The sequence below is a fragment of the Schistocerca cancellata genome, chromosome 2 (assembly GCF_023864275.1).
Source record: "Schistocerca cancellata isolate TAMUIC-IGC-003103 chromosome 2, iqSchCanc2.1, whole genome shotgun sequence".
NCBI lineage: Eukaryota > Metazoa > Arthropoda > Insecta > Orthoptera > Acrididae > Schistocerca > Schistocerca cancellata.
Genome location: NC_064627.1, coordinates 399509001 through 399572684, shown reverse-complemented (window position 1 = coordinate 399572684; position 63684 = coordinate 399509001). Strand labels below are relative to the sequence as shown.

Below are 63684 nucleotides of genomic sequence, written 5' to 3'. Positions count from 1 at the left end.
GAAGCTTACACAGGATAGAGTAGCATGGAGAGCTGCATCAAACCAGTCTTCCGACTGAAGACCACAACAACAACAAAAACAAGTCGGATTAAAAAAAAGAGTAGCCAACTTGGCCACCAGCGAGCAGTAGCAGTGGCAACAGCGCGAGAAAAACTCTCTTTGCTTTGCTGATTTCATTCCTGTGGTGAAAAATGCATTTTTTTATTCCACGCTAAAGAAAATGAACTGATCTTGACCTCAGGCATGAAACAATAGACATCTCTGTAAATATGCTAACTATATAAAAAATATCGGTGAAAGCATTTTTAAGGGCTGTCGAGCACAGCGTCTGCTGTTTGACTTCTTTCTGCAGGGGGATCATTGCTATAATACGGTACAGATGTTAATTCTAGGCCCTTAAATCGGTGTCAGGTAATAAAATTTATTCATTTTTTGTCTGATATGCAAATATGTCTTTGCTTTGCTTTGACTAGAAGAAAAAATTTTGATCTAGATTTTAAAGTAAACTTGCAAGTGCAAGAGTCTTATACAAGTCCATTCTATAGTTAATATCTTTATTTATTTATTAATGAACTGATAGATTATTTCTAGTAGTGATGACGGTCATAATAGTGGCAGTAGTAGTTGTTGTAGTAGTATTTCTTTCTAGTTAGTAAACTGATTGCCCTTTTGGTTTCACTTTTTAATTCTGGTATCCTGAGCGTCAATGATTCTGAACGTCAAAGACATATTACATATAAGTTCTTTCGAATGCCCCTCTGTAAAATTATGATTCTGAAAGGAACATTAAGCTGTTCTGAAATTGTTTTCTTATTACAGTCTCACATTATTTCTAACATTAGAAAGCCTCCAGATATTGATATAAGTTACATGGGCAAAGGAAAAGGCCAGAGAGCTTTTCAGTAGAATAATGTTTTTACCTTGTCACATGTTCAGGTTAACGTCTGCAGCTGAACAGTGACAAAATATTTCATAGTTTACGTTATCTCAATTATTTTTCGGAAATAACGATGTAAACAACCAAAAGTGATTTGCTTACGATTACAAGTCTCGTTGTGTTCCACTGTTATAAGTAAACAGCATTTTATTTCCTTTTATGGTATGCGCAAGCAAGAGGTCAGTACAAGTATCTATTACTTTCTGAAACGTAACCTAACTTTGCAAAATAGAATTGGATGTGGCCATATTATTCGAGCACGCAATAATAAATTTTTCTACGAATGAATCCACTATTTCAAAACAAGATGCGGAGCGCCGTTCATGTAGTGCAGGCATACTGTGTGACAAGAAAGTGCGCTGCACATTACTTGGTTAAATAAACCGCCCGCATTGTCGCCGACTACATCAGGATCTGCATTTTGTTTATGTAAGAATATTGTTATTTCTGATCCAGAGTACAAATGCTTACTTAACACTTCAGAAAGACTGTTGATATTTATAACCTGGTAAGATCAGAATGGACTGGATCCATTTGCTATCACAGAGTGGCCCAGGATGTGAACGTTTGCGAGGGCGTCATCAGATATCATGAATATCTTGGACATGAGTGCAAATTTGACCAATTTCTGCATCAACAACTCGTCATTAAACATGATACTGGAAGTGGTACGTTATGTACGTTATGTGACCATCCTTCAATGATTCCAGTGCAGGGGTGTAAATAGTTTTGACCCGGAATGAGTAAGTGATTACAATGAGATATCCATCTGCTTCTGTACTGCATTACAATATTTCTTCGCCTAAGGTTGTCTATTCAACAGCTATCAATAACAGTTAGGAAGCCCTATGGCAGCCAAAATGTGCTTATTCCAACTGTGCTGGATCCTTGTAATTTGTCCAACGTAGACCTAAGGCACATTGATTTACGAGTCAACGCATCTGCGTTAATGTGCTGACCGGTCAGTTTAAAATTGGTAACGTAACTTCCACTGTCAGAAGAACGGTTCTAAACTGAAGTTTACGGGCGGCTTCAGTCTGTCGGGTAGTGTGTATCGACCAAAGAAAAATGAGCAGAGCAATGAGGGAGCATTCTATACTGCCGAAAAAGGCCACGAGAAAGGCGTTTGTCTTAGTATGACAAAATGATATCAGAATGATTTTGATACAATCACTTCAGAATTCAGCATGTTTTTGATTGAGTCTGATAATAATAATGTTTCAAATATGACTATTCCTAAACAGTAGCAGTTCCGTGGAAACTTTCTATAAATAAAACCATGTAATATGTTCATAATATTGATATACGACTTACAAAAAAATGTTGTTTCCACTTTTTGTTAGTAATTAGAACGAGAAACAAGTTTTTATGACATCACTTATCGCTTCTTGCGATTATTCCGTCAAAGGAGTACACTGTTTTCGGCCATTTTTTAAACTTAGTGACTCGATAACTTTCTGTCGACCCGGGTGTCACTTTTCTACACCGTCTGTGAAGTGCGTGACCTCTGATCTGTGTATTGTCGTTATTTTAGCTGTATCGTGTATTCTGAGGCGGAGATTGGGACCAGCCCAGAATATACATAACGGGCTGGAAAAGTGCTTAAAAACCACACTCACACTGATCTGTGCACGCTAATCCTCTGGGTGAATTTGATCCTGCTCTGACTCACCTCTCCATCTCGCAAACCTAACGCGTTGCGTTATTAACTAAACAGCAAATATTTTGATCGATTTCCCACATTTTCATTACATTCAGGGGAGCGTGCATTTCCTTCTAATGCAGCTAGATTTCACAATGTCATTGAATTAGCGTTTGTGAAACAGGATTTCTCATTACAAATTTTAGAAATACTAAGACTTTTGAGTAACCAAAACAGGCCTTAACGTCAGAAATCGTTAAACAAGACAATTCGCTACTATAATGTTTTTTAGAGTAAGCTCGAGTTAGAGATGTAGTGGAAAATTATCATATTCCCAGAAATCACTAGCTCCAGAGATGAGAACATTTGGGGAATGCACAACTCTCTCCTCCCAAAAGTTCGACATTCGTCTTTGGGACATACATATTATTTAATACTAGCTCAGTATCTGAGGTTGCCCGGTTATGTATTTATTCCAATCTTCTGTTAGTCCATCTCCTCCTGTTCCTCTCTTTGTCCATCTCCTCTTACCCTTCTCATTGTCTATTTGCTCTTCCCTCCCTCTCTCTATCCAATTCCCTCCCCCACCCCCACCCCCGCATCTGTCCACCTGCTCATCTGCTCCTTCCTCTCTGTCCATCTCCTCCTCTCCCCTATTTCATTCCATCTCTTTCTCCCCCTCTCTTTCTCCATCTTCTCCTCCCCCTCTCTCTGTCTCCACCTCCCCCTCTCCCTGTCCGTCTCAACCTCTCCCCGTTCTTCATCAGTCAATTTGCTCCTCCCCCTTCTCTCTCCACATTATCATGCCCACCCCTATAGGATGCTGGTAGTTCTGACCCCCACAGCATTTCTTTCCAGATCGTAAGATGAACCAAATATGGTTTAAATCGTTCCAGGAGTTTAGAATGAACTTTTTACCCGTAGCTTTGCCCGAGATCGCACATGTCACATAAATTTCACAAATATTTATATTTTTCCATACATATTTGTACATATATCTAGCGAATTTCACTGTGCAGTTTCATTTCCACGTACCTTAATGTTTCTGATGTTGTTTCTCTTGAACTATGGTCCTATAATGATATAATTTTGCTCATACATTCAGTGGTATATATGAAAACTGTCTGCTATATGTGTCGCGAATATAGTTAGTAGTAAAGCAGTAATAAATTAGAACGCCACTCTGCCTGTAGAAGTTTTATTGTATGAACAGCGAAGATGTAGTATGCGATAAACTTATATATTTCATTATTTTACAGGAGTTGCGAACAAGGAAAGGATGCATATTATATGTAGAGCTTATTCCAGGTCACTAAGCGCTTTCATTCTCAAACACTGGACGAGTAAACTATGTATCTTGGTGCCGCTCATGGGCTGTACAACTTTTTCACTCTTACCCCCACAGCGATTCCTTCCAGACCGTGATATGTGTACTAATCTTGGCTGAAATCGATCCACTCGTTTAGGAGGAGATGTGGCATGTATATATGCATGTTAGTTTGTTATTGACTTTCGATGTGAATAAGCCTTTCGACGACAACTGCTCTGTAGAGTTACTATAGTTTTAAATGACTATGGTTGGCCTGCAACAGCAACTTGCAATCGTTTACATCATTGTATAACATGGTTGCCATTTATGCCTGCCAAGCTAGAAAATGGTCTATGACCGAAACTAGAAGCTCTGTGCAAAATAAAAGAAAGCAGAAGATTTACAACATAAATTTATACGTATAATTTGTATAATTTGTATGGATAAATAAATGTCAAGGCATGTGAAAGGAAATGTTTTCAAGTAACTTTTACTGGCACAAAAAAACAGCGATAACAACAATTTGGTACAATTGGCGGTCTCTGCGGGCTACACATTCTCTGGGAAGACCTCATCGTAAGGCACCAGGTTCGTGATGCCGGACAGAATCTGCGTCACCACCGCGGCCAGCGCCTCCGCCAAGGCCGGACCAATCTCCTTCGCCACGTCCTGCCAGTTTTCGTTAAGGAATTTGTTTGTGTTGTCACCTGAAAAAAAAAAACAAAAGTGACATGTCTCATCAACACATCATCTAGTATTGGCAGATTACAGACTGAGAGCAAGAAGGAAGTGGAGCAGTAGAAGAAGACTGCACGACCAGAGGGGGAACGAGAAGGACGGAGGAAGGAATGGTGCATTCAGGTGGATAAACTAATCATGAAAACTTAGTGAGTTAGCATACCGATGCGTACTGTGAAATAATCATTTCTAGTTTGTACGAACTGTGTTTTTAACAGATACTGGAATCTCAGGCTTCCAATGGAGTTCAATGGTTCCATGAGCTATCAGCCAAGTATCCCTGCTCATTCTCAAGGGGAAAATGCTACCTCTCTAACTGACGGCTCTTGCCACATACACCCAAGCTAACAGCTGCGACGTCGCCGGCGGTTATTTAGGGTCCCGTTATGCGTTCCGCATGTAGACAGCAAATGCTTTTCTAAGTCCTCAGCTATCTTTCTGTCACTGTTCCACGCTACAGGCTCCAGCTGCTCTCCCTATTGGTAATTAAAATCCTATGGCATGGTGCGCTTGGGATCTCAGTTTCTGCTTCTGATACTCTCTCGAAAAACTGAGATAGTGTACTTTTGCTGTCTCTTGTCCGTGTAACAGTCAGTTCTTTTCGTAATCTGACCCATAATGAAAGCTATAGTGGCAAAACAGATATAATCATGTAATGATAATCTCAAAAATCATCGATAAATGTTCAATATCCACTCGAAAGTGACCACAACAAACGAAATCAGAAGAAGGTCTCCCAGTCACTCTTCATATTATATGTTCAGTACCATAGTCCATCGTTGTAGCAAGTAATGTTCTCTTAGGCATCTAATGGGCCTGCTTTACATAATATGTGACTCGGTCCTGCATATTCCATTGTTCAGGAAGTTATGTGTTAATTCAGGTTTTATTTATTCTGTTACAGAGCATTTCCTGACTAATTGGGACTAATGATAGCGATATTATTGAACACACATGCAAGGGCAATTGAAAACTCCATTCAACAAAGAACTTGGGGGCGGGAAAGGGGTGCCATTAATCACGTTTTAGCGAGTAATAAGAGGAGTTGGATAAACGTTAACGACTAGCCGTTATGGTCAGTAATATTGTGGATGGGCTGCTCACCAACAAGCATTACAGACAGCGTGGTAAGTTAACGCCTGCAGCCCTCTCGAGTAAATGTACACTACCGGTCAAAATTTTTCCATAACTCGTGCTAAAAACAAACACGTCTTACAAATTAAGTAGATCAACAAAATAAGTACTTTCTTTCTCTATCATCTAGTACAATACAATATAGTTTACATTTTTAGCCTCTTCAGACTATCCACCCTTTGCCCTCAAAGCAGATGCACAAACTCTTGGAATTCCGTAGATAAGATTTTGTAGTGTTTTTGCAGATGCTGCAGTGCAACAGTTCTGTAAATTATTCCATAGATCTTCAACATTAGATGACCTCAGTTTGCTGACCTCCATGTCAAGTTCATCCCATAAGAGCAAATGAGATTTAAGTCGGGCGACTGACTTGACCAAATCGTATTCTTCAGTTTCCCACATTTCTCTTTCGTATTGACATAGCCTCTCCACAGTTCAGAAGCACGTTTGGGATCATTATCCTGCTGTAGAGCAAACCTACGACCAACAGGTCTCTTCCAGATGGAACTGCATTGTTGATTAGCCCGCATCTCGTGGTCGTGCGGTAGCGTTCTCGCTTCCCACGCCCGGGTTCCCGGGTTCGATTCCCGGCGGGGTCAGGGATTTTCTCTGCCTCGTGATGGCTGGGTGTTGTGTGCTGTCCTTAGGTTAGTTAGGTTTAAGTAGTTCTAAGTTCTAGGGGACTGATGACCATAGATGTTAAGTCCCATAGTGCTCAGAGCTATTCGAACCCTTTTTTTGCATTGTTGATTAGTATCCTCTTATATCCTTCCTTCTTTAATGACTCTGTAATTCTCACTAGACCACAGACTTTACCTCTTGTAAAACATTCCCACTGACTCTTAATACACTCACTGCGAAGTCGACGAACAAACCTTCGACGATAGCTTCCATGTACTTCAAACCTGGATTTGTCCGTGAATATCACATTGGACCATGGCTGCACGCTCCAGTTTTTACGTTGCTGTGCCCACTGCAATATTTTAACCCTATTTTGTTTGCGTAATAAATGTTTCTTTGGCCTCTACGCTCCCCTTTAAACCGTGTTCACGAAGATGACGTTGGAACTGCTCGCATGCTGTTTACTTACTTGCAAGTTTCAGGTGCAATACGACTCATCTGACGTTTATTCTATGCACATAGAACTGACCTTCCCTATAAGATGTTACTCGGGGCCATCCAAATCGCGAAACACTTGCATTGGTACGACTTTGCTTGAACCGCTGCGATCTATACTTCAGTGTAGATTGGGCTACGCAACTTTTCTTGCTATTACCCTAATAGATAACCTTCCCGATGCAGAGCTACACTTAGAGCATATTTTTCTATTCCAGTTTCCTGCTTTGGTCCGTTTAGGAGGTAACGTGGTATGAACCAGATCATGTACACAAATACATTGCTAGATGCACTCAATATACTGTAAAGTAATGCGAACTGATTTCTGCACAGACAACTGAAGGAATGAGCCCTGTTCGAACGGAACTATCGTAGGTAAAGGCACATCACTGATGTAGTGGATAGTCAGCGCCCCTCTGCAGGAGCAACCAATCAGATACACCAGAGAGACGCGTTGTCTTTACATGTTTGTATTTGTTTTACTATCAGAACGGGAATGTGTTAGAATTTTTAAAACGAATCCGAACTTTTAACCACATATTCATATTTCTGATAGGTGATGACAAAGAATGACAGAATCCAAATGACATTATTATGACAATTTACTTGTTTGTTAATTTGATCTCAGACGCTTTTCTTCTAAAACAAACAACTATGTTGTTCATTTACTGCGAGATGGTAAAGGAAAGCAGATATAAGGGCAGTGTAGTCCTCGAAACGGAGTTGTGGTTTTGAAAGGGGTTGGTCGTAAAAGAGAAAAACATTCTGACAGAGAAAGGTACATTACTAGCATAAGTATCTGTAAAGCAAAAGCTACAGACACGGACAGCCCGTGACGAAATTAATATGTCCTGAAGTAAGGGACGGAGCGAAGTGGCGCAGATGTTAGATCGCTGGACTCGCATTCGGTAGCACGACGGTTCAATTACGCATCTGGCCATCCGGGTATAAGTTTCAGTGATTTCCCAAAATCACTCCAAGCAAATACTTGGATGGTTCCTTTCAAAGGTCACGGCGCATTTCCTTCTCCATCCTTGAAACATTTCGAGTTTGTGATCTGCCTGTAATGATCTCGATGTGGAAGACAAGTTAAACCTAGTCTTCCTTAAAAGTGTGCTATAGGGTATTCCACCAAGTCGGTAGAACTGCCGAAAGCACACTAGTGCTCAATCGCGCCGAGAAAACATGGGAAACCACATAATATTCATCTTTCTTCCTGGTGAGGGTGCAAATTGTGTGGTGGACCGAAGCTTTTCCATTCTGAATTGGAATAATCCACATATGATTTTACACACCTACTAGCTACAGCTCAGCCGCTAACCTAGAGCAACCAAGGCCGTATCAAACGCCAGCAGCTAAACCAGTCAGCTCTCAGACAACACCTAACCACGTCAACACCAGCGCACTCAAAAAACTGTGACTCATTGTATCATTTTTATGTGGAAATGTACACTAGTTAATATAACTGAAGTGCAATACGCCTTTTAAGGGCTCATCAGGCTTCTGACCAGTAGCCACATAATACTTTATGTGGCTACGAAGTCCCTCTCACTCACATGAACTGAAATATAATCCTTTGCTTAGTCAACTTCCGGTAGATCCGCAAAGAAAGTTTAAGTCAAAGCAGCAATATACAGCAATTTTCACTACTGTTTCTCAGTGGTTTTTCATGTCGAAAATATATTGTTTAAAGTCGACTTCGATCACAAACGCATTTTGATGATTTTCTCCGTTCTTATATAACCCAGATTTCCAACTAGCGCGTATATAACGTCACGATATAGTATGCAGCAACATAAATCATTACGTTCCCATGGAAATCCTCTGTGCCACTGTGAATATTCAAATTCATGCCAGTCTGTTCAGTTATTCTTCATGTGTTGACATCCGTGTCTGCCGTGCATCGTGTGAATTCTGTAAAGCTTCTAGCGCTAACATAAAATTTCGTGTGAGTCTAATTACTTTTATAAATTCAATATTAACAGAATTATGAGCTGCGTTCAGTAATCACCGTAGCAGAGGCCTCTAATACAATTCATTTTCCCATTGTCGTTCGACTACGCGATAGCCATCACGTCAAGTGCGGAAGCAATGATCGGTCTTGAAGACCAGACCTGCGCCAGTGCAGGCCCTACTGGATTCTCTTCCAAATTCCTGTACGCTGTCTTACGGACAGAGGGTAAGTGAATCTGTTCATCCCTGTCGGTTCATCGGATAGGGAATTTATGCTTGGCAGGTGCTTTACCACTTTTTGAGAGGAATAGGCATTTCTTCGACTGGGTTTCACCCCTTCCTTCTCTTTCATAACTCTCATCAACTACACGAGCACTATCTTACACTCCTCATGTTCTGACCAGTGAACTAGAACACAGCTTGAACTTTAACGAAACCAACAAACTACGGGGACGAATTTCTGACTGTATATGGAGGAAAAAAGGACCTATGAACATGTGTCCAGGAATGCATCATTGCCACGGTAGATGGCGCTGATGAATGGAAGTTCCTCTGTCCACGTGCCGTGTGTTCCTTGTGTGTTTCAGGCTGTGTGACTGATGCAGCGTACTGTGAGCGGCAGAATGGTCCGGTATTCATGGCGGGAACAAGCTGAGGTGGTGTTTGTGTACAGCCAAGGAGATGGAAACGGTAGAGAGGCAGCACGGCTATACCAAAACAAATACCCTCACAGACAGCAACCACATCACACAACACTTCAAGACCATTTTGTGCGTCTGTATGATCATGGGTCCTTTCAGACAGACAAACGTGCGAGAATGCGGCAGACTGTGCGTGCACCAGATTTGGAGGATCGGGTTCTGCCTCTCGACCGTTTCCATATGCTTGGCCGCACACAAATACCACCTCAGCCTGCGAGCGACATGAATACCGGACCAAGTACGCTGCGTCAAGCACACTGCTTGCAGCACACAAGGAACACACAGTTCCTGGTCAGAGGAACTTTCATTCGTCATCCCAATCAGCCGTGGCAGCTGTGCAGTTCCGGACACAGGTTCATAGGACCTTTCTTCCTCATTTCCTGTCAGGAATCCGTCTCTGGAGTTTGTAAATTTTAATAATGTTCTCCCGGCATAAACACAATTAAGAGACGGCACGCTTCGAAAATTGAAGTTGTCCGATGAATGCGAAGAAAGAAAGTCTTTCTGATACAGGAATATAAAAACAAGCGATGTGATTTGGTGGTGTAGCACTAGGGCTATATCTCAGCCTGCACTGACACACATTTAACTGCGGCAGGGTGAAAAAAATGCACGGCTGCAAACTCTCTGTGTTTCCTATTCCAGCGAAGTATCAAAGTAAAACCGCCCACGATCCATCGCAAACATACTACGTGCTGCATTCTACTGTCTCATAGGAAACACGCTTGTCGTCAAAGATACGAAATTATGCCAGAGTGAAACAGAGATCAAATTATTAAACGTTCTTGCACCAGTCTGACGACTGGGGATTGAAGCCCTTTTGGCGATGTGTTGTAGAAACGCATGAGACGTGTTACAAGGAGAACGCTAATGTGTCAGTTTTCATAACTTACCCAGAGCCTTGTCGCCACCGAACAGACCGTCCAGGTTGATGTAGGCGCGGCTCAAGTCGTACTTGATGTCCGAGTGCACAGGCTTAATGTACTCCTTTCCGTCGTTTCTCTTCTCCAGCTCCCAGTGGACCGTGACGGTTAGGTCCAAGTCAGCTGAAAATAAAAACAAGCGATCTGATTTGGTGGTGTAATTTCACTGACGGGTTTCTCATTCTAGTTTTGAAAAACTCAATTGGTTTCAAAGTTTCTCTTGATACCGATATAACAAGCAGAGACATACTGACAGAATACTTATGGAGAAAATGTTTCAATTACACCATACGCTGTCTGAAAAAATAAGTGACTGAGTAAATTTAGAATTAGGCTTCGCCTCCAAACAGCTTTTGTCTATTACGCAAGTTTCTATGTGAAGAAGCACTAGCCTACACAGAAACTTATAAAAATATTGTTTGGATTTCTAATCTCAGTCCTCTGTTTGTGTATACTCTAGCAGATATTTTTAAGTCCAGGGAATTGCGTTTGAAAAATGAAGATCTATTGTACAACAGCTCTCGATGTGTAATCACTTTCAGATTTTCGACCCTTCAACCTGCAGAGTGACACGTATCATGTAGCTCCTGTTGTTGCAAGAATCTGCATCTATCCTCCGCAAGACGCCTTTTGGCGTATGGGGGAGGGTACTTGTGCTACATTTACGGTTTGCTCCTTTCCCTGTTCCAACTGTGAATGCTGCGTGAGAGGAAAGACTGTTGGTAAACTTCTGTACGAAATGGAAATTCTCAAATTTTCTCATCATGGTCATTTCGCAAGACATGAATGTAGCAAGCTATATGTCCCCTACATCTTCTTCGAACGTCCTCTCTCGGAGTGGTAATTGCAAACCTCTTTGTGATGCACAATCCCTTTCTTGTACCATCAGTCACTGAAGTTTGATTCGAATCTCGGTGTCGCTCTCATGCTCAGTAAACGCCCCTGAGACGAGAAGTACCGCTAGTCTTGGGATCTCCCACCTTGTAAGGGCCCCAGACTGATGATGAGTACTGCAGTATCGATCAATCGAGGGTACTGTAAGCTACCTCTTTCATGGGATGCTTGCATTTCATAAAATTTTTCCAATGATTTTCGCTCTGTCTGCTTCTTTTGTAACTACATGGCCTGACAAAAAATTGTAAAATCGCCACAACACATGGTCGAAAGTAATTGTAACTTCGTACACATGCACACCATCAGCGGGTACAGATGCAGTTTTCTGTGATAGGTAGAATGGATCCCAGAGAGCACAATTGTTATTCGTATTTAGTATTGGTATCAGGCCTGGTAGGATATGAAGCCAGGAACGGGCACAAGTGAAGATATTTATGTTGGTGACTGAAAACAGTGGATTGAACGACATTACATCAGTGTTTTTGTCATTTACAGACTAAAAATTGTAGTTATTACAATCGTATGTTGTTATGTTGGTTAGTACCTCCAAGTACATTTGGCAAGAGCAATCCATAAACGCTTATTTTCGCCTGGAGAGCAGAGCTTATATTGCAGTGTGGATGCGTGGACGCACAACAGGTAGTCTATAGTACCAGGCGTAGTCCACTTCGAGGTGCAGTTATGATTGTGCAGAAACATTAGGTCGTAAAGTTTGTGATGTGTTGTGGGAAGACTGTTCAACGCAGAGAAAAAGCAACTTAAGTTTGTGCAAGCTAAGGTACCACACATAAAAATATTTGCACTCGTACCTGTTACACCCTGTGTAAATGACGTGAATAGCGTCAGATATTGAATGACTGAGTGATCATTGTGGACGAGACGGAGATGCTGTGTATTCATATGAGACAGTGTTATCACCACTTGATGGAGTTTGCGGACTTCCATTTGGCTGGCTGGTAGAATCATGCAGTATCCAGATTTGTGGGGTATTCAGATGTGACAGCTACCTGATGTTGGACTGCATGAAAACATGAGAGCAGAAACACCTTTCGTCAAAGTTGCCGCCAACCACGTCTGACAGACATAGGGGACGATCGGTATATTCTGCACGAAGCCCGTCTTAGCCCCTTCACGTCAGACCTGCCAACCCGAGAACAAATAATGCACTTCCTGCAACATTCAGTGCCATCCCGCACCATTGGTCGGTCAGGGGAATTACCGTTCCACGTATAGGTTGCCATTAACACCACAACACGAACGACTGCAATTGGAGTGGTACTGTTAGCAGGAAACAGGGAATGCTGATAAACGACGTCACACTGAGCTCAGCAACGAATGGCAGTCCTGCACTAACTCGAATGAACGCGTCAGCGTGTTATGGCGAAGACCTGGGAAGGTGTCCCAATAGTCCGATGTTTTGAAGAGGCACAGCGGTGTTATTTCTGGCTTCATGGTGGTGGAAGCCGTCGGGTATGACTTCAGAACGCGGTCGATAGTGATCGAGGGAACTCTAACATCATGATGGTAGGTCACGGACATTCTGCGTTCTCATGTATTACCTCTCGTGGTGCCCTTTTACAACTGGACGATGTTGGTCCACACATGGCATCATGGCATGTGTCTGCGAACGTTGACGTTCTCCTGCAGCCAACAAGATCCTCATATCTGTCCCCAACATGTATGTCACCAGCTCGAACGTCACCTGCGTCCCAGATCAGTATCCAGGTTATCAAGGATCCGTCAGGCACGTCTTACCTCAGGAGAGGACAAAGCGGCTTTATCACACACATCACAACTGAATCAGTTCATGCATCAAGGCCAGAGAGGGTGCAGCGCCGTTCTGATACGCGGGCTCGTACTGCCAAGTTTGACTAGATTTTCTAATCACTGAAGTAATATCACATAGCTTCTCAAGCCGTGAAGTTTCATTTCATTTCCTCGTCTCCTTCCGTGTGCTCGACCGTTTTTTCATCTTGCAGTATAATTTTACGTGACTCTTCCAGCTTCCATCTTCTCAGACGATTACTACCAGATATTTGAGGTTGTTACTGTTTCCAGTGGTTTAGTGCCACTCGCATAATCGAACAACAATGGAGTCTGTTTATGCTCAACTAATTTATTTGTGTTCAAAGTAAATTGCCATTACTTTCAAAATTACTTTTACATATGACGATTTCATGCCATTCAGACCGACTCGATTTGTTTTACCTGTTAGTGATTATCTGTTGAATAGTCACTAAGCCGGTCCAGTCTTCCTTGAACTTAAACGTTTTTTCAGTTGACGACAGAGCGCATCTGTATGCAAGTGATGCAATACACAAACCTTTGATCCATTATCTAATGCCGTTTGGACTGATGGACAAACAGAGCCAGTTCAGTTTCACAACAACTGTGTTTGTCTAATTCATGTTGATGCCTACAGAGGATCAATATATCTTCAGACAAAATTTCTAATAATTTGGTACAACAAAATGTTATGCGGTTATGACGCAGATAGAGATGTTCATAAACAAAATACATTTGTATTTTCTGTAGAATTCGGATACAAACCAGTATTTGGTTTCAAAATAAAAAAGTTGTTTGCATGAGCTCTTGTTCAAGTTCCCGGCTGCCTGATTTATCTCTCTAACAAGTAAGTTCTGAGCTCTCTCAATTTTAATCAAATTTACTTTAGCCAGTGCTGGAATATTATCTAGTTTTGAAATATTATTTTATTAGTTTGTTGATTCCGTTAGACAACAGTGCTAAAGTCTTTCTCTAAGATATAAGCTCATTAGGAGTTCTAACGACAGTGTGTTCGCAAGTGGCGACAGGGGTAGTTGCTGTAGACTCATTGAGGACTTCTACCTCATTTTTCTCTTTTCTTGTCGTCTCTGAAAGTTGTTGCTGTAGGATAAATATTACTGGAGACTCTTATGACACTTTACAGTATTTGAAGAAGCGATGATATACGATAAAGATAAACTGGAGTGTATTTGTACTTTCTGAGTGTTGATCTAAAGTACACCTCCCAATGACCACGACGAGCAATTGACAGAAAATCACATTTTTCCCACTCACCATAGGGGAATGGAAAATGTATACAAGGAGGGAGATGAGAGTATTTCCGGAAACATCGTCTGCCACATCCTGTACTGTGGCTTTCGGAATATAGGAGCAACCGTAGATTGAAAGAAATACGCATATCAAACGTGATAGGAAACCCGTGGCTCGTAACGTCAGTTCAAGACATAAGAAACTTTCACTAAATTACCGTCAACCGGAATTACTTTACACACATTCTTTGTGTTTCTTGGTTTGTAAACTGTGGTTAGTTATATAACTGACAGAAACGAGTTTGTGTACACCATCAGGACTCTTAAGGACAATTGTAACCTGAAAATGAATGAAAATCACGTTTATGACGTGTCTTAAGAAAAATTGTGTATAAAGTTACCTCTACCAAGGGGTAACTTTACAGACATGTATTTAGGAAGATATTCGACAATACTGCCTCGTAATGGTTAACTTTACACGTGTACAGAAATTTTAAATGGAATGAAAACAGAAAGCTGAAGAGGCGCGGCAATTTTCGTAGCTTTATTGACTTGTCGTAACACATTACAAAAATCAGTGGAAAATGACGAATCATTGCAATTTTAAGTTCATATAAAATGAGCTGAAGACAGTGTTGCTCTAGTTTCCGGAGCGCGACTTCTCACTCTTCACTTTTATGGCACTTCTACGGCAGCATGAGACAGCACTAACTCTAATTTGACTGCAGTAAAGATTGATATGTACGTAAGTGATTACAGGTGTTCTTTGAACTTCAGAAACACTCTTCGCACAAATCTAGGTTTATCAAGTGCGCCCACAGTGTCCTTATAATTGATTTCGGTGATATTTTTAATGGAATATTATTAAAAGAGAAACAGGTCAACCAAGAGCGCAGGAAGACAGTATTACCATCAAATTGAATGAAAACCTTACGAACAAAAAGTCAGAAGTTGAAAATATTTTTAATAATCATTTTCTAAATGTTGTGGATATAGTAGGATCCAGGTGTTCATTAAAAGATGCTAGGCTGTTAATGGAAGAGGCCATACCTATGCAATTTGATACAATTGAAATCTCACCCACTTCTCCCTCTGAAATTAGGAAAATAATAGACTTGCTTAAAAGCAAAAACTAACATGGAATTGATGGCATTTCCAGAAAAATACTAAAAGCTTGTTCTCAACAGATAAGTAAGATTCTCAGCCACCTGTGTAATAGCTCTCTGGAACAGGGCATTTTCCCTGATAGACTGAAATACGCTATTGTTATACCTTTGCATAAAAACGGGGATAGATCTGACGTCAACAATTACCGTCCAATCTCCCTTCTAACAGCTTTACCCAAAATTTTTGAGAAAGTAATGTATTCAAGAGTAGCTTCACATATCTGTAACAATGAAGTACTAACAAAATGTCAGTTTGGTTTCCAGAAAGGTTTTTCAACAGAAAATGCCATATATGCTTTCACCAATCAAATTTTGAATGATCTGAATAACCGAACACCACCCACTGGGATTTTTTGTGATCTCTCAAAGGCTTTTGATTGTGTAAATCATGAAATTCTGCTAGACAAACTCAAGTATTGTGGCATGAGTGGGACAGTGCACAAATGGTTTAATTCCTACCTAACTGGAAGAGTGCAGAAAGTTTAAATAAGTAGTTCTCATAATATGCAAAGATCAGCACATTCCTCAAACTGGGGAACTATCAAGAATGGGGTTCCACAAAGGTCAGTCTTGGGTCCTTTGTTGTTCTTAATATGTATTAATGACTTGCCATTCTATATTCATGAAGAGGCAAAGTTAGTTCTCTTTGCTGATGATACAAGTATAGTAATCACACCTGACAAACAAGAAATAACTGATGAAATTGTCAATACTGTCTTTCAGAAAATTACTAAGTGGTTGCTTGTAAACGGACCCTCACTGAATTTTGATAAGACACAGTACATACAGTTCCGTACAGTGAATGGTATGACGCCATTAATAAATATAGATCTTAATCAGAAGCATATAGCTAAGGTAGAATATTCCAAATTTTTAGGTGTGGCCATTGATGAGAGATTAAATTGGAAGAAACACATTGATGATCTGCTGAAACGTTTGAGTTCAGCTACTTATGCAATAAGGGTCATTGCAAATTTTGGTGCTAAACATCTTAGGAAATTAGCTTACTGCGCCTATTTTCATTCGTTGCTTTCATATGGCATCATATTTTGGGGTAATTCATCACTGAGGAATAAAGTATTTATTGCACAAAAGCGTGTAATCAGAATAATAGCTGGAGTCCACCCAAGATCATCCTGCAGACATTTATTTAAGGATCTAGGGATATTCACAGTAGCTTCTCAGTATATATACTCTCTTATGAAATTTGTTATTAACAACCAAACCCAATTCAAAAGTAATAGCAGTGTGCATAACTACAATACTAGGAGAAAGGACGATCTTCACTATTCAAGATTAAATCTAACTTTGGCACAGAAAGGGGTGAATTATACTGGCACTAAAGTCTTTGGTCACTTACCAAATAGTATCAAAAGTCTGACAGATAACCAACAAGTATTTAAGAAGAAATTAAAAGAATTTCTGAATGACAACTCCTTCTACTCCATAGAGGAATTTTTATATATAAATTTAAAAAAAAAAAAACACAAAAAAATGAAAAAGTTGTTATATTAACTTAAGTATGTTGTTAAATTAACTTAATTATGTCATGTATTGGAAAATTTGACTCGTTCCACATAGTTACGAAATATCGTATTCATGATCCATGGAACTAGTATTAATCTAATCTAATCTAATCTAATCAGGCCATATAAATATGCATGTTAAGTCACCCGTTATCTTCACGAAATTGTCTCTCATCACAACAAATAACTTTGTCCACATGTCCAATAAAGTTCTTGGTTTTCTTTGTTTTTACTTCTGTTTGCATCTAGCAGCCTATGTAAAGTTTCCCCCACCCAATCGTGAGTCGTACACCTCCGGTTGTTTTCGGCTTTCTAGTAACTTTCGCCTATGGTTCCCACCTCTTGAGACCTTTTTGAAGTACATTTCATGCAAACCACAATAACAACTAGAACATAACTATGATATAGCAATGAGACTTTCTAGGTATCGTACAATACATAAAGATACTCACGTCCTGTTAACTGCATTTATTATCCAGCAAAATGATGTACCAACAACACAATCACGTCTTTCCTACCACTAAGGTTCACTGTGTCTTACTTATGCAGCCATTTTACTCAGAACTTACAAAACCGGCCACGTGCGGCCCTCGATAGTACTTAATGGGAAGAGAGTCAAGTAATGCAGGTTGTGTAAAATAACACCGCTTGACGGTACTCTGGGAAAAACCAGAGCATAATTCCCACGTTTCGGGTCAACCAAATTTCGGCGATAACCTTTCTTCCAAAAGTACTAAGGCAGTAAGGTAAGCGCTAGAGCTTACGTGAAGATTGTAACGTATGAGAGCAGTCATGAGAAGGGTGGAGGGATTGGAGCTGTGAGGCGTGCAAATACGTTATTGTATTAGTATACATTTCTAATTCTTTAGTAAATTCCCAAAGAACGAAAGAAAGGCAACGGTTGGCTAGTGGTCGGAGAGGAATCATTTACAGGAGGACAAAGGCTGGAGTGAGAAATAGCGTGGGAGGTGAGATTGCCGCTGACATGCACTTGTACTCACTGAGTGTGATGTTGCTGTCTCCGTTGCCCTTGATGGGAACCAGGAGGATCTTGCCGTCCACGACGTACTTGCCTACCATCTGAGCTACCGGGACGCTGGCTTTTATCACAGCTTCGTTTTTGGTGAGATCGAAGCTGAAAATGAAACAGTGATGTAGTAAATGATTAAATCTCATACCACTCCCACAATTATAGCTAGCGGTTGTGACAGTAAGCACGTTCACCTTGATCGATAGAGAGATCACAGGGACTAACATTATCTGGGTAGATGGGCAGTGATTTGAACTTCACTCATCCTAGATGTGTGCCAAAAAATCTTTTTTTTTTTTAAAAAAAACAAAATGTTAGTAGGTAAACATGTAATTTGGGAACGTACTCTTCCTTAACCCCTATCCACGTAGTCCGACCAGAATCTCTTTGGGTTCCCCGCCAGATTTCGAGACAGAATTTCGTTGTGGAAATTATTGAAAGCGTCTCACATTGAAGTACGCGCTATATTTTGAACTTCTGCAGAACTTTGCTCTCTTTTTGATTTTGCGTTCTTTTAAATTTGTCATGCTTTTTTCGCTGCTTCTGCAACAGCGTTCTGACACTTTTTGTGTACCATGGGGGATCAGTACCATCACTTATTAAGTTATGTCGTATATATCTCTGAATTGCTGTCGATACTATCTCTTTGAAACCTTTCCACAACTTTTCTACGCCTCCATGATCGGATCGGAAGGAGTGAAAACTGTTTCTTAAAACGATGTTAAGAGCATTTTTATCAGCTTTCTTAAATAGATATACTTTGCGTTTCTTTTTGATGATCGTAGGTGTAATGTTATTCAGCCTAGCAGCAACTGCCTTGTGGTCGCTAATCCCTGTATTCGTCACAACACTCACTATTTGTCCAGGATTATTTGTTGCTCAAAGGTCAAGTATGCTTTCGCAACCATTTACTCTTCGAGTGGGCTCATGAACTAATTGTGCAAAATAATTTTCTGAGAAAGCATTCAGTACAACTTCGGATGACGTTTTATGCCTGCCGTCGGCTTTAAACGTATAATTTTACCGGCATGTTGAGGGTAGATTGAAGTCACCATCGACTATAATTGTATGAGTGGGGTACCAATTTGAAATGAGACTCAAGTTTTCTTTGAACTGTTCAGCAATTATATCTTCTGAGTCAGGGGGTCGGTAAAACGATCCAATTAATAGTTTAGTCTGATTGTCAGGTATAGCCTCTACCCTACTATTTCTCAGGAACTATCTATTTCAATTTCACTACAAGGCGAACTACTTCTGACACCAATAAATACTCCATCACCGACTGTATTTCATCTATCACAAGCATGAGCATGAAGCATTAAGCACCAAAGTTTTCATATTGTTGATTTCTAACTTTCATTAACCAAATGCCTTACCACATATACTATAAGGTTTGAAACCTATGTGCACTTAAGTGATTACCGCTTTTTACAGTCAGCCTCCATTCGACTGGTTAATTGTTGTTTGTTAATTTTTCTTTACGAACCTCTTCATTTACTGATATACCCAATGGCTCGATAATAGTCTGTTACGTGCTATGATCACTGTCTACCCGTATAATAGCCTTCCTACTGGCTTTATGTTGATTCCACTTGTAATGTAAATATTTAAAGTATAGCAATAAAAATATGTTCATTATAAACCATCATCATCTTCATCCTCATCATAACCATCATCAACACAATTTGACAAACACATGCAGATAAAATTACACATTACAAATAAAATTAATTTTTATTTGAATTATATAATGTTACAGCTACAGAAGCGATGTACACTCACACCTGTACCTAGCTTCCGCAAATAATTACTCGAAAATGGAATTTTCATTCCGAAAATGGTCATGAGATGTTGACTTTTGAAACGTGGGTGTGTTGCATCCTTGTAATGTTTTACGTTTTAATATATCAATCATCTTAAAGTCATTACGTACACTACTGGCCATTAAAATTGCTACACCAAGAAGAAATGCAGATGGGAAACTGGTATTCATTGAACAAAATGGTTCAAGTGGCTCTGAGCACTATGCGACTTAACTTCTGAGGTCATCAGTCGCCTAGAACTTAGAACTAATTAAACCTAACTAACCTAAGGACATCACACACATCCATGCCCGAGGCAAGATTCGAACCTGCGGCCGTAGCAGTCTCGCGGTTCCGGACTGAGCACCTAGAACCGCTAGACCACCGCGGCCGGCTATTCATTGGACAAATATATTATACTAGAACTGACATGTGATTACATTTTCACGCAATTTGGGTGCATAGATCCTGAGGAATCAGTACCCAGAACAACCACCTCTGGCCGTAATAACGGCTTTGTTAAGCCAGGGCATTGAGTCAAACACAGCTTGGACTGCGTGTACGGGTACAGCTACCCATGCAGCTTCAACACGATACCACAGTTCATCAAGAGTAGTGACTAGCGTATTGTGACGAGCCAGTTTCTCGGCCACCATTGACCAGACGTTTTCAATTGGTGAGAGATCTGGAGAATGTGCTGGCCAGGGCAGCAGTCGAACATTTTCTGAATCCAAAAAGGCCCGTACAGGACCTGCAACATGCGGTCGTGCATTATCCTGCTGAAATGTAGGGGATCGAATGAAGGTTAGAGCCACGGGTCGTAACGCATCTGAAATGTAACGTCCACTGTTCAAAGTGCCGTCAATGCGAACAAGAGGTGACCGTGACGTGTAACCAATGGCACCCCATACCATCACGCCGGGCGATACTCCAGTATGGCGATGACGAATACACTCTTCCAATGTGCATTCACTGCGATGTCGCCAAACACGGATGCGACCATCATGATGCTGTAAACAGAACCTGGATTCATCCGAAAAAATGACGTTTTGCCATTCGTGCAGCCAGATTCGTCGTTGAGTACACCATCACAGGCGCTCCTGTCTGTAATGCAGCGTCAAGGTTAACCGCAGGCATGGTCTCCGAGCTGATAGTCCATGCTGCTGCAACCGTCGTCGAACTGTTCGTGCAGATGGTTGTTGTCTTGTAAACGACCCCATCTGTTGACAGGGATCGAGACGTGGCTGCACGATCCGTTACAGCCATGCGGATAAGATGCCTGTCATCTCGACCGCTAGTGTTACGAGGCCGTTGGGATCCAGCACGGAGTTCCGTATTACCCTCCTAAACCCACCAATTCCACTCTCTGCTAACAGTCACTGTATCTCGGACAACGCGAGCAGCAATGTCGCGATACGGTAAACCGCAATCGCGATAGGCTACAATCCGACATTTATCAAAGTCGGAAACGTGATGGTAAGCATTTCTCCTCCTTACACGAAGCATCACAACAACGTTTTACCAGGCAACGCCGGTCAACTGCTGTTTGTGTATGAGAAATCGATTGGAAACTTCCTCATGTCAGCACGTTGTAGGTGACGCCACCGGCGCCAACCTTGTGTGAAGACTCTGAAAAGCTAATGCTTTGCATATCACAGCATCTTCTTCCTGTCGGTTAAATTTCGCGTCTGTAGCACGTCATCTTCGTGGTGTAGCAGTTATAATGGCCATTAGTGTATTACGTTTCGCAGTTGTAATCCGAAATCACACAAGAAAGTCCTCCTATTGCACATTGACCGGAAGTAAAGAAACGCTTTGGCAGGAGCCTCTCCGCGGAAACAGGCGCAGCGAGAACTCACTTGGTCTCCTTGATGACCGCGTCGGAGATGCCGTAGAGGTTGACGTCATTGAAGGTTATGCCGAGTCCCACGCTGCCGTCGCCTGGGCTCACCTTGATCTGACTCACCTTGAGGGGGTTCATAGCCGGCACGTTGTACTTGCGGTCTCCTGCGGGACAACGGAAGCATCAGAAATCTGCGCTCGAGGCTGCACCGCGTCAAGCCGGAAGCGTGACCCAGAACTGTGCCTAGTCGGCAACCGTCATTTCTCAACGTACTCTGCATGATAGCACAACGATATGCGTATGAAAAAGTAATTTTTCCGGAATTGGCTGTTACGTGATAATTAAAAGCAGAGGGGCGCAAAACGTTAAAACAGTGAATTTACGTGTATTTTATTTCACTAACACATGAAATTTTGTTCGTTGGTAAAGTGGAATGTACAGTTCAGTTTTGCTTTGGTGAGTAATTTGAAAACACTGTAATAAAGGAATAACTTGAGTTTCTTATGAAACACACTGGGAACGTTATTGGTGCCAAGTTAGCCATATGTTTCTTTAAGGGGGTTGGGCGTCAAACGGGACGACTTGGAGCAGGAGACACACCATAGGAATTTTTAATTTCCACTGTCTATCATTTTAAAAATAAATTCATAAAACTTTGTCAGAATGGCCAGAAAGGATTCAAGATTTACACTTATAGTGGTGGAAGTTCAAAAATATAAGAATATAATTTATTTTTTTACATTTGTAGTTCACCCTTTTTTCACTTACCATTGGCTGCATTTGTTGCTATAGGTACACTTTTCTTCATAAGAAGGGAGACTCTTCGATGAATTTTGCACAGCATACAAACCATACTTACAGGTGTATGAAACTCTAGAATTTTCCACATCTATTAAAAACCGTGGTAAAAATTGTAGTAATTAACTATAAAATTTGTGTTTTTTCTAAACATGAAGTTTAAAATATAACAGCTAATTCTTTTTTTCATAAATTAAATAAATTCCAGAGTTTTATACACCTGTAAGTATGGTTTGTATGCTGTGTAAAATTCATCGAAGAATCTCTCTTACTTATCAAGAAACGTGTACTTATAGCAACAAACGCAGCCAATGGAAGTCAAAAATTAACTTTCACATGTAAAAAAATATTTTGTAGTTCTTTTGAACTTCCACTGCTATGATTGTGAATTCTGAGTCCTTCCTGGTCATGCTGACAAAGTTTTATGAATTTATTCGTAAAAGTATAGACAGTGGAAATTAAAATGTCCTGTTGTGTCTCTCCTGCTCCAAGACGGCCCGTTTCACGTCCTACCCCCCTTAAATGTGTGAAGCGCCATTTCCAGACAACGCAAAAGACATAGAGAAGGTACGTTCAGTTCATTTCTTGCGTAAAGTTTTAACAACAAATAGGAACCGAAGAAAGTTTAGTGAACAGATAAACAATTTATCTGATCGCTCTATAATAAAATTGTCTGACATTCGAAGGCTAACTTCTTAGCTAATTTTTGATTGTTGTTAGTTCAGGTACTGAATGGTGGCTTTCAATCCGTTACGTACTTCTTTTGTCAGACATCTGTGCCCCCGAGTGCTTCATTTCGAAAGTGCTGGATGGAAGACTGCAACGCGCTTCCATTTCCTCAAAACTGCAAGGTTTGCTTAATATTACCTCTACTTCAGTGGTCATCTTAACATATTTCTGGAAAGTTTCTTATTTTGTTCTGTTAGAAAGACTAAACGGGCACAGAAGTCACTGTGAAAAAAATAGTACAGGTAGACACTCCTATGGACCTAGGCAATAACTGAAAGCAACACCTTTTTTAAAAGAATTACCAGATGGGCGTAGACCTCGCGCTCTAACTGTTTTAATTTTAAGTTTGAAGTCAGATAAAAAACGAGAAAAGAATCTTTTTTTCGTGTGATATAACTAAAAATTAACAATTTTCTTGTTTTCTTTCCTGCACTGTAACACATTGCTTCTTGCCAAATTTGATGTTTCTAGGTCAACGTGAAGTATTCTATAGCTGTTACTGAGTGAGTTTGGCAGTATTAAAATAAGCCGGCCGTATATTTTGATTGCACTGACTTAGACCTTACCTATTTCACATCATTAGGGACCATAGACATTAGAATGTGACGTAAATTTAAATTTGATTCGTCTATCTGTTTCTGAGAAAAATGTTTCTTAACATTCGGACAAGCAGACAAACGGAAAACAAAGTTTTCGTATAAGGGTTCCGTTTTTAATAATTTCGATACGGAACCTTAATAAATACTAACAGGTGACTGAAGTTTACAAATTGTGTAACGTGTTATTCAGAATCTTTGTTACAGCAGACGTGAATATATGTAAGCATTAGCACAAAACAGCGATAGACGAATGACGTCATCAAAGCTGTTACATTGCCGAAACATTGAGCGACCTGGTGCTCTGTGGGCGTTTCTTAACAGATATAGATTAGCTTCGATTCAGATACAGCTTTCATGTTCCAGTGTCGCACAGAAAGAATGAAATCTTGTGGTAGAAATCGTAAAGCTTCATGTGGAACAGACTTCTTAATGTGGCAAACGATTTACAGCACGATATGGTATGGCACGCTACAGACTGAGAGGACGACGTCCAGTACTCACCTTTGAGGATGCTCGGGATGGCCTCTTGTGCATGCTTGAAGGCGCAGTCGTTGAGGTTCGGGTCATTCTTGGAGCACGGCTTTATGTAGCTGGCTGCAACAGTACAGTTTTGATTTTTGAGACACTGCCGTCTCCAAAGTTATAAGAGCAAGTAACAAAGACAAGAAACAGAGACAAAATAAAAACTTTAAGATAATCGGGCGAAAGAGATACTCAAATGCTGTTCTTAAAAAAAAAAAAAAAAAAAAAAAAATGAAGAACTATCAGTCAATATGACACACACAACTTTTGATAGGAAGCGACGGCACTATATCTTTTGCGGTGGTACATAGCTGTTGGCTCTCCTTTTTCTTGTTGTTGCTTTGCACACTATACCACCCACCTGAAAAAATTTGTCTCTTTATGAGGCGCAACAGAGTTAAATTGTTTTCGAGTTTTCGCAGTTCTCTTTGCTTCTTATTCTAGTAATACCTAAATCCAAACTGATCTGAAGCATTATATCCACATTCAGAAAATAAACATACATCATAATTTCACATTTCTAAAGAACTAATAGTGTGAGTGAATGAACTGAATTCTTTCCCTCTTTTTCTCCCTTCATTATTATCGATCGGAAGTCGGGACTGTGGCTTTCACTGTCTACCAAACTTTACTTGATGATCAGTCAGTAAAGAGGAAGTTTAACTGTTAATAAATTAGAACGAGGTATTCTTGTGGATCAGATACTAGACGCAGCCCATGCTCATTCGAACAGATATGATGGATGAGAGCAAGTGGCGACGTGTCACAGACAGCCATTCGTTTGGAAAGAAAAAGAGGAAGGGGTGAAGGTTAGCTTTGTACGTCGGCGAAGAGAACATCAGAGACGGAAGACACGATTGATCGGGGAAGGATGGGTAATGAAATCATTCGTGTCCTTTTCAAAGGCGCCAAGCCAGAAATTTAGGGTAAGCACGGAAAATCTAGAGCTGGATGGCCCTCCGAGGTTAGAGCCACCAACCTCCCGAATGCGAGTCTCGTGTCCCAACACATTCATCTCTAGTCACTTGGGAAAGCCAAAGAAATCAAAATCAAGATGGCCAGACAGGAGTTTCTATCCAGTTTATTCGCAATAATAGATAATTCTCTTAACGAGTATGCCACTTCACTAGTAATTGTATTTTTGAGGCAAGCAAATTTGTACACCAGTTGATTTAATTGTTTGTTTCAACTCGATAGAAATGGATGAAATAACAAAAGAATGGAAAAGGAAAACTCAGTAACTACAAGACCGTTCAGAATTTTATCTTCAACGAAAAATCAGACTTTTGGAAAAACATATTTATCACACACATGCCAAGAAAGCACCAGCAGTTAGTATAAGACATTTTTAAATTAAGGTAAGTTTAATAACTCGTGACGTTTAATCTGTTTCTTCGAAAACAATCAGACTAGAGGCGAATATTGAAGACATACGCGACGCTAATTAGCTATCGGTCAGAAAATGAATATATCAAGGAAATTATTGTCGTAACTAGTGGTAGCTAAATATAAGTGAGTAAAATGGAGATGACGTAAAGTCAGCCAAGCACTAACCAATAGCTGCAAGCATTAAATACGAATAATTACAGTGAAGTGTGTATGACGAGGAGCTCAGTTTCAAAGGGCAAAAGGAAGTGTCACTGTTGTTCGTCACACGGTATGTGATCAGCGCGTTTTCACAACACACGTAGCTACTTGTTTCGTTTACTGAAAGTGTCCAGGATTTTTCCGCTGTGAAAAAACGGAACGGGATACAAGTAAGCGCACGAGGACAACTGAGTTGCTCCTTGAACGAAAGGAAGGCGTAAGTTTGGCCAGACGACATGACGACAGCAGGAGTCGACACGTTGCTGTGAGGCGCCAGTGCTGCCGTCCCGCGGCCTCTAAGGCAGCGGACGGTGAACAGTCTGTTAGCAGGCCAAGCAGCCACAAGGTCTACCACTCAGATTAATTTCTGTGCTAAAAGACTAATGTTCGGTAAGAACCGTAGAGGGGAAAGAACAGTTCTCTCCATGTAGAAAAGAAGACCTGCACAGAATGAAGCGAAAAGACGTTTACTAATTAAAGAAATAAGAGCACTGCCCTCTAGAACGGCCACCAAGACCGGCGGAGGAAACTACCGGGAACAGGTACAAGCAGAATGGTGTGCGGAAATGAATATGAGCAGTGACTCAACCGTTAAAGAAGAGACTGGATCCATTTGGCTGTTGTTGGTGAAGATCTTAAAAATTTACCGAACAGAAATTTAAGGCTATAAAATGTACAAACGAAATCCATAGACAAATCTGGGTTAACTAGCTGTATTGACATCTTCAACTTTTGTAGTCCTGTCTTCCTCAGTTTCGTGTAATATTACGGTTTATTTTTGCTTATGGACCGTCTGACAGCAAGTGAATAAAACACACGTGTTTTATTCAGTTGCTGTCAGATGGTCCATAAGTAAAAGTTATCAATATTCTGCGTTAACTACTTTAACAGAAGAAGGAATATGTGAAATAAAGGGTGTGAAACACGTTTTGGAATATGAACATCTGCAGTAATATACTTTACACTAATATGAATGTATAGATTAACAGATTCACATAAGAAAGCAGGAATGGGGTGTGCCCCAGTGGCAGAGAAGGTAATTGCCTGACTACACACCCAGGTAGCTGTGGTTCCATTTCCAGCTGGTCTCAGGCTCTTTCTCTCACTTATTGTTTCTTTCATGTATGAAAGCCATTCATTAAGGTGAACAGGGCCAAGCTGCACCTTGGTTCGCGGTTCATGTCAAAATCTAAGTATCCCTATAACTGGCTGGATAAGTCAGGTCAAAGGTTGGTAGGGTCCAATAGGAGCATGCCTAGTAAAGCTCAGCGTTGCTCACATCTAGCTGCAGGATGAGGACAGCTTTAATATAGTTAGCAAGAGATGGTGTCGAAAGCACACTCAGCTGAAAATAATAACTAAAGCCATTGAATTGAATCCTACGGTGGTTTTGTCGATAATTCCACTGTGTAATCACTTCAAAAGTAGCAAAAAATACATTTCTGACGAAGGTATATTTGTTATCATCGAGAACATATATAAATTGTTTCATAAACTGATTCCCAATTGCTTGAAAAATATTTTAATTAGCTTGTGGCGGTCGTATTTCTTCAATATAAGCTTATTTTTGGCAAGAGCTGTCATTTTATCTGTCAAAAATAGTATTCTATACAGACGAAATTAAGTAATTCGTACTACATGTCACCAGACAAATATCCCCTCCAAGGTGCATTATGAAAGTCACTCCACATAGACATACACTTGAGACACATTGCGTACTAGGTGGAACAAGCTTTTGGTGAAGAAATACGACCAGCAAAAGCTAAATATAGCATTTTTCTGCTAAATGGTAATCATTTCCTATAAAAGCTAGCTGATAAACAAGGCACAGCCCGGGTATTCATTTTGCCAGTTTTCTATCAGAAGCTAAAACAAAGAACTGTGTTTACAGAGAACTATCGAATAAAATTCATTTCCATATATTCATGAAAACACCCTTGAAATTATGGAACAGTTGTACAAAGTAGAAGCAGTAAAAAACAGTTTCGATTCCATAGTCGGTTTTGTCTCTAGTAGTAGACCATCATCATATAATGCACCTTCCGGCTTTCGGTGATGACGCTTGGAACAGCTGGGTTGACCCCAGTCACAAATCTGCTGTCCCAAGAGTCATCATGGTAAGCCGCATGGTGTATATTCTAAATATGACCTACTACTAGAGGCCGAACCCTCTCATATTTTTAACAAATGGCTGTGCGACCGCTTCTGTTTCTTACTAATTTTACTTGAGTGGCAGATCGCTGTTTCCAAATAATGATATCTAAAATTCTGTAGTCGTACAACGTAATATGCACAATGTACAGATGTATACGTATAATATCCAATTTATGAAACATTACCCCGGATAGTTTTTATATGCTGGGAGCAGCTGCATCGCGCGTCTGCAACGTAATCTTGTGAACGTCTCTCTCTTCATAGCTCTATAGACTGATACATTTTTCGCCTACAGCCATTCGTGCTTCGCAGTTGAAAGCTGTCAAAAGCGCTGCCAGATGTGAGGGATTTCATTAATTTAACTCGTCTGTTCGAGTGTCTTAGTAGTAAGGAGTAAATGTATTACAACTTCACGCATGATGCAACAATATTTCAAGCATCTAATAGTTTATTACGTCATATCTCCCTAAGTATGTTGAGTAGGAGGCCTTGCTCTCGCAGCAGTTGTTGCCTGACAGTACAGGAAATCTGTGCCAAGTGTGGCTGAAATCGATCCAGTGGTTTAGGAGCAGATGTGAAAACACACACACACACACATATACAGGGTGAGTCACCTAACATTACCGCTGGATATATTTCGTAAACCACATCAAATACTGACGAACTGATTCCACAGACCGAACGTGAGGAGAAAGGCTAGTGTAATTGGTTAATACAAACCATAAAAAAATGCACAGAAGTATGTTTTTTAACACAAACCTGCGTATTTTTTAAATGAAACCCCGTTAGTTTTGTTAACACATCTGAACATATAAACAAATACGTAATCAGTGCCGTTTGTTGCATTGTAAAATGTTAATTACATACGGAGATATTGTAACCTAAAGTTGACGTTTGAGTACCACTCCTCCGCTGTTCGATCGTGTGTATCGGAGAGCACCGAATTACGTAGGGATCCAAAGGGAACGGTGATGGACCTTAGGTATAGAAGAGACTGAAACAGCACATTACGTCCACATGCTAACACCTTTTTATTGGTCTTTTTCACTGACCGCACATGTACATTACCATGAGGGGTGAGGTACACGTACACACGTGGTTTCCGTTTTCAATTACGGAGTGGAATAGAGTGTGTCCCGACATGTCAGGCCAATAGATGTTCAATGTGGTGCCATCATTTGCTGCACACAATTGCAATCTCTGGCGTAATGAATGTCGTACACGCCGCAGTACATCTGGTGTAATGTCGCCGCAGGCTGCCACAATACGTTGTTTCATATCCTCTGGGGTTGTAGGCACATCACGGTACACATTCTCCTTTAACGTAACCCACAGAAAGAAGTCCAGAGGTGTAAGATCAGGAGAACGGGCTGGCCAATTTATGTGTTCTCCACGTCCTATGAAACGCCCGTCGAACATCCTGTCAAGGGTCAGCCTAGTGTTAATTGCGAAATGTGCAGGTGCACCATCATGCTGATACCACATACGTCGACGCGTTTCCAGTGGGACATTTTCGAGCAACGTTGGCAGATCATTCTGTAGAAATGCGATGTATATTGCAGCTGTTTGGGACCCTGCAATGAAGTGAGGACCAATGAGGTGGTCGCCAATGATTCCGCACCATACATTTACAGTCCACGGTCGCTGTCGCTCTACCTGTCTGAGCCAGCGAGAATTGTCCACGGACCAGTAATGCATTACACCAGATGTACTGTGGGCGTGTACGACATTCATTACGCCAGAGATTGCAATTGTTTGCAGCAAATGATGGCACCACATTGAACATCTATTGGTCTGACATGTCGGGACACACTCTGACTGAAAGAATTTAAAGATTTGATTGACAATGAAAAACCAAAGAGTTACGACGCTCGACTAATGGGATTCAATGTTTTGAACCTCAACAAGCACTGTCCGCTAAATTTGCAGGCCTGGACCACGTAAAGTAATTAGTGGAAAGAATACTAAAATTTCTGACATCGCACATTGTCAGTTGCAACAATTTTCAATAGAACTGTACGAAGAGTATGGAAACTAGACTAGTACTCCAACGTACCTTCATTAAGTCAAGGGGCAAGCTTGGAACGATTCTTCGATTTAAAACACGCTGTTATAGAATTTATTAAGGAAAGAGGGGTGCAAGGACGAAAATTAGAATATCTAGAATCGATTGCAGACTTCGCATTTTAAGTGGACTTGGCTACAACTGGTCTCAGTAAGACACTGCGAGATGACTTCTTACTGATTTGAAGGGGATGCATTTAGAAAGGAAACAAAAAACAGCGCTGTACAAGTGACACATTCTCACAAAGAGCGTCCAGTTCTATAAGCTCACTGGCACTGAGGAACACGCGCGGTTTGAAAAATTCATTATGGTCTTGAAAGAGTTACAAGGAGTTATATGAAGTTTTTGAGGACACTGTCTGTCTCACATCTGTTTCAGGGCTGTTTTCGATATTGTTTGCCGTTTGAGTTGAAAAGCGGTCCTGCGCTTGTACAGAGGTAACTGACTGACCTGAAAAGTAATTCCAGTTTTAATGACAAATCCCTTTAAATTTAAAACGTCTACATTGCTTTCCTCAGGTAGAGTTTCGAAATCTCCATATGAAGTTGCTAAACTATTACAATATTTCGATCGACATATTTGTGTGAAATGTTGTTCGATTATGAAACTAAGTAAGTCAGGATTACGTGTCAACCTCAGGACGAAATTCCGTGAAATTATCTTCGTCTTTTCATATGCCGACAATTTGTACAAGATAAAAATTATATTACAGTCTTCAGGGTGCCAAAAATAATTAAATAAGGCTGAAATTTTTGTTTGTTTCTGATCTGTGCTATTGAGAAATGTGAAATATAAAACGAAGTACAAGCCAACTAGTTTGCAGTGTGACCGCACTGCGCGGGCGTGTCTGTAGTTTTACCCTCTTCTCTTCCTCACGCTCAGGCAGCGCGGCGTAGCGGTAGGGGAAACGTGACGTGACGCTGAGCGCTTTGGCACCCGTGCCCGGGCACGACCCTCAAGCCGAAATCTTGACCGGTCATGGTCTAGACTGTAGCGTTGAACTGAAGTTAAACGTGAACAATAGCAGGTTCGGACAAGAAGAGAACACAAGGTTTTGATATGTATTACCACAAAAGAAATGCTTAGATTCGATGGGAGGAACGGACGACTAATGATGAGGTGTTAAATCTACTTAGGGGAAACGAAACTTGTGGCACAGCTTGACTAAGAAAACGGATCGGTTGATAGGACACATCCTCAGGCAACAACAAAAAATTAAACTCCACCGGAACAGTCAGGGAAAGCCCAACGGTACTGACCGACCACCCTGTCATCCTCACCCACAGGAGTCACTGGATGCGCATATGGACGGGCAGGTGGTCAGCACAGCGCTCTCTCCCGGCCGTATGTCAGTTTACGAGACTGGAGCCGCAACTTCTCAATCAAGTAGCTCCTCGTACGTACGTAAATTGGGGATCAAGCCTTGACCACTGAAAGGAGGTTCAAATGGCTGTAGGTCGTACGGGATCGACTATTTTGGAGATATGCGTCAAACCAGCCTTCGTGGTTCGGTTTTCAAAATTTAGAATAGGGTCGCATTCGACGACGCCAGTGTGGTCCTCGAGCTGAACGAACAGTGAAACTTTAGTGGACTGGATGTGGCTACTCACGTAGGTTGAGAGCTGACGAGGGAAGGACGGAAGCCGAGACAGTCAGCAACAGCAGCAGAGCGCAGGAGGCAGCGGCGTCCATGTCTGGTGCGCTTAGCGTGCAGGAAGGCACTGTCCGGCGGCGGCGGCGGCGGTGGCGACTACGCAGGCGGCCGGCCGCGCGCCCTTTTATACAGGCGCGCCGAGGTCTGAACCCCCGCCCAGCCTCACCGCGCGTCGACCGCACAACTAAATATTCCGCAGGCAGCACTGACGCTCGCGCGCACTGTATGACGCAGACAGCGCCTAATCGACGTTAATCGGATCCCGAGGATTACCGAAATACCTTAAGATAGAAAAAAACAAGTCTGGCGCCTGTCTGCTTAGGTCATATGAGAATATTAACGACTATCTAGAATAGCTGATGTTTGCTGATGTTTGCTGGCTCACTGACTCAGCAAAATGGCTGACTTGGTCCAGCGACTGCATGTGGAATTTACACCTGTCACATTGCGAATACCAGTCAGTACATCTGTACCCAAAATGATTAACTCGAAAAGTTGACACTCTAAGTAGTTTATAAAGGCCCGAGATATCTATTGCAGGCTTCCGACAAATGACAGAACCCACACGAACGGGTATACGCCGTATTATCAAAACCTTTTATCTACCGAAACACTAAACTTCTTTATTAAATAATATTTATAGCAAATCAGGAACAGTGCTAAAGTAGGACCAATATGAGTGATATATTTCCCACAGTAAACTGTGATTTTCCCATTAATGAAAGCCAGATCTTTTGATGCAATTTATCTTTTCTCTTCCTTTCAAGCGACGTTCATTTCACGGCGGAAGTTAAACTCTGGCTGTTTTGCTCTTCGTATTTAACATATTTGCGCCTTTTTTACTCTCCCTACAACCTTGAATTTAGAAGCATAAAACCATAATAATATCCATTAACACATTTCTAAAAGAAAAAGTATCTCTGCAAACCTCAATGATATCTTATCACTACTTATCAGTCTTTTGCAGAGCACTCGCATGCCATAGATAGTCTTGTTGTTGTTGTTGTTGTTGTTGTTGCCGTTGTGTCTTCAGTCCAAAGACTGTGTTGATGAAACTCTCCATGCTACTCTGTGCTATGCAAACATCTGCACCTCCTCCAAATAACTACTCAACCTACATGCATTTGAATCTGCTTACTTTGTTCATCCTTTGGTCTCCCGCCATAGTTTTTCCAACCACACTTTCCTCTAATATTAAACCGATGATTCGCTGATGTCTTAGAATTTTTACTGTCAGTGTCTTCTTCCAGTGAAGTTTTACGTTGCAAAAGCTTCCACTCTCTTTCTTGTCTGAACTGTTTATCGTACAGGTTTCACTTCCGTACACGGCCACACGCCAGTCAAATTACTTCAGAAAAAAACATCCTAACAAGACAGTTTATATTCGATGTGAACGAATTTCTCTTCTTCTGAAACAGTTTCCTTACCATTGACGGTCTATATTTTGTTCTCTCTCTACGTGAGCCATAATCAACTATTTTACTGCCAAAACAGCAAAATACATCTACTACATTTAGTCTCTCATTTGCAGTCTGACTCCCGAACCTTCACCTGTTCCAGTTTGACAGTATCCCATTACCTTTATTTTGCTTCTGTTGTTCATGTTATGTATTCCTTTCAAGACAAATGTCCAACCCATTCACGTGCTCCTTGAAATTCTTTGCTGTCTCTAACAGAATAACAAGTACAATATCATCTGGTAAGCAAAAGTTTTTATTCCTTCTCCCTGAACTTTAATTTCTCCACCTAACTTTTTCCTATTTTTTCCGGTCGTGTGCATACAGCCATCTCAATAGCGCTATGTCATTTATTATGACACGAAGGTCAACAAAACTCAATACCCAGTCCCCTAGCGGAGAAATTCTCCGACCGGGCTAGGAGGAATCGAACCTGGGCTCCTTCAGTTAGCAATCCTCCGCGCCAACCCACAACTACCGAGGCCGACTTTTGCTTCTTTATCGCTTGCTCAACGGACGGGTAGTACAGTAACATATTTAACTTCTCACGGTCGGGGTATTTTAAAAACATCATATTTGCCGTTGACTGCAGAAATCATTTATTTCACAATTTAAATTTCGGCCTTTGGGCCAATTTTAAGTAGTACTCGATAAACTAAAAGATTAAAAAAAATGAAGCACAGAGTGCACAGACAGAACTCCACAAACATGTCATGTAGACAGCAGTATGTTACAAAAATTGAAAATAATAGGCTACATAACTTACAAGTTCTTTCAGCACATGTCGACTTTAAAATCCTCCGACATGTCATCGTCAAAAATAAGCCTTTTCACTGAAGAAATACCGTAACGTCAGGCGACTGCGAAGCTCTTTATATTGTGACATGCTGGAAATTTCGTGAAATGTTGCTAATGTTAACACCCTTCACATAAATCGTTAGCAATCAATGTTCTAACACACTGTTTACATGTGAAGTAAGGCCGTTGGCACGAAAGACATTCACAAGTCTGACTGTTTGGACTCTAGTCAGAGATAATACATTCCAGCGATGTGAACATTCTTGAAGAAATAGAAATTTACAGCTACATTAAAAATCAATCTGATGACTTACTTAATGATCAGTCTCGTTTAAGAAACAGAAGATTTCTATATAATTTCCAGACTATTTTATGTGCAACTGACAGAAAGTAACATGACATAAGGACGTGTTATCTTTCCCATCAGATGCGTGTTTGCTGGCCTAAAATTCTATACAGAAATGGTTGTCCTTGATTTCATAATGTGTCCGGTGCTTACGAAGCTTTTATTTAGTAAGATATGCGCTACTGCTTTTTATTTTCTTCTTTATTTATCTTTATAATCTCTTAAGTGATATATGTTACCAGATCTTCATAAATGCTTTGTAACAAATTTTATCAGTGCTCCCGATGTTTTCTTTTGTATTGCAAGTTTTATAAATGGTAACGAGGAATGATTAAGTGCACTACTATACATTTTATTTTAGTACATTAATTTTATCTTTTACATTTCATTTTGTCCTTAAGAGATTATCTTGTCATATCTAATTTATTTTCGCAGAGCATCATACTAGTGAGTAATTACTTTTTACAATTTTATCGAAAGCGTTTTAAGCACTTTGGAATTTATTGTTTTATATACATATGTCTTTACACATCTACATTCCGCGTATGAGGATTTGGTAAGAAGACTTAGCCTGTATTTACGAGGCAGTGTCTTCTGATTTATTGTCCAAATTTGTAGCGCTTCATTGTTGGCTGTATCACTAGCGTTTATTTTGAGCTTTCTGTGTTTTTTCACCAGTTGCAATGTACGCATAAACAAAGTAATTCTTAAGATTCCTGTTGCCACTTTCTGTATGAGTACTCAAGACAGTGAGAGATCTTTAGAACCGATAACATATGTAATTTTACGCTACTTTATTATACTCATAAATGAATTTTCTCATCCTGTCCACTGGCGCCTTATGACTGTATCATCACCTAGAAAGCAATACATTGTCAACAGATCTAAAAAGATGTTATGTTATGAAGCTTACAGTTGTTATCGCTGGATTGTAATATCTCTGATTATTACACATACAGTCTGACTTGTGAATGTACTCGTGTGCCAACGGCCTTAGTTCACCTGGAAGTATACTGTTAGAACATTTATTTTTAACGGTTTATGTGAAGGTCGTTAATATTGGTAATATCTCACTTTATTTCCATCATTTCACGATGTACAGGGCTTCGGTCTCGTCTGATGTTACGGTATTTGTACAGTGAAAAGGCTTATTTGTGATAAGGGTGTTCGAGGATTTTAAACTCCACTTGTGTGAAAGCGAAATGTAAGTGATGTATTATTTTCACTATTTTTCTAATGAACTACTGTCTACGTGACATGTTTCTGTAGTTCTGTATGTACACTCTATACTTCATTTTTATATTATTCTATTTTTTTCAGTACCACTTACAAATGGCTCAAAGGCCGAAACGGCAATTGTGAAATAAATAATTTCTACAGTCAACGGCGATTACGGTCTCTTTGGTTCCGTGTCTCGGTGTATAAAACATTCGATCATAAACATACACAAAAATACGCATCTCAATCCATAGCATCATTTTTCACAAACTATCTGTGGTTTAAAAGTGGCATCAGAAATATTTGAGGTTCACATAGTGTATCACGTGCTTTTTGTAGACTCATTCATTCGGAGCGCTGAGTACGGTCGCTAGCAGGGGAGAATGTACTGATACAAACCATTGAATTCGCTGTGTCAGCGACAGAAGTGTAATGCTTAAAGCAAAATTTGTTCTTTAGTAAATAATTTATATACTTCGCCAATTTTACACTGTGTGCTCTTTAAAAAAAAGTGAAGTACAAGTAGTCGTCTTCTTTACCTATGCGTCTAAGCCAGTGGACGATCAAGTCAGATAATTAGTGTGCTCTTGAGAATTATTTTGGAATAATAAGAAATTTAATTGTTATTCGGGAACATTACATGTAACGCTGTGACCCTCTAAACGATGAAATCTTTTAATGTGTGTTTTAGCCTATTAAATTAGTTGTAAGTGGTCCCTCGGGTGACGCAATGATGGCGACAAAATTGCGCTATCGTGTTTCCACACTACAACGTATATAATTCGAGTCGGTAGTTTACCGTTTGAACGAAGTCAGATCATCATTGATACTTTCTTCCAAGTTATTTATTTGCATTGAAACCTAACACAAAATATAGTTGCCGCGCGGAGTAGCCGCGTGGATAGATGCGCCATGTCACGGATTGCGCCGCCTCTCCCGCCAGAGGTTCGAGTCTTCCCTCAGGCATGGGTGTGTGTGTTGTTCTTAGCATAAGTTAGTTTATGTAGTGTGTAAGTCTAGGGACCGATGACGTCAGCAGTTTGGTCCCTCAGGAATTCACACACATTTCTACAAGACATAGTTTTGTATCACCAAGCTCCCCCATTTTCTAACAACGACTTCCGAGCCTAATGCTTTAGGTTCACAAAGAGAACAGATATTTAATTGCTTTAAAGTGATACACGCAACAGGAGAATTTTCTTTGCTCTCAAGTAATGAATCCTAAATCCTAAGCATTCGTATGTTTGCATCATTCTCTTTTTGTCGTTAATGTGATGCTACCTTGCTTCGTGAACATTTTATTTTGTTACTTTAAAACGTTTACAATATCCTCACAAGTCGGAAGGAGATAGTATTACAATGTGCATCTATGGATGTACATTAACTCCCTCAGAGTTAATAAGATCACGGCAGAGAAACGTGAAAGAGAGTGATATTCCAGCCCTAACACCCAAACCAGAAAAGATGTCAACGCCCACAACTCTGGCGCCACGTTCGTTGTCATCAGGTTGTTTGAATCCTTGTCAGCTACTGAGCATCTCGTTACCAACAGAGCTATTATTTAATAACTCCGTAGATACAGTGGTTACAGGATTATGAAGTCTTTTACAAAATATGGTTCACATATACTAACTATTTAATTAAATATTGTAAAAATTAATTTTCCTGTCGTACTGCAATAGATATTGCTACCCCACAGCCATCCAGAGTAAGGCTAACCGGTAATTCCCACCCTTTTGTAACACCTACAATCCATCAGACAATAACTATTCGCACAAATGTAGGGAGAAATCAGTTACACAAAATACTGACGATCTCTATCCACTGAACTACTTTCCTAGATATCGCTCACAATGCTGCAATTATATTTTACTTTTTTAAAGAAAATGTAATTTTGAAAACATCGTCAGTTGTTATAGAATAACGCCTTAATTATGACAGACAGTTTCGATATGTTCTGTTCTTCATCTGCACGATATAATTGCTACAGTAATATTTGCTATAATGGTAACTACAGCGTGACTTATCTCCAAAGGTAGTGTTATTATCCGCTAAATGATGGCCACTATATATCCTCCTAGTTAAGGGCCCCCATATTTAATTGTATAGAGCTATGCTGCCAGAGTCAGACAACGTAGAAGTTTAGGTCTTTATTTTATAACGAGGTATCACAGCCAGAAAACTTTTGTGTTAAGTGGCCCCCATATTGTCCAAAAAAGTCACATTGCCAGGACGGCTTATCTTTCACAGTAATGCCAAAGTCTCATTATTCAAAAACCGGTCCCTTCTCCTATTTTCTCGCTTAGAAAATCTAGTGAGCGCCATTAGAACCCCAAACAACATTTGGTATACTGCTACAGCCGATCCCGTTCGCCGGCAAGGCGAAGTTCTGTCAGTAATCCCAACCTTGACAATATTCGCCTAAGTAATTCCCTCCTGCAATCCTAAACCACCTGGTATGGCTGATGAAGTCACATTCAGACAATAAGCTTGATCCAACGGAACAGCGAATGCTACATTCTTTTTAAAAGAAAGAAAGTAAAAAGAAGACAGAGAACAGAACAGCTAGTTTTGATTTCCTCCTCGTACTCTTGAAGGATCGCTATATTCTTTTTTTTCCCGTCTGTCTCCGTTGCCTCTCTAATTCCTTTACCTTACGAGTAATGCCCATTATAAACAGAACTGTCGATTTCTTCTACACTTTGTGTGTATGTATTCCTGTTCAAACGTTCATTTTCATTGAAGGTTATCCGTAAGTAAAGTTGCGCAAGGGAGTGAGTGTTATAGGAAAAAAATCTCATAACTTACTTACGCACTGCAATATCATCAAATGTTTTTATGCGGTGGAATGTCCTGTCTCTTAACGACATCCGAGAACTCCCGATCAGGGCACTGCGATTATGTCAAGGTCATTAAATTTTATAACTAAACCTATTCTCAAAAAAAAACAGGGTAAATATGACTGGCATGATTCCAGCATTGTTCCACTGTTATAGACACGTAAATAGCGGAAACTGTTACGCCACCAGAGTTGACCTTCACATGCGGCAAACTTCCAGCTTCTTTTCTGACATATCTCAACCTGACATGACGTCACACACCACACTCTCCCAACCCTCCCCCCTTTCCTCTCTCTCTCTCTCTCTCCTCTCTCTCATTCTCTCTCAATATGTTTTCGAGGTTGTACTCTGTGATGCTGAAATTTACAGGCACTCATCTATCCCTGCCATCCTCCATAATGAAATTATACCTTTCAACATTTTATCAGTTGTTTACCACTCCTGTGGATTTATGAACAGTGTGGCTTGTAAAGTTTGAGGACGTCAGCTGCTTACATATCGTATAAATTTAGCCTTCTATGCTACCTTGGTATAACTGCTAGTAGCGAGTTGTCCTTCTGTGGCGAAGATGGGGATCCAGAGTGACATTTGTCTAGACAGATAAGGAACGTAGCCTCAAAATCTGTTCATACTAGCTGGTGACATAGTAACAGCGCACAACTTCTATTCGGTTCTGGGTCGCCTCTTAGCCTCACTCTTTGCACTAAGATGCATTGGCAGGTGAAGACATCAAACGGTTAAACGTCACTTCACTTTTCAAAAGCTCAAGGATGCCTCTGAGAACATACATAGTTCTAACTGGAAAATGTGCTAGGAACATAAATGCTTCAGTATTTCTCTGGATAACAATGTGACGAATATCAATCGTACAATTAAATAGCTGGGAAAGAAGTGGGCATTCGTGAAGGAACACTCCGTTAACTTCCAGAATGGCATTACTAAGGCTCTCTGGGAAGGAATATTAACAAAGTGGGGCATTCGTGACGTGTTAAATTTGTGTCCATCACGATCGCTGTTCCTCATGGACGTTTGCAACAAGGGCGCCAACATGACGCAAAATTTAAGTACTGACACAAGTGAGACTCTGAGGGCGTCTCGTACGTAAGTAGTGCTTGGCTAGCTCGGTCAGTAGAGCACTTGGCCGCCAAAGGCGAAGGTCCCGAGTTCGAGTCTCGGTCTGGCACACAGTTTAAATCTGTCTGTAAGATTCATATCAGCGCACACTCCGCTGCAGAGTGAAAATTTCATTCTTAAGCATTTATTTCCCCCAAGTTATTCTACCCAACAGATATAATTCTGCCACACCAAAAGGACAGCCTCTGTGGTGAAAGATAGATGGAGACATTAGTTGTTGGGCAAGAGGGATGCTACCTCAATACAGACCGTTTTTGGCCATGTAATCAAATCAGGTGCTTCCACTAATGTCATTATGTAAATCGTGACACTCTTGTTTTGTTTAATCACTAAACTGTTGTTATAATTATCCTATATTACGATCCAAGGTGCCTGCAGAGAAGTCTATGTTTACCTACTCATTTTACCCTAATATTAATGATCACACATTACTGCACAAACATGGAGTCCTGCCTCCCCCACTGACGCAGTGTGCTCCTGATGGTTCCCCACCGTCAGTTCCCCACTAGCTCCACTCTTAGGGTAACCATAATCCTGAGACGTTGCATGTCATAAATAGTTTGTACTTCACTTGAGCAACAGCAGTGTCAGCAAATGAAGATGATATTCGCTATTTCGTTTTTCCGGAGTTTCTAACAGAGTGTTGTGTCCAGTGACATATTCTGCAATGTATGATGCTATTCCCAATTTTAGGGCACTGTTTAGGGCACTGTTTCTGAATACCAGTAAACTATTGCGCCCGATAGTATTCTTAGCAGCATATTAATCCATTCACAGTGATGGGGCTAATTTACTAATTTTCTTCCACTAATCGAGAATATACTCATAATTATGGGACTTCAAATGTTTAGCAACTAGCATCACTATCCATGCCCTGTGACCACACCAACATTTTACGGTAATTCTATCGTTTTTTCCCACTTTTCAAAAAGACACATGTAAACACAGAAAAAAAAGTTTGTAAATTTGTGGTAAGGTTCTACGGGACCAAACTGCTGAGGTTATCGGTCCCTAGATTTACACATTACTTAATCTAACTTAAACTAACTTACACTAAAGACAATGCATAATCTCATACCCGAGGGAGGACTCGAACCTCCGACGGACGGAGCCGCGCGAACCGTGACAAGACGCCTGAGACCTCGCGGCTACACTGCACGGCTTAAACACAGGACTGTGAATGTTTAAAAATTTCCACAGTGAATTATATAACTGCAAATACACTCCTGCTGTGTACATTCTGCAAGTACACTCCTCCATCCACTACTATCAACATTTTTGCCAATTTTATTCCACCACTTGAAAGTATGTCCAACGTTAGCTGAATGACACCATTCCAGGACGTTGTATTGGCAGAGGAGAAGCAGAAGATGAACTTCATCGCCGGTGGCCTCCCAGGTCTCCAGACCTCACACCTTGTGACTTCTATCCCAGGACATACACATAAAGTTATTTTTCGCTACATTTGAGCATCTGAAACTTCTGCCAGACTGCTTTCAGAGGGTTTTCCCGAAGAAGCAGAATAAACACGAGTGATGAGGGGTTATAAACACATGCAGTGGCAGAGGATAGTGCATACAGGCACTCCTCTCCATCCTTCGATCCTTCGAGGGAGAGAATGCAGATTGTTCACAGTAAGACCACTAGTACAAACATTCGTGTGTATCTCATTTGCATGGGACATATTATTTCAATGTTTTTCATACATGAGACTGAGGAGCACTTTCGGACAGTGATAGCACATCCAGAACGTTTGGAAGTACACCCTGTTAACCGTTCAGTTCTTCCTCTATGAGAGATAGTCACATATTTTGCAATTGTTCGGGGGGGGGGAGGGGGGGGGAGACAGTTTTTCGGAGAAATACATTTATCAATATTCAGGAAACGTCCTGCTCTTGAGTCTTTTGTCCATCTGTGACTGATTTCTGATTTCTGCACACAAGAAACAGTACGTCACTGACAGCAGATGGATCTCTTTGTGTACCATCAGCGACAGATTAGAACAGGGCTGGAAAACTGGTATGTTTACCTACAGGGGTAGGAAGGGGAGGGAGGAGAGGGGTAGGAGGGGAGGTAAGACTTTTTTTAAGCTGCTTACTCTGTATCTACAGACGGTGGTGAACATGCATGCAGCTGCCACTACTCTTTACCAGCGATATCTTTTGGGGTCATATTTTGCTGTAATTGTGTTTTTACAATGATATTTCTCAATTCCCAGTGCATGTATTGAATTATGATCCACTGTATATGAGTGGTGGTTTCTACACAACAATTTTGATGTGCAATTAGAGCACTGAAGCATTTTCTCTTCCTTATGGTAGCATTTATTGTGCCATGATCTGTGTGTACAAATTCCTCAACAGATTGGTAGGAGACAATTCTTCTGGCAGCGGCTGTAAGACAGTTTCCCTCCAATTTCTAGTGGTATTGTGGACTAGGGCACACAGTAATGTGAACAAACACACACACTTGATGGGAAAGGGGAAAAAGACCTGTTTCAAGCATCTTCAGTCGAGCTCCGTGCACAAAGGTGAGCACCTCTGGTTCATTCAGTCTGGGGTAGTGGAACAGGACAAAGTTGTCTCCTGCAATGGGGAGTGACCTGTCATTTCGAGAAACACGAACAGCTTCAGCATACACAGTAGTCTCTATGAGATGTGAACTGCCACCCCACTGCATCACCATCTTTGCTGAAATGCATTCCCCCTATGCTCGTCCGTTATCACTGCCTTCCTTTCCTTGACTAAGAAGCTGTGGATGCAGACTTAAGCTGTATGCCTACAGGTAACTCAGTTATTAAACTCCTCGCTGTCCAACACCAACAACTCAACAATTTTCCTGCCAAAAATAAATAAATACCTTACATCCTTCCCCTCTAGCCTTCTTGCTGGTAGTTCACAAATGGAGGAGGGGAGGCAGCCCTATGACAATCTGATGAATCCTTCCTCTCCAGCAGCTCAGTGCAGACTGAGTCTTTTTTGTGCCAGCTCACAGGTGGAGGAGGGAAGGAGAAGAGGAGGAGGGGAGGGTGATGTGGTGAGAAGGGAGGACTGTGAGTGATGTTGTCACCTGTGAGACACTGTCACACCTGCCCCAGGGAGAGGAGGTGGGAAGCGTTCGCCTTCTTAAATAAATTTTGCAACAATGCAGACTGTGCTCACTCTCTCTTTATTCGCCTATATGCATCTTTAGTGGCAGTTATTTAAAAAAAACATATTTACTTTAACACTACTTGTAGTAGTAATCTATATGTGACATGCAGATGGCATTTGTCACCATTCATCTGCTGCATGTAAGTCGACTTGTCAGTTCTTAGCGGGTGAATTACATTCCACATTAAGATTCAAGCAGATGAGTCCGACCTCGGCATGTGCTTTTGCTTTATGCATCCTATGTTAGCTCTCTCCAGATGCTTAATCCTAGTGGTTTGCGGTAGTCGTTTACTCTGGCGATGCTGTAGAGGATTTAAGGTCCTACTTACCTGCAGTAGCTAGATTTATTTACATTCTGGTCAACTACCAGTCCTTGCACCACCACCAATCACTGATTTCCTACAGATCTTCCTGGAAGCCGTACTGTCTGCTTAGAGACCACTTCATCACCTGTAAACAGCCTACATCCAAACAAATACACCACAACGTCTTGTGGAGAGTAAATTCTGCCAGCATTATCGATGACCCTTCCATCCCCCTCTCACACATTGATTGATTTAAAAAATCCTGTTTTGGGAGAAATACTATCACCTCTTTAATTTTTTATTCCAGTCGACTTGCTCATTGATTTTCATGTACCATAATATCGTCCCAAAACTTGAAGTATGTATGGGTGAACCATACAAGAACCTGTTCGCTGTATAGTCAAACAGACACATCTACATCTACGGTTATACTCCGCAAGCCACCCAACGGTGTGTGGCGAAGGGCACTTTACGTGCCACTGTCATTACCTCACTTTCCTGTTCCACTCGCGTATGGTTCGCGGGAAGAACGACTGCCCGAAAGCCTTCGTGCCCGCTCGAATCTCTCTAATTTTACATTCGTGATCTCCTCGGGAGGTATAAATAGGGGGAAGCAATATATTCGATACCTCATCCAGAAATGTACCCTCTCGAAACCTGGACAGCAAGCTACACCGCGATGCAGAGCGCCTCTCTTGAAGAGTCTGCCACTTGAGTTTGCTAAACATCTGCGTAACGATATCACCCTTACCAAATAACCCTGTGACGAAACGTGTCCGCAGCTCGTCGTCGTGCGGTAGCGTTCTCGCTTCCCACGCCCAGGTTCCCGGGTTCGATTCCCGGCGTGGTTAGGGATTTTCTGTGCCTCGTGATGCCTGGGTGTTGTGTGATGTCCTTAGGTTAGTTAGATTTAAGTAGTTCTAAGTTCTAGGGGACTGATGACCATAGATGTTAAGTCCCATAGTGCTCAGAGCCATTTTTTTTTAACGAAACGTGCCACTCTTCTTTGGATCTTCTCTATCTCCTCTGTCAACCCGACCTGGTACGAATCCCACACTGATGAGCAGTACTCAAGTATAGGTCAAACGAATGTTTTCTAAGCCACCTCCTTTGTTGATGGACTACATTTTCTAAGGACTCTCCCAATGAATCTCAACCTGGCACCGGTCTTACCAAAAATTAATTTTATATGATGATTCCACTTCAAAACGTTCCGTACGCATACTCCCAGATATTTTACAGAAGTAACTGCTACCGGTGTTTGTTCCGCTATCATATAATCATACAATAAAGGATCCTTCTTTCTATGTATTCGCAATACATTACATTTGTCTATGTTAAGGGTCAGTTGCCATTCCCTGCACCAAGTGCCTATCCGCTGCAGATCTTCCTGCATTTCCCTGCAATTTTCTAATGCTGCAACTTCTCTGTATACTACAGCATCATCCGCGAAAAGCCGCATGGAACTTCCGACACTATCTACTAGGTCATTTATATATATTGTGAAAAGCAACGGGCCCATAACACTCGCCTGTGGACGTCTCTACATTGAGAACAACATGCTGTGTTCTGTTTGTTAAAAACTCTTCAATCCAGCCACACGGCTGGTTTGATATTCCGTAGGTTCTTACTTTGTTTATCAGGCGACAGTGCGGAACTGTATCGAACGCCTTCCGGAAGTCAAGGAAAATAGCATCTACCTGGGAGCCTGTATCTAGTATTTTCTGGGTTTCATGAACAAATAAAGCGAGTTGGGTCTCACACGATCGCTGTTTCCGGAATCGATATTGATTCCTACAGAGTAGATTCTGGGTTTCCAGAAATGACGTGATACGCGAGCAAAAAATATGTTTTAAAATTCTACAACAGATCGATGTCAGAGGTATAGGCCTATAGTTTTGCACATCTGCTCGACGACCCTTCTTGAAAACTGGGACTACCTGTGCTCTTTTCCAATCATTTGGAACCTTCCGTTCCTCTAGAGACATGCGGTACACGACTGTTAGAAGGGGGGCAAGTTCTTTCGCGCACTCTGTGAAGAATAGAATTGGTATCCCGTCAGGCCCAGTGGACTTTCCTATGCTGAGTGATTTCATTTGCTTTTCTATTCCTTGGACACTTATTTCGATGTCAGCCATTTTTCCGTTCGTGCGAGGATTTAGAGTAGGAACTGCAGTGCGGTCTTCCTCTGTGAAACAGCTTTGGAAAAAGGTGTTTAGTATTTCAGCTTTACGCGTGTCATCCTCTGTTTCAATGCCATCATCATCCCAGAGTGTCTGGATATGCTGTTTTGATCCACTTACTGATTTAACGTAAGACCAGAACTTCGTAGGATTTTCTGCCAAGTCGGTACATAGAATTTTACTTTCGAATTCACTGAACGCTTCACGCATAGCCCTCCTTACGCTAACTTTGACATCGTTTAGCTTCTGTTTGTCTGAGAGGTTTTGGCTGCGTTTAAAATTGCAGTGAAGCTTTCTTTGCTTTCGCAGTAGTTTCCTAACTTTGTTGTTGAACCACGGTGGATTTTTCCCGTCCCTCACAGTTTTACTCGGCACGTACCTGTCTAAAACGCATTTTACAATTGCCTTGAACTTTTTCCATAAACACTCAACATTGTCAGTGTCGGAACATAAATTTTCGTTTTGATCTGTTGTGTAGTCTGAAATCTGCATTCTATTACTGTTGCTAAACAGATAAACCTTCCTTCCTTTTTTTATATTCCTATTTACTTCCATATTCAGGGATGCTGCAACGGCCTTATGATCACTGATTTCCTGTTCTGTGCTTACAGAGTCGAAAAGTTCAGGTCTCTTTGTTATCAGTAGGTCCAAGATGTTATCTCCACGAGTCGGTTCTCTGTTTAATTGCTCGAGGTAATTTTCGGATAGTGCACTCAATATAATGTTACTCGATGTTCTGTCCCTACCACCCGTCCTAAACATCTGAGTGTCCCAGTCTATATCTGGTAAATAGAAATCTCCACCTAAGACTATAACATGCTGAGGAAATCTATGTGAAATGTATTCCAGATTTTCTCTCAGTTGTTCTGCCACTAACGCTGCTGAGTCGGGAGGTCGGTAAAAAGAGTCGATTAACACGAATGGGTAGTTTATAAACCTGTCTCATGCTGTATTAATAACGTGGAGTTATGTCCCATACATGAAGGTACTGCATGGAACTATAGTAATATATGTGATTAGAAATTAAACACACGTTGCAACTTTTTGAAAAGCAACTTTAATTTTATTACTCATATATGTACACAGAAACATATTAAGACATATTTATTCTTCGATGATTACAGCCATTCGCTATACAACAATTTTTAGTTTTTGTACACGTTAAATTTTGCGTTTCTATGATCATGTTCGAATGCAGCAGCAATGCAGCCATCCAGTTGAACGCCTATGTCAACTTTATGTCACACTATACGTTTCATCATAAGATGGTATACTTTTGTTTGCACTATCAATTAATTGGCATAATCTCTGTCTGTGTCAATATACACAGCATCAGATACACACTTATTTAAAATGTTTCACTTTCTTTTGTTTTTAAGCGTACTCTGTGTGTAGTCTCCTAGCCTGGTAGTTTCAGTTCTGTACCACCGAACACCACTATTATTGAGTTGGTGACATTACCATTGCCCCTGCTGATGCAGCGTTTAAGCTGGGGGACACAATGATATCCACCTTGTGAGGGTTGTCCTCATATTCATCTTTGTCAGAGGTTGCATTATAATTTACACCATCAATTTGATGATCGCTACAGAGTACAACGAATATATTTTATTTAAAAGAGAGAAGTCTTTTGTTGAGATTTAATATAATTAGACACGCTCCAAGAGGCTCAAACCACATAGTCCATCCCATAGTTAGTAACTGTAACTTCTGTACTCCTTCATGCACACATAGTGAAAGCTTGCTTGTGATGAGTTATTACATCTGTTTATAGCAAAAGCTCATTTTAGGATATTCAAATATGTTTGACTCAGACAATATTTCAGATGAAGTCTGGATTCTTAGTAATTTGTATGAATCAGGAAATTGAACAGTGGAGACTACATAACACTTCACCCCATATACAACTATATGTTACAGCAAAAATATGGCATCAAATGTTCCAAAACAGTGACAAAATCCCCCCCCCTCCCCAAAATCATAAGGAAGTGTCTTCGCAACTACAACTTCCACCATAATGATCATCATCACCCACAATGCTTTCACCCCAACACTTATTAGACAAGTGTATTATATTTTACTGTAGCAGCTGACGGTCTGAAACTGGTGCGAGGGAGTTCCATCAGCGGAACTGCATATTATGCTAGGTGATAAGCTGCGGGTTGCCCAAGAATATTGGTCAAGAGAGTTAGGATGGAGGTGAGCAAGTTAAAACCAGTAGATCCAGGGTGGCCAAGTTTGCTGGGGTTTTGGGGGAAGGCTATTACTTCGAATTTCCTGTCACAGGACAAAAAAATTGGGTTAAAGGCTAGAAATAGATATCAATATCAGTCATAACCGGACTATGATCAAAATTGTCCACATTGTTCTGACAAAAACTCGCCTTGCTCTGTGAAAACTGCAAAGCATCCCCTCAAATAATGTTATTCCAAAGATGATAACAAGTGTATTTGGATGTATCAAATTTCCCCAAACTGTAACAGATTGCCCCCAAATAATTTGCTCTCTAAACTGTAACAGATTACCCCCAAAACTGTAGCATATTACAAAAAAATTGTAACTATTTGCGCAATATTTCAGCAAATTATAAAAAGGTTCATATCTGTATACTTAAATGTTGTATAGCTTTACACACAGATGTTTCAAAGTTGACAATTGTCAAAATGTAGAACAGCAATGTGCAATACGTTATGCATAAGCGGAGGATGAAGTGGAAAGCGCAATGAGACTTTTTCGCGCACCTTGCTGTCGTCTATAGGAAGATTTCTGTATCAGCGGAGTGCAGCGAAATGCAGAACCACTGGCATAGGGTCGATAATTTCTGCAGGAATGGCCAGTTGACCCTGAACGTAAATAAATGAAACTTTTGCACGTGAAGAGGCGAAGAGATCGATTACTCTTCAATTACGCTATTGGTGAAAAATCACTTTGCAACGGTAACAGCTGTGAAATACCTATGATAATCGTGCAAAGCGACTGAAGGGCAATGAGCACATAAAAAAATATAGTAAAAGCAGACACCAGGCTGAGATTCATTGTGAGAATATTAATGAAATGAAATTCATGCAGAAAGAAGTGGCTTATGAAACACATGTTTGACTGATTCTTGAGTATTGTAAATCTGTCTGAACCTCTTACCTACTAGAATTAATATCTTACCAAATAGGATTAACAGAAGAGACAGAGAAGATCTAATGCATATCAGCACGTTTCGTCATGCGATCCTTCAGCCAGAGAGAAAAATAGACCCCTGCAAAGAATCTGTCGTACCATCTATGCCATCCGCGCACTTCTCCCTGACCTACTTATTTTTTCGAGCAGTCACTGGTTTCTCCCCATTCCTAACAAGCTTCACAGAAGCTGTCAGCCTGCAAGGGGCCCTCGGGTGGCGTAATGAAAGCGCACTATTCCCGGAAGCCGGGGTTCGAATCCCAGTTCGGCATACGGTTTTAGGTTCTCTGTTCCGCAAAAGAATAGCAAAATGTCATATCGGTATACACTGAACACTTTCTCTGTAACTCAAAGCTGCAGTAACCGCAACTTGCAAGAATCTGCTATCGACTACCGCATCGTCTGCTTGTGCAACACCCCTTTGGCTCGCAAGTGTAGTGTGGATACGGATCTGTTAATCACAATGTTAGCATTATTTATGTTGAGCTTGAGGTGAGAACAGTGACAATACATTGATATTGAAAGTGGGCTCCTGCAAATCAGCACTACGTCTGGTTTCGTACTTGCTTGTTAAGGCTTAATTTTGGTCACACCCATTACACAAACAATATCTGGATTTGTACAGACATCGGTAATTGGTGGTGATATTTTCTTTGATACGAGTGAAAAACCTTTGTTTTTAGTTCGTCTTCTATAATGTAACATTACGTACCATTGTCTTTCATCTCTAACACATAACTGAGAGAGAGGCAAGTAAAATTTTCAGAGATATTAACGAGATTTGGAGAGCTACTGAGTGATCACAGACGAGCAGAATTTCCTGGTTTCCGATACTGAGACGTGTCTAATGCAATTGCTCCATTCGCTGATATCTTAAGTTCGTTTTGCTGAAGATTTTTATCCAGTAAGTTGAACTAAATGAAAGTAAGTCGTCCTTCACTATACTGCTCACACCATTACTGTGTTGGATGGGATTCCACGTATTATCTAAATATAACCTATTAATTCGTTATAATATCCTAAGTAGAAGAATATAGTTTCAAACATATTGTGAAAAAGCTCTAATATATTGATACTGTGTTCAGAAAATCTCCTGCATATGAGTCAAGGTAATAGGAGAAATAACATCTGAAGACCCTGCGATCACTTTTAAGGTAGTAAATAAAGACAAGCAGCGTCTGTGACACAATTTATACCTGTTCATATTAGTCGTTTCGATTTTTACCGGAAGTGATCTTCAGTTCCAAATATAACTACCGCAAATCACAGTTCATCAACAAAGCGAAGTGTAAGTTAAATCGCTCTGCACTAGTGTAATAGCTGGAAACTGGACGAAGCAGCTTTAATGACTGTCCTCACACTTTATGTCGTCACCTAACAAGGCCAGTACTATATCACTCCAGCGTGGGATACTTTTGTGTCGTCCATCTTGGTGTACCTGAATAGAGTCGTTGACAGCTGACTTCAAGATCGACTTATAGATAGTATTTGTAATTTATTATATAAATCATCTAAAAGATGCTACCTCAATCTTGTTGGCAAAAGTTGAATTAATCTACAAAATTGTTATATGTAAATAGGAGCGATCCTCGTTCAGTACGCAAGTCAGCTATATCTGTGTATCCTTGTGTGCTTACATAATAAACCTGCTCTTCGTGTTAAGCGTTGACGATCCTGCGCTCGTGTTCGATACACAGTTCAATGAGAACGCGATAGCTTCATCGATGAGCTCCTGAGATACAACCATTCTTCAAAAACAACAGTCCCCAGCTCGGGGCACTTGAGGGAGGTGTTGGCATAACATACCTGGAACGTTCATGGGATTCGAATCCTCAGAGACCATTGGCCGTTACACGCGTTAGGTCTGCCAATACAACAACGGTCAGGCGTCTTCAAAGGGAGGATTGATCCTATGCCACAATATCTGCATGTCTCAATACATCGTTTGCAAGACGCTCCATTTAATCAGTATTGTTTAATTGATCCCAGCCAAGCGCAGTTTCTCACAATAACGTCACCCAGCCAGTTTCATTCAGTCAATTTATAATCCCCTAGAGTAACGTAATTACCCCTGGAAGACCTCAGGACTAAAAGATGTAGCACAACTTCCTGCTACACTCTCCAAAACATAAAATCTTTCGAAAATCAAACCACGGAAACTCCAGGAAGGAATATCAACAATGTAGGAAAAGGCAAACTGGTACTTACTGTAAAGAAGACACATCAAGTTGCAGAGAAGCACAATCAAAAAACACTCACGTATAACATTTGGGTGCAGCCTTCGTCAGTAAGAGACACACACACCAGTCACACACACAAACACGCACACACACACAAGCAAGCATGCCTCACGCACACACGACCAACAATTTCAGCGTCTTGGGCCAGAATGTATCATCATGTAAGATGCAGCAGCATTCTGAAGGGGGTGGGGGAAGGGGAAACAGATATTAGTGTACTAGTGGGGGAGAGACTAACACTGTCTGGAGGAGCGTGCAGGGACTAGACTGCCAACAGGTACATCATCAGAAGGTTGTGTAGCAGGGAGGTGGGGAAAAAAGGAGAGAACCAGGGAAAGATGGGCGGATGCGTTAGCAGAAGGTTACAGATAAACAAGATGGGAGGTGAGAATTAGGAGGAGATGATAGAATAGAGGGGTTGGAAACTGTTGGATGGAGGATGTGGGGAAAGTATGTTACTGTAGTTTGGGGCTGGGATGATTATGGGTGTGAAGAATGCGTTGCAAGGATAACTACCATCTGCACAGTTCAGAAAATGTGATGGTGGGGGCAAGGATCAAGATGGCTTGGGCAGTGAATCAGTCATTGAAATCAAGTGTGCTATGTTCAGCTGCATGCTGTGCCACAGGGTGGTGGTCTACTTTGCTCACGGCCACAGTTTGACAGAGGCCATTCATCCTGGTGCATAGCTGGTTGGTTTCATACCAATATAAAAAGCTGGGCAGTGGTTGCACCAGAGCTGGTAAATGACATGGCTGCTTTCACAGGTGGCCCAGCCCATGATGGTGTAGGAAAAACCTATGACTGGAATAGGAAGTGCTGGGAGGATGAATTGGGCGGGTTTTGAACCTGTGACTTCCACAGGGATGTGATCCTTGTGACAAGGCGTTCGTATTGGGAGTGGCATAGGGATGGAGTTGGATGTTGTGGAGATTGTATGGATGACAGATGACAGAAGGTAGGAAGTATCTTGGGTAGGATGTCACTCATGTCAGGGTGCAATGATAGGTAAGTATGGCGAAGTATGTGGTTCAGTTGTCCAGTCCAGGGTGGTACAGGGTGATGAAGGGGACACTTCTTTGTGGTTGGTCCTTGGGGGTGGTGGGAGGATTTGGGATGTGAGGGGAAGTGGCACAGGAAATCCATTTGCAGACAAGGTCTGGGAGGTAGTGCTTCTCTGTGAAGGTCTTGATGAGACCCTCAGCATACTGAGCAAGGGAGCCAGGCTGTATGGGATGGATTTTTTGGTGTGAAAGGGATGACAGCTGTCAAAGTGCAGGTGCTGTTGGTGGCTGGTGGGTTTAATGTCGACAGATGTGTGGATGCAGCCATCAGAGAGGAGGAGGTCAACGTCTAAGAAGATGGCATGTTGAATTGACGAGGGACACATGAAGCAGATAGGAGAGAATGTGTTGAAGTTGTGATGGAATGAAGACAGGATGTCTTGGCCCTTAGTCTGGACTCAGGGCCCTGAAATACCGTGCAATGAGGGACATTCTATCCAAGATACTTCCAACCCCTCTATTGCCCAACCAACCTCCACAACATCCTAGTCCATCTCTATGTGACTCCCAATCCCAACCCCTTGCCACAAGAGTCATATCCCTGAAGAAGTTCCAGGTGCAAGACCTGCCCAATCCACCCCCCCCCCTCCCCTCCCCCAGCAATTCCTATTCCAGTCCTGTCATGTGTTTCTCCTACCCCATCTGGAGTCAGGCCACTTGCGAACGTGGCTATGTCATTTACCAGCTCTGCCACAATCATTGCACAGCAATATTGGTATGAAACCAACAAGCTGGCCACCAGGATGAGCAGTCACCATCAAATAGTGGCCAAGAGCAAAGTAGACCACCACCCAGTGGTACAGCATGCAGCAGAATGTAGCACACTTGATTTCAATGGCTACTTCACTAGCCGAGCCTTTTGTATCCTTCCCTTTACCACTTGCTTCTCTGAACTGCGTTGATGGGAGTTATCATTGCAACACGTTCTCCACTCTCAGAATTATCCCAGTCTCAACCTACAGTAACATACTGTCTCCATACCCTTCACACAACAGTTTCCACACAATCTGTCCTATCATCTCCTCCCTACTTTCATCTCCCACCCTCGTTATTTGCAGTCGTCGGCCAACATATCCTCCTGTCATTCCCAGATCCTCTCCTTTTTTGCTTCGTTTTTTCCCCACCTCCGTGCCCCACAATCTCCTGACGCTGTGCATATTAGCATTCCAGTCCCTGCACACTCCACCACACAGCGTTCTTCTCTCCCCACACCCATACACTATTATTACTTCCCCTTCCCCAGCCCCTCCAGGTTGCTGCTTGCATTCCACGTGATGTTGCGTTTCAGCCCAAGATGCTGGAATTTGTGGTCACGTGTATGTGAGATGTGCTTGCTTGTGTGTGTGTGAATGGTATGTGTGTGAGCCTATTTTACTGACGAAGGCTGGCCGAAACTCTTTTAATTGTGCCTTTCTGCAACTTGGCGTGTTTTGTTTACATTAAGTAGGAACCTTTCGAAAAGTTTCATGTACTAGCAGCTTATGCTTGGAGTACATTACACTTCCACTTTAAACGTACAGTCAATATATTTCAGCAGATAAGCGGGCTTTTACTCTAAACGTACACTCCACATATTCCAGCAAATAGGTAGACGTCCTCTTTTTCGTTTACTTTGTTTTATTGTCTCTCACGTTTTAACATCACAAATAAGACCATTAATGCCTAACGTTGTGGTGCGAAAACAACAGGACTTGCTTGTCGACAGCATATATCACTCCATCAAAAACAGTCGCATAATTGTGCAGGCTATATATCATCACCTAGTACAAAGTTTCATCCTCACTTGATCCTTGTTTAGGTAAATTGTTAAGTCGTGACGTTAGAGGGATGGAAGAAATTGTTTAAACTTAAGACGCCTGGACTTTAACTTAGGACAAGCAGCACATGATCTCAGGAAATACTGTGGCCACCTGTCATCATATTCTTGAATTCTGTACTGAGAAGAAGTGGTATCATAGGGCTAGGGGGAAATCTGACAACCATGCAGACATACCAGTATTACAGGATTAGTCGTCTTCGATTAGGGCTTACAACTGTTCAAGCTGCACCAATACCCCAGGGTTAGCCAACTTGAATTCTGACATTTTAAGGATGGGGAGGAAAACTGACAACCACGCTGGCTGCATCAGTATCACAGGATCAGTCATCTTACTCTTCCGACCAGTAGGGTAACTCTCCAATTTGGGTTTTTCAATTTCCCACCATTTTACAGTTATGATGAACCCTCCCCCCTCCCCTACTTCCACAGTGATGTCACATGAGTGGCTATGTTGAAATTCCTGCTGCTTTACATATAGGGCATCTGGTCTACATCAGAAAGTAGGAAGAAGGAGAAAGAGGGAAATCTGAGTACAGCACAAGATGGCAGGAGGTGAGTTGGGAGGAGAAGGACATCAGTGTTTAACGTCCCGTCGACAACGAGGTCATTAGAGACGGAGCACAAGCTCGGATTAGGGAAGGATGGGGAAGGAAATCTGCCGTGCCCTTTGAAAGGAACCATCCCGTCATTTGCCTGAAATGATTTAAGGAAAAGGCTATTGCTACACTGTCCATTCATTTCTCACTCCCAGCTTATGCAAACACTACACATATTTTACATACATTATTTAATAACGTAACATTACACTATTAGCTTAAATCAGTGTCACAGGAACGATATTTTGTTCTAATGTCATGTATCGCAACTTCCTATTGACTAGTCTGGAATACTAAGTCGTCGTTGCTCTGTAATGAGTGATATGTTGAGGTAAGAGGATAAATGTTAGTATTACGTGTTCCATAGTTTTGGGATTAAGGTTTCCTGGAAAATAAAAAAAATAAAATAAAAAAGAAGAGAAAACAGTATGAAAGTTTTATGTAATATGGTAGATGTTTTATTACCTTTATTATTATTTTATTTGTGGTACACTTCTTACCAAACCCGTGCTGTGTTTATCTAAGTAATCTTTCACTGTACCACATGCGTTGCTCAACAGGTATTTTTAATTGCCTTTTTAGATAAGCTCGTTTTAATAATTTCTTTAATCACTTTTGCCAGCTTGTTGTACAGTCTTATTCCATAGTAGAAAATAGTTTTGAACTTTATTGTTTCTTGTAAATGTAAGCTAAGTCTAGATCTTGTTTCATACTCAAGGACAGAGCTGTTTATGCAATAATCATCAATGTTATTTCCGATTCACACAAGTTATTGGCAAACATACTCATGTGGTGTAGACCATATCCCCTAGTGGTATTTTGAGCATATCTTTAAAATGAACTCGACTATTTTTCCTGGTTATTATTCTTAGGGTCCCTTTCTGTAGTTTAAAAACTGTTTTCAAAGCTTGTACATTTGTTCCACAGGAAAGAATCCCATTACTAAGAACTGAGTGTACATAAGAATTTTGCGTAACTGAAAGACACTTAACTGTTACACACTGACGACAGGTCTCTAAGGACATGACATACTGATGATATTCTGTTTTAATGTATTTTGGTTGTGATAAGTATTTCATTAAATGTTTAGCCTTCTTTGAGATATGTGTTGGCTCTATTTTACGTGCTGTTTTCGCTATATATGATACGAACCCGTAGCTACACCTCTCATTCCTAACGATTCTAGATTGTTTAGTGGAATCTTAAGTTTAACAGTACAGGGTGAGGAGTCATGGTGAAACTTGAAAAATGTGAGAAAACAGAAAAGCGACAAAATAAATGAAAAGGGCGATGACATATTCTGAAAAGGTGTTTAAAAGGTGACATTATTTCAATGGTATAACTGAATTATTTTCATTTTAGATAATCCCTTACCGCTTCAGACCATAATCAACATCTCTGTGTAATGATCCTGAGTGGAGTACGGTCATTATTCCCATCGGATATATTTTTTAAGTCATCAGTAGCATGAGGCAGTTTTGTTGCGGCCCGCCATGAATTCACCTCCTGTTCCAACCATTTCATATCAGAGTAGCACTTGCAACCTACGGCCTCAACTGTTTGCTGGATGTATTCCTATCTCTATCTTCCCCTACACCTTTTTCTTTTGTTACCTCTTACAGCTCCCTGTGGTACCGTGGAATATTTGCCTGATGTCTTCACAGACGTACTAATATCATGTCCCTTCTTCTTGTCAGTGTTTTCCATACTTTCCTTTCCCCACCGATTCTTCAGATAACCTCCACAATACGTAGCAGTCCATCTAATTTTCAACATTTGTCTGTAGCACCACATCTCAAACGCTTCTCTTCATCTGTGCCGTCGGAAAAAAGCACATTCTTAGAAATTTCTTCCACTGATTAAGGCCTATATTTGATAATAGAAAACATCTCTTGCCCTGGAATTCCCCCTTTGTCAGTGCTAGTCTACTTTTAATGTCCTCCTTGCTCCTCCAATTATGGACTATTTTGCTGTGTATGTAGCAGAATTCCATAACTTCGTCGACTTCGTGAGCCCCAAGTTGAGTGTTGTTTCTCATTGCTCTTATTTCTACTGTTTTACATTACTTTCGTCTTGCATCCATTTGTTTTCAATGCATATTCTGCTCTCCTTAGACTGTTCATTCCATTCAAGACGTCCTGTAATTCTTCTTCCCTTTCACTGAGGATAGCACTGTCATCAGCGGGTATTATCATTGGTATCCTTCCACCTTTAATTTTAATCCCTCTCCTGAAATTTTCTTTTAATTCCATTATTGCTTCCTATATGTATAGATTCAACAACAGGGGCGAAGGGCTCCATCCCTGTCTTACTCCCTTTTTAATCAAAAGACTTCGTTGTTGATCTTCAAGGCTTGATATTCCCTCTTAGTTATTGTACATACCGTATACATCCGTCTGCCCCTATAGCTTACACCTGTTTTCCCAGGATTTCTAACATCTTGCACCATTTTACATTGTGGAACGCTTTTTCAGGTCGACAGATCCTATGAACACGTTTTGATTTCTCCTCAGTCTTGCTTCCATTATCAGTCTCAACATCAGAACTGCTTCTCTTGTGCCTCTACCTTTTCTAAAGCCAACTGATCGCCATCTAGCAGATCCCCAATTTTCTTTACCATTCTTCCGTATACTAGTCTTGTTAGCAGTTTGGTCACGTGAGCTGTTAAACTGACTGTGCGATAATTCTCGCACTTTCCGGCTCGCGCATTCGCATAGTGTGGATGATGTTTTTCCAAAAGTCTAATGGTATATAAGCAGACTGATATCTTCTACATGCCAAAATCAATAGTCTTTTCTTTGTCACTTTCCCTAATGACTTAAGAAACCCTGATCGTTTGTTATCTACCTCGTTATTTGATCTTAGGTCGTCCTGAGCTCTTTTAAATTCTGACTCTAATATTGGATCCCCTACCTCTTCCCTGTTGACTCCTGTTTCTCCTTCCATAATATCATCAGACAAATCCTCCCTTTCCTGTTTCCGACTTTCTGCTCTCCCCGCAGCACTTAACAATGGAATTCCCATTACAGTCTTAATGTTACCGTCTTTGCTTTTAATTTCACCGAAGTTTCTTTTGTCTTTTCTATGTTCTGTGTCACTTCTTCCGACAATCATTTGTTTTTCGATTTCTCCATTTGACATATCCATTTCACCTTAGCTTCCCTACACTTCCTATTTACTTCGTTCCTGAGCGACTTGTATTTCTATATTCCTGAATTTCCACCAACAGTTTTGTATTTCCCTCTTTGATTTATCAAGCGAAACATTTCTTCTGTTAGACACGGTTTCTTTGCAGTTACCTTCCTTGCACCTACGTGTTTCTTTCCAACGTTCTGATTGCCCTTGTCGTTTCATCTTCAACTGGACTGCATACTGAGTTGTTCACTATCGCAGTATCTATAGCCTGATAGACCTTGAAGCGTATTTCTTCATTGCTTAGTACTTCCATATAACCCTTCTTTGCGTATTGGTTCTTCTTCACTAATCTCTTAAACTTCAGTCTAAAAATGGTTCAAATGGCTCTGAGCACTATGGGACTTAACGTCTCAGGTCATCAGTCCCCTAGAACTTAGAACTACTTAAACCTAACTTACCTAAAGACGTCACACACATCCACGCCCGAGGCAGGATACGAACCTGCGACCGTAGCGGTCGCGCGGCTCTAGACTGAAGCGCCCAGAACCGCTCGGCCATAAGTGGCCGGCAAACTTCAGTCTACTCTTTATCGTTACTAAATTGTGACCTGAGTCATTATCTGCTCCTACCCTGTGTTGTAATTACATAATGTGTGTACGAGTGCAGGTTGTGACGCTGAAATGACGACATATGAAAGTTTGGATCTGGGCCTGAGCAGCGTACGGACAGCCAAAGCAGTTAAGGACACCGTCGTGTAAAGCGGCAAATTCGGGTTCGAGTCTCGGTCGGGCACAAATTTTCACTGTTGTCATTCCTTTATGCAGTAGATGGTTGTACGTATTTGCAACTGCTAACTCATTTAATGTACCGGGTGATCAAAAAGTCAGTATCAATTTGAAAACTTAATAAACCACGGAATAATGTAGATAGAGAGGTAAAAATAGACACACATGCTTGGAATGACATGGGGATTTATTAGAACCACCCCATATTACTAGACGAGTGAAAGATCTCTTGCGCGCGTCGTTTGGTGATGATCGTGTGCTCAGCCGCCACTTTCGTCGTGCTTGGCCTCCCTGGTCCCCAGACCTCAGTCCGTGCGATTATTGGCTTTGGGGTTACCTGAAGTCGCAAGTGTATCGTGATCGACCAACATCTCTAGGGATGCTGAAAGACAACATCCGACGCCAATGCCTCACCATAACTCCGGACATGCTTTACAATGGTGTTCACATTATTCCTCGACTACAGCTACTGTTGAGGAATGGTGGTGGACATATTGAGCATTTCCTGTGAAGAACATCATCTTTGCTTTGTCTTACTTTGTTATGCTAATTATTGGTATTCTGATCAGATGAAGCGCCATCTGTCGGATATTTTTTGAACTTTTGTATGTTTTTGGTTCTAATAAAACCCCATGTCATTCCAAGCATGTGTGTCGATTTGTACCTCTCTATCTACATTATTCCGTGATTTATTCAGTTTTCAAATTTATACTGACTTTATGATCACCTAGTATTTCATGTCAGCTTTGGTCGCCGCAGTATCTGTTCCTCCGGACATGCATGTGTGTCCGAAGGAACATTGCTTTGCGCTTCTTAATAACGCAGGCTCTGCAATATCATATCATCGTATGAATGTTGCAAGATTTGATGTTTGTAAGTTTTCTGTTCCAGGTCTCCTGGGCATAACTATCGAAAGGTCTAAACACTTGCTGTATCAACGCTAGGTCCGTGTGATCCCAGCATAAGGCATTTGGACAAGTAGGCATCAGAAAGTGCTTCATATAACTCCTAACGTAGGTGGTGGCTACGTAGAAAATCAAATACTAACTATTATAAGACGAAATTATTCCACAGCGCAGATAGCTCTCAAGCAGCCGCAACTTGGCTGTTGAAAGCTGAGTTCTGCTTTTCTGCAAGGGGAGACATTATTTGGGATAAAGTCCTAGAGCTTGAGCGCATAATAATTGATCAGGGGCACGTAGCCATTTTCAGTCTTTGGGTTCTTTCTGTATGCCGAAAATGCAAATTTGAATTGGTGACACTGTCCATACGAAAATTTAACTAAATGACTCTTTATATCACAGTCAGACCTCCCATATCACGCTTTTTCAGAAAAAATAGAGCCTCCACAACGCTCAGTAGCTTATCCATCCTGCCCTCGTGACCTTTAGAAAGTACAGGTTTTATACATTCGTGCGCACTGGTTGTCACTCGCTCCGTCCCACTGCTAACACTGTACAGTGGGGTGAGTACAAGCTTAGTGAAATACTGTTTTGAGATTGGAAACGTACTTTGTTCATCGTGTCAATGTTCCAGGTTTCTGACCTGACCTGTAGCTCGTCCCAGAGATCTCATTGCGTTGAAAATTTTTATGTTGCGATCCACAAATATAGTGTGTACGAATAAAACGTAGGAGTGTGTCATTAAAGAAGTAGCAAAACGCGTTTGAATTGTTACTATCGCGGTTGTGAGTCGTGTTCTTTGGATTGTAAAACTGACACTGTTAAAATAATGTACGTTTTCAGGAGGAGCTACACTGTTGTTCAACGTGATTAGCATTATTAAAACGTGAATCGAAAATCATTAACTTCATATCGTAATACAATGGTCGATAAAAAAGTTTCCGTTCGCGTGCTTTGCTGCAGTATATATGCAACCCAACGTGATTCCGATGCGGGTGTATAAGCACAGTAATATAGGCAAGGGATTGATGTCGCTTTCGTGTCTTTCCGAATTTCGTGAGGTCAACACGGCAACTATGGTGACGTTATTACCAAATGCGTTCAAACTGGACCAACGTTCTCTTCTTGGCTGCCGAAGGACAAACATGGGAAGACATCCGTTAGAGATTGAAAAATTCAATTGCGAGACCCTCGAGCACCCTCTCTATAGCCCTGATCTCCGTGAGATTATCATACCTTCGGTTCCGTAAAAAAGGCGTTGAAGGTCGACGGTTCTAACCGGATGAGGATGTGCAGCAATCAACTACGGACATTTTCACGCAACAGAACACGGTGTTTTAACAAACGAGTATCTTCAACTTGGTGCGGCGGTGGGACGATTTCCCCAATTCTCACATCGATTCTGCCAGGTTGGCATTCGTACGGAAACTTTTTGATCGGCCCTTACAATTCTTCAGCTGCTTAGGATTATTCATTTTGATTTTGAGGCTTTAAAACTTCGGCAGAATATCAATAGGATGATATTTTTAGAATAATATTAAACGTACTTGTGCGTGATATTGACGTATTACGTGTTCCATTACTTACCTACTTTTAGCATAGAATAATGTATGTTCTCGAGCAAGATTTCAAAACACTATAGACAGACGTGACCCCTCCCCCCTCCTCGTTCCTCGCCATCGACATCCACCAAATAGGAGGGCTCTAGTTGTTAATCCTCAGTACAGCGCTTCGTGCTCGAGAAATAGGCCGTTACTGTGGGAAGGAGAGAACGACAAATAACCGTTGTTCACGAACGTTCAAAATCTGTACAATCAAGGATCTGAACTGCCTACCATAAGAGTTACGCCGCAAATTTTCGCGCAGTGTCGAGTGCTGGGGCAGTTATTTTGCACGTGTGACTTTTTCTCCTTAAAATACGAGTATAAGGTCGAATTGGTAATATTTACTAGTCAGAGACGGAAATGTGGAACACCTTCAGTGGTGTCGTTATACATTTAGTTCCACGAAAGATGACCTCTAAGGCAAATGTAACCGATTCTGCACGAGTAGAGCTAAGTGGAGTAACTGCTAGTAAACGACCGAGTAGGCGCAGCCACGCAGCAGTCCTCGGTTATGAGGCTCCATGGCAGCGTAGGTCATCGCATGCGTCTTCCCGTACGCGAGACACGTCGCGGCGTACGTCATCGGAAGGCATGTGCGCGCGTTACTGCGTGTCTGGTCGGCCGCGGGAAGCCCTCTGCGTTGTACGACGCGGCGGCACGCACGCAGTTTCGCAGAGAGCGACAGGTGTCGTTCATCTTTCGGGAAATCTATGTTCGCATCGACATTCAGCCAATGCCAGTAACTAATCAATATGCGGTGAGCACTAGCTAGCACCGACGTTGCGGCTTTTCTATAATGAAGAATGGTATTACCTACCAACTTATGGAAGATACGTAATTGGATTCAAAACACCCGTTCTTTTGAGTCGATTAAATAAACACACAGAAAATTAAAGCACCAAATAAATTAAACTGAATTACGAGGGAGTGCTGAAAAGTAGTGCCTCCGAATTTTTGTGTGAAAACTCTTAAGTATTTTGAAATAAAATCGAGTTTAGAATTCGAAGAGTTCGGCCACACATGGAGCACCATCTCTTTCAACATGACAATCACAGGTCACACACAATCGCTGTGACATCTACAACAATCCGAGGCCTTTGGTTCACAGTCATCGATCGTCCTCCGTACAGTCCCCACTTGCCCCTATCTGATTTTCATCTGTTTCCGAAACACAGAATACTTTCGAGGACTGGGTTTTGATAGTGATGAAGCGTTGCACGCGGACGTGAAGCTGTGTCTCCGTCAACGAAGTCAAACATTCTACGGTGACGGTATCAACAAACTGGTCTCTCGTTGGGAGAAATGTGTTCGTTGCCAGTGACTCTGAGGAGAAATAAATTTATAGACATGAAGACTACAGATGTAGAATGTTAATAACTTCCATTTTATTTAGGAAATCTTAAGAGTTTCACATAAGAGAACGCTCTCGTAAAGTAAAATGTGGCAATTTGGTTGTGAGTCAATGAAGTGGTATCTAACGCTTCAGTTAATACGAAATTTGTTCGTTGTATTCTTTTCTGGTCGCATTTTCAACACACGTTACACGCAATAAGCCTTGTAGTTTCTTCTTTTGGCACCGAAATCAAGGATAAAAATCTTAGACGTGACTTGAGAAGGACGGTTTATTTCTTGCTTCGGGTTTCTAAAAAACAATAAGCCTTTTTTTTCATAAACGACGTTCTCAACACCCGGGAGATGTTCTTTGAATCTTCTCAGTGTCATTACGTAATACAATTTGGAGCAACTGATCGAGTGAGTTGGCGTACGTGTTAAGACATTGGGAGAAGGGTTCAATGCTTCAGCCGACGGTCAAGATATAGGTATTTCGATGGTTCCGTAAAACTTTTAAGATGGATCCTGACGCACTTTGGTACTGTTTTACAATAAAATTATTACAGTCAAATTTACGTGAGCACTTCTGTGGCTGTGACGGTCTCTGTAGTGTGTGAAAGAGTTTATACCTAAGGCTGCGTCAAGATAAGTGAAACGATATTGTTCATGCGCATCTCCTCAAGATTTGCCGGTAGAGGCCTCGCTCGTGTAATGATGCTATATACAGGGTGTTACAAAAAGGTACAGCCAAACGTTCAGGAAACATTCCTCACACACAAATAAAGAAAAGATGTTACGTGGACATGTGTCCGGAAACGCTTAATTTCCATGTTAGAGCTCATTTTAGTTTCATCAGTATGTACTGTACTTCCTCGATTCACCGCCAGTTGGCCCAATTGAAGGAAGGTAATGTTGACTTCGGTGCTTGTGTTGACATGCGACTCATTGCTCTGTAGTACTAGCATCAAGCCCATCAGTACATAGCATCAACAGGCTAGTGTTCATCACGAACGTGGTTTTGCAGTCAGTGCAATGTTTACAAATTCGGAGTTGGCAGATGCCCATTTCACGTATGGATTAGCACGGGGCAATAGCCGTGGGGCGGTACGTTTGTATCGAGACAGATTTCCAGAACGAAGGTCTTAGGGAGCACGGAACATTCCAGCCTATGACTCGCGACTGGGGAAGACCTAGAACGACGACGACACCTGCAATGGACGACGCAATTTTTTGTGCAGTTGACGATAACCCTAATGTCAGCGTCAGAGAAGTTGCTGCTGTACAAGGTAACGTTGACCACGTCACTGTATGGAGAGTGCTACGGGAGAACCAGTTGTTTCCGTACCATGTACAGCGTGTGCAGGCACTATCAGCAGCTGATTGACCTCCACGGGGACACTTCTGCGAATGGTTCATCCAACAATGTGTCAATCCTCATTTCAGTGCAAATGTTCTCTTTACCGATGAGGCTTCATTCCAACGTGATCAAATTGTAAATTTTCACAATCAACATGTGTGGGCTGACGAGAATCCGCACGCAATTGTGCAATCACGTCATCAACACAGATTTTCTGTGAACGTTTGGGCAGGCATTGTTGGTGATGTCTTGATTGGGGCCCATGTTCTTCCACCTACGCTCAATGGAGCACGTTATCATGATTTCATACGGGATACTCTACATGTGCTGCTAGAACATGTGCCTTTACAAGTACGACACAACATGTGGTTCATGCACGATGGAGCTCC

The 63684-nt window shown here is 41.3% G+C and overlaps 1 protein-coding gene across 1 annotated transcript; it reads right to left on the bottom strand.

The window, feature by feature from the left end:
• Positions 1–4362: 4362 nt before the first annotated feature.
• LOC126161829 (protein takeout-like) lies at positions 4363–31971 on the bottom strand. The gene is made up of 6 exons (XM_049917931.1): positions 31814–31971; positions 24377–24469; positions 21766–21913; positions 18076–18209; positions 10424–10576; positions 4363–4595 (listed from the first exon to the last, which is right to left on the bottom strand). Exons 1-6 carry the CDS (start codon positions 31893–31895, stop codon positions 4438–4440), a joined length of 768 nt encoding a protein of 255 aa, XP_049773888.1. The 5' UTR covers positions 31896–31971; the 3' UTR covers positions 4363–4437.
• Between the last annotated feature and the right edge of the window lie 31713 nt (positions 31972–63684).

Bases quoted from the DNA above. Each gene is read 5' to 3' on its own strand.
- LOC126161829 (XM_049917931.1), bottom strand. From the start codon at position 31,895: ATGGACGCCGCTGCCTCCTGCGCTCTGCTGCTGTTGCTGACTGTCTCG. The intron at 21,914-24,376 runs GTGAGTACTGGA...GTTGTCCCGCAG, and splicing joins CATCCCGAGCATCCTCAAAG to GAGACCGCAAGTACAACGTG. The intron at 4,596-10,423 runs GTAAGTTATGAA...TTTTTTTTTCAG, and splicing joins CGGTGGCGACAAGGCTCTGG to GTGACAACACAAACAAATTC.